The 71,901-nt window shown below is 37.0% G+C and overlaps 4 protein-coding genes and 1 long non-coding RNA gene across 10 annotated transcripts; 3 read left to right on the forward strand and 2 right to left on the reverse strand.

The window, feature by feature from the left end:
* Positions 1-2,613: 2,613 nt before the first annotated feature.
* LOC136839654 (2-hydroxyacyl-CoA lyase 2-like) lies at positions 2,614-25,890 on the forward strand. The gene is made up of 14 exons (XM_067105975.1): positions 2,614-2,968; positions 7,257-7,407; positions 7,823-7,981; positions 8,812-8,956; positions 10,176-10,340; positions 12,431-12,542; positions 14,380-14,480; positions 15,150-15,308; positions 15,570-15,739; positions 16,752-16,910; positions 19,285-19,418; positions 21,266-21,368; positions 21,654-21,824; positions 22,512-25,890. The coding sequence occupies exons 2-14, from the start codon at positions 7,291-7,293 to the stop codon at positions 22,692-22,694; spliced, it is 1,878 nt and encodes a 625-aa protein (XP_066962076.1). The 5' UTR covers positions 2,614-2,968; positions 7,257-7,290; the 3' UTR covers positions 22,695-25,890.
* A 2,802-nt stretch (positions 25,891-28,692) lies between these two features.
* CycC (cyclin C) lies at positions 28,693-38,901 on the forward strand. The gene is made up of 6 exons (XM_067105982.1): positions 28,693-29,306; positions 31,132-31,238; positions 32,173-32,379; positions 33,792-33,915; positions 34,928-35,055; positions 38,286-38,901. The coding sequence occupies exons 1-6, from the start codon at positions 29,275-29,277 to the stop codon at positions 38,489-38,491; spliced, it is 804 nt and encodes a 267-aa protein (XP_066962083.1). The 5' UTR covers positions 28,693-29,274; the 3' UTR covers positions 38,492-38,901.
* LOC136839655 (D-altritol 5-dehydrogenase-like) lies at positions 38,530-44,904 on the reverse strand. 5 transcript variants are annotated; one of them, XM_067105977.1, is made up of 2 exons: positions 44,786-44,904; positions 38,530-41,394 (listed from the first exon to the last, which is right to left on the reverse strand). In XM_067105977.1, the coding sequence occupies exon 2, from the start codon at positions 41,353-41,355 to the stop codon at positions 40,306-40,308; it is 1,050 nt and encodes a 349-aa protein (XP_066962078.1). In that variant the 5' UTR covers positions 41,356-41,394; positions 44,786-44,904; the 3' UTR covers positions 38,530-40,305. The 5 variants fall into 5 exon arrangements, with proteins under 5 accessions (XP_066962078.1, XP_066962077.1, XP_066962079.1 ...); XM_067105976.1 differs by having other exon boundaries at positions 44,763-44,894; XM_067105978.1 differs by having other exon boundaries at positions 44,590-44,792.
* A 3,712-nt stretch (positions 44,905-48,616) lies between these two features.
* Positions 48,617-56,505, reverse strand: LOC136839658 (uncharacterized). Its single transcript, XM_067105983.1, has 3 exons — positions 56,256-56,505; positions 53,163-53,293; positions 48,617-52,165 (listed from the first exon to the last, which is right to left on the reverse strand). Exons 2-3 carry the CDS (start codon positions 53,257-53,259, stop codon positions 51,102-51,104), a joined length of 1,161 nt encoding a protein of 386 aa, XP_066962084.1. The 5' UTR covers positions 53,260-53,293; positions 56,256-56,505; the 3' UTR covers positions 48,617-51,101.
* Positions 56,506-61,125: 4,620 nt separating this feature from the next.
* Positions 61,126-70,819, forward strand: LOC136839659 (uncharacterized). 2 transcript variants are annotated; one of them, XR_010853430.1, is made up of 4 exons: positions 61,126-61,559; positions 61,711-61,757; positions 66,181-67,008; positions 67,078-70,819. It is a non-coding gene; the product is annotated as an uncharacterized lncRNA (long non-coding RNA). The 2 variants fall into 2 exon arrangements; XR_010853429.1 differs by having other exon boundaries at positions 61,131-61,559; positions 66,181-70,819.
* Positions 70,820-71,901: the final 1,082 nt, after the last annotated feature.

Consider the following 71,901-nt stretch of genomic DNA (forward strand, 5'->3'; position numbering starts at 1 on the left):
GTGTTACTTGATGTATTAAAATCTAAAATGTTTATCTGATCTGTCATCACGATGGATTTACTTTCACGTGGGGAGAGGACTCGTGTAAAACTAATAGTTGTTACTTAACAGGACAATATTCAGGGGGTCACGCGTAAGATATTTGAAGCTCTACGTGGTTGAGTTACCGTACTCCTACTAAACATGATTTGATCTGATATCTATGGACCTTTAAGTAAGAGATGTGACCTTAAGGCAGCGTCAGTACGTTTTCAAATTTATAATAGGTTTGGAAACGTACTGACGCTGTTTAAAGAGTTGCCAGACTTTCTTCCCGGGTACTGGTTATTTTAGATGAAATTGAGCATTCTTATGTAAAATGGAGAGTGGCAATTAGTAATGGTATCTTTTTTAAGTATTCCCGGAGTGATTCAAGGGGATTATAAATTAAGGCGGTACAGATTTAAGTAACTCTTCCGGCAGAGGAATGATCGAGTATTACAGATTAATTAGGAAGGGAATGCTGGTAGCCTATATATTCATTACAGTTCTTCTGTGCTCAGTGATTCAGGAGACATATTTAAGTCTATGTTTAATGAACTGTCTAACCAACTATCCCGTTTTAATTTATCTTTCAAAGATACTTAAGCCATTGAAGAATTTCTGGCATGCATAGTAAGATACCATTACTCATTGCCACTCACTCTTTTATATAAGCAACCTCATTTTTATCTAAGAGAACCCGCCCTTGGGGTTTGACGAGTATTTTGGGGAAACCCAAAAAAGAACACAAACAGGAAATAACTCGTACGACCGTCTAAAAACAGCTACAATACATTTTGACTAGCGACCTACATTGGCTGCTGAGTGGATAATTTGTACTGATCAAACTAACCACGAAACTTCGTCATATCAGTTCAGACATTCATCTTCTGTTGTTAAGTCTTAATAGAACCGTATTGTCTTCAGCGAGCGAGTCTTAACTCTTGCGCTGTTGTCCTCACTGGTGAGAGTGTGGATCGTAATTCATAACTGTATTCCTTATTCATTTTATTCTGAGGCACTAGAATATTTCCGTTTAAAAGGTATCTACTTTCATTTGCGAGCCTTATATTTGATTTGATTTATTAAATTCCTTTTTTGTTCCATTTTGTTTGTGTGTTCGCTGTTATTCTTATTAATCTGCAATTTCGTTTCAAGCGTAAGAAAAGCTTTTGATGTTTAATCAATGATTTTGTATTCCATTAGCGCTCCATTGAAACTACGTTGAGATCAAATTGATGGAAAATTACAAAGAGTAAGTACTAGGAAACCTCTAACTTATCATCCCGTAGAAAGAAGGGTATTCAGGCTACGGATATAGTTTGCACTGACAGTGCTGACATTTTGTTCTAACATGACTAGCCAGCGACACATCGTGTATGGTATATCAAGTGGCAAACGAAAGCATATATGTTGAACAGATAGTATTACATTACAGCTACAGGGGAAATACATTAAAACATTACAAAATAAAGACTGATATTTTTTCAAGGCAAAATGCGAGGTGGGCAGTTTCCTATCGCACAGACTTGGTAAGCCTGGTCATTACATAACATATCACAGCGCACAAAAATGTAGTATATATATGCGTATGTGTGTGTGTGTAAAAATGTACATGTAATGCTTTTGAAAGCTGCTCAAGGAGTAAGAGCCTGTGCCAGCACAAGACCGAACTTGTGACTATTTAACTTTTCACATTTTTTGACAAAGATATTTTGCATGCAGTGCATGATTTTCCAGACATTTACGTTACTGTGTGCGCCTATCAGCATTATATTTGCAACGAGTTTTTTGCTTGTTTGTGATGACCTTAGAATTTTGTCTTTTTGATCTTTACCACATCTAATTGAGAAACAGTCCTCACTTATTCAGAAAAACCTGCAGATAATGAGTCTGCTGAGATATTTATACAGACGTAATCTGATAAAGCATCGCATGATAGGCTACCGTACAAGGTTTCTCTAGATTACGTTCTTTTCGCATAGAAGTTCCATTGCAGTTCTGCAGTGCTCATGTCGCACTATGCACAGTATATCAAGACGATATATAGGCCACACACACATACACACACACACACACAGTATATATATATATGCATATATTATATGTGTGTGTGTATTTATAGATAGATAGATAGATAGATAGATGACAGATATATTATACACATACAGTATATATATACAGTATATATATATATATATATATATATATATATATATATATATATATATATATATATATATATATATATATATATATATATACATATATATATATATATATATATATATATATATATATATATATATATATATATACAGTAGTATATATATATATATATATATATATATATATATATATATATATATATATATATATATATATATATATATATATGCTAAATACAATAAATTGTTTTTATGTTGAGGCTACTTCTGCGAGCATTCAGCTGCGTGCAGGTCCATGCAAAAATTCTGATAATTCATCGTCAGTAGTCGGCACAATTCATGATACTTATGAATATTTTAGCCCTAATCTAAAAAAAAATAATATTTTACCATTCTAACAACCCTAAAAAAATGAGTTAACCACGTCCAAAACTTTATTTTGATCCATTACAGTAGCGAAAAAAACGTCTCCCGAGTCCTGAGGCCCTGACTAAAATCCTTCTGCAGCAGAGACCAGATGATCATCTGATCTCGTGTCCGTATCACCATGACTCTCGTTATCGTTGGACTTCGGCATGAGATAATTGTTCATGCCTAGCGACTGGCGACCATTTTTGGCAGTTCATTTGTACCAGAGACTTGTTATGTGTTGTCTGTTGGCCCGTGGTGAAACGTTCGTCCGATTTTGTAGTATTAATCGTAGGAAGGCTGAATGACATCACGCGCTCCAGTGTAGGACAAGACATCCCGGCTATCCTCTACACGGGAGGTCACGATCGGTCAGTACATTGAACTCGTTTTTTATGACATTGAACTCATTTTTTATGACATTGACCTCTTTTTACCTCTTTTTATGACATTGGCCTCTTTTTGTGACATTTAACTCATTTTTGTGACATTTAACTCATTTTTATGACATTGACCCTTTTTTATGATATTGACCTCTGTTCATGACATTGACCTCTTGTTATGAACCCAGTCATGGTTAATTTGTTGGAGGTCGTGCCATAAAGGTCAGCTGGTCCAGCGCTACCTTGGAGGTCAGTGCACCTCTTGCCGTTCACTGTAGGCATTATTTAAGAGTTCAGCCCCTTTCTTTCCTTTTACTGTACCTCCTTTCATAGTCTCTTTCCGCCGTCTTACCTTCCTCCGCCCTCTCCTAACTATCAATTCAAGCGCGACTGCTTTTGAGGTTTTTCTCCTGTTACGCCTTTCTGACCTTTGACTGTCAGTTTCTGTCTCAGCGCCGAATGACCTCGTAGGTCCTAGTGCTTGGCCTTTGGTCTAAATTCTATATTCGATTCGGTTACCTTAGGTGACCTGGTTTGACATAAGCTAGGCTAGGAGCAGGTTCCGCAGACAAAACAAGCCTGTCCTTTCTTAGAATGCCATTTCCTGACCTAACCAGACCTTCCCTGCCTAACCTAGCGTAGGGCCCATGAACTGGAACCCCTTCTCAAGTGACATTAAACATTGGAAAGCCCTAAGGGTACATTTTCACCTAACCTAATACTAACCTAATGTTTACCAAGGGCACTGATCCCTGCCCCTATTGGGGGTATGGGTTTGGGCTTTCCTTCTCCTGGACTCTATTGGGCCTGGCAGAATGACGGATGCACAGTTATTCTGCGTTGGTCGTCCCTGGTTTACGACGGGCATTCCGTTCCTATGCCGCGTCGTAAGCTGAAAAATCGTCGAAAATCGTCAAAAAATCCTAAGAAAACCTTAATATTAATGCTTTGGGTGTATTGAAAATGATGTAGACTGCATTTTTATTGAGTTTTTCATAAAAAAAAAATCCAAATATTTATTATTCTGCCGTTTTGTAGCCATATTTCTTCCGTCGGATCAGCGTCGTAACCGTCGTAACGGCAGAAACTGAGTCGTAAACCAGGAAATAATTTCGGGTCAATATATTTGAAAAGCGTCGTAACCTCGAAACGTCGTAAGCCAGACCCGTCATAACCCGGGGACTGCCTGTATTACCAACTTCTTAAACTGGTTCCCTTGCCAAAGGCACCCTCCCAAAGCTAGGAGTCTTTTGCTCTTTATCCTACACAAGAAAGCAGCTATTTGAAGGGCAAAGGGCCTAGGAACTATGATAGGCTTCCTATTACCTCAGGTCAAATTTTAAAATCCACACTCATAACATTTAAGAAATAAGAAAGTCCATAGGCCCAGTTTCCGTAAAGTCTTATAAGGGTAATTCTACGGAAAAGCTGTGTTTAGTGCTGTACCAGCCCTTCAGGGATGAAAATAAAAACATAAATAAAGGACGGTAAAGTTCTCAGGTTATCTCGGTAAATTTCTCATATTGTCATATTTGTACTGCATTATACACACCCCTTTCCACATAGTTCAGTAAAAAAAAATTTTATGATAAACGATATCTCCAGGAGAGCTCTTCTGTAGAATTGCCAATTTTGTGTATAAGTAACTTACCTAGTGATTACATAGCTATAGTTTCCACTCGCACGGAAGCTAAAATTTTGAAATTCACGGGTTGCGCTATTTGTTTAGGGTAGGTGACTTGCCCCGCCCACTTTCAGGGAAAGAGAGGAACAACTCAGCAAAGAGCTTCAGTTTGTTTCTGCCAGCTGACGGCTGTACACCAGTTGTTAGCAGCAGCTTTATTTGGAATTCGTTGCTTTTCCGATTGTTCATTTCACCCAATTGATGAAGCAGTCTCATATTTGGTAGCCTTTCGGCGCATTTAGATAGTGTTAAGTTTCTTATATGAGGCCGTTTTTGGCTGATGATTCATGATTGTTCCAACATGATATACAAACTGTCGGTCCTTTACATTAGAAATTACTTTAAGCGAAGCTGGAGGCGGCCGTTGAACTTTCGAACAAGGTGGTTAGGCAGTTAACTGTTGTCTGGGAGGCAGAAGGCGGGAGTACCGCCTGCTCGGATGTAAACATTCCAATTTGTTTTCGGCCGTCGTGCGCTGCAGACGTGTTTCTCACTCTCTTCCCTGACTGCTTTTGAGCTGTTTTCCCAGTGGAATCTTTCTCATTCCTCTTTCCGAGGAGGTGAGAGAGGACCTAGACTGGTGGGTGGACAACAGGGACCTCTTAGTAGGAGTATGTCAACAAGCAGGGGAGTCTAGTATCCCTCCCGCGTCACCAGTTGACAGTGCAGGTACACAAGTGGGCGCTGGCTCACTCAGTAGAGCTGTCAGCCAGGTACATTCCAGGCAAGAGGAATGTGGTGGCAGACAAGCTCAGCCGCCAGGATCAGGATCGGAACAGAGTGGTCCCTTCACCGGAAGTCACGGAAAGGTTGTTTGACCAATGGGGACATCCAGTCATCGATCTATTCGCCACCCGGCACAACAGGAAACTTCGGGTCTTCTGCTCAGTCATTTGGATCAACAAATATAAATATAAAATTTCTTCCAATAACAGAACCACCTTCTTAAGTTATGCATAAGGGATGAACTTGTACACACTTAAAATAATTATCCAAAAACTATACATATACTGTATCCTAGAACATCATAGACAACATGCAATAGAATATATAAGACATAAAGGTTCATACCGTACAATATACACAGATAGGCCTAGGTTGAAATCTTCATAAGACATAGGATTTGAAGCCACATCACGCAAAAATCTTACCAGTTTTCCCTGCCTGACCATAATTCAGTTTTCGCAGCAAAATTATGTGTAATAGGATCTGGCATAAAAATTATTGTGGATGTACCATCACAGAATTTTGTAGTTTTTGCTAGCAAAGAAGTGCTGTTCAACCTCTTGGGTCTCTATCTTGCTCACCAACCACTCCAACTCCCTCTTCATTTTCTTTAGTGCTGAATGGCTAAAGTAGGGCCAGTGCTTGGCTTTGTAGCTTAAATTCCATGAATCCAATCCAATCCAATCTAGAAGTTCTATAGAAACTCTTCTGAATTATAATCCAAAAAATACCCTTTGTCTAATAACTTAATTGTTCCTACACATACAAACCTCCGGTCTTTACATAGGATTTAGCTTGCTGATGCCAGCTAGGGTTTAGCTTGCGGACGCAACCTGGAACAGCCGTTTAACTTGCAGACAAGGTCATTAACTACCGGTGGTTGGGCGGGAACCCCCACCCACTCGTCAATCTGCGCTTCACTTTGCTTTTGGCCAGTCATGTGAAGACGTCTCTGCATTTTTTGAGGTTTTGGTATTTGCGGGTGGGTGTGGTACGCATCCCCCGTGAATACCGGGGGTTGACTGTACCTGGATGTCATTAAGGTATTTAATGTTAGTTGACTGTCGTTTTATAGGGCTTTCGGACCCAGGCTGAATTTAAGCGGTTTTCTCCGTAAGGCTGTTTTTCATGGAACACATACGAAAGCCTTGCTCCCTGATGGAATCCAGCTTCTGACGGCAGTAAGATCCAGAAAAGATTCCAGATCAGGTAAGATTGTTTGGTGTTTCATGCAAGAAACCTTTAGTCTAGCTGCACCACCCACCATCCTCTTCTCGATGTGGGAATCAGCTGTCTTTAACAGTAAAGGTGCATACACACTGCGCTGATGTTTCGTGTTAACATGCCAATATGGCACGAAACATCAGCGCAGTGTGTATGCACCTTAAGATACATCCCAAATAATAGAAATGTTCTTAATAAAATACCACATTATTAGGATACTTACCTACTGTTGAATTAGACCTCACCCAGCCTCCCTACAACTTAGTGAGTTGTCAGGGAGAATTCTGACAAGAGCTAAAACATTCGAAATACACCTGGTGGAGAACAGGTGTACTAGACAGTCATCCAGGCGGCCATTCGAACTTTTATTTTGTTTGAATGCCGACTCGCCTATCGGTTTGGAGATATAAATTATCTTTAACAGTAAGTAAGTATCCAGATAAATTTTATTTTGAAAATTTGTTTTCATCTGTCTTGTTTCAATTTGCAGTCATGTGTTTCACCTATTAGAAATGGTTAACACTATTGTAGTATTGTTGTTTCAGTGTGGTAATTATGAAGTTAGTTGTTTGGCAAGCTTTGCACATTCTAAGGTAGCAGATTTGTTGTACAAGAGATTCATACCAGAAATGTCTTTTACAGGAATTGCAGCAGACCTCTTAGAGTGACCTTTTTAATGATGGATGAGGCACTCTATGCTCACTTACTGCTGTTCATATCCACTGCTGTTTTAGGCCTGGGGATAGGAACCATTCTTTCCAAATTCCACTTGCCCTACATATGGGCTCATCCGGTGAGTAAGAGTCAAGTTTGATATACCTTTGATAGTCTTATGGAGTAGATATTACAGGATAATTTGATCGTTTATGATAGGTATTAAATGCAGTTTTCTTGAAAAAATGTTGACCCACTAATGACAGCATTTTAATGGTTTATGATAGGTAGTGTGCACTCTTGTAAAGAAAAATTGTAAAGAAAAAAATTGGAGACTTATGTACCATTCCTGAAATGTATTGTCTTCTTATTTTGAGTAAAGTGTGAAATTTCAATTTCAGACTGAGTAAATGACTCAAGAATTTACTTGCTTAATTTTAGCTCTTTGTAAGGTTGTTTAGTATGATGGATCCTGTAATGAAGATCTATGAAATCACAAATATTCAATAAGTCTTATTGGTTTTTACAGCCTGATAGCAAATACTGTCTTACAGGTTGACAGGAAAAGCAAACGTCATGGAGGTGAATTAGTGGCGGAAGTTCTTCACGCTCATGGTGTAAAATATATATTTACATTACCTGGAGGCCACATTTCTCCTATTATTGTGGCATCAGAGAAGCTTGGAATAAGGATTGTAGATACTCGCCATGAGGTATGATTTAGTACAGTATTCTTTGTATTTTATGTGATATGCCAGTATGAATCTTTGTCAGGTGTTAGCTATGCTGCTCCTCTCCTGAGGGAGAGTGAGTTGTCAGGGTAGGCCTCTGGCCTGGGAGGATAGTATTCTGGAGATTAGGGGGTGTGGAGAGCCAACCAAGGGAGCTCGGTGGAATCCGGGGCACTCCCACTTCAGGAATGAGACTTCATTGTGAATTGTTTCCCTACAGGAACAAATACCAAAGTTTAAAGTAAATTTTACTTTTCTTAGGTATACAAACTGTGGCTTTTTGTAAAGGACCACCTCTGCCACCCCTCTTTGTTCCGGGTCTACCAATTGGGCGAGGGGTTTGCAATCGGGCTGGACCCTACAATGCCTGAAGTAGGCCGACAGAGGTCAGGGCAGATGCTCCAGGCCTACCTGTGATAGTCGCTGGTTGTTTTAGTCAGTACACAGTCGACACATGCGATGCACTGGATACATAATACTTTTGTAAAGCTACGGTTCGAATACCTAGAAAAAATACATATTACTTAAAAATTACTGCTAATCCAGTTTAGTACAGCCACCCAGGGTTCTGGTGAAGTTACTGTAAATTATTCTAAAAGTTAGAAGAGTTTATTTATTACACGAGACAAATGAATTCTCTGCTGTGGATTACATTTTGATGTGCATTTCTTTTTCCTTTATTGCCTTTCCTTTCCCCTCAACTAGGAGGAAAAAACTCTCATGGAGATGATGAAAACCTTCAGTATTTCTGTATTCAGTAGAAAAAGTTTTTGTTATGCTCTGTCATATTTTTTTTTTTTGTCTGTTAACAGGTGGCGGCAGTATTTGCAGCAGATGCTGTAGCTCGTATGTCTGGCACAGTTGGTGTTGCTGCAGTAACTGCTGGTCCTGGGCTTACCAACACTGTTACAGCAGTCAAGAATGCTCAGATGGCCGAAAGTCCTGTTCTTTTGATAGGTACTGTATGCATATAGAAAAAAAATGATTGTAACAGTTAAGGTGGATATCACAGTGTTTTCAATCAGATAAGAAATTTGCAACGTTTTACTGATGCATTTTTGCCAGAGTAAACAGATGCTGAGTCTAGAAAGGCTGGTTAGAATATAGTGCCCTCCTAATTTTTCATGGGGACAGGTTCCAGAACCCACAGCAAAACTCAAAATCTGCGGAAATGCAAAATCACTTCTAAAAATGCTTATAACTGCAAAATACCCTGTACCTCTTAAACTCAAGTGCGTAGAACTGTCTATTTTAAAAGTTCACTGCCTAATTTATTAGTTCAAACAAAAAATACCGTAAATTATCATACTAAAACAATTTAATATCAGTTCAAACAAAAATACACCCCAAACCATCATCCCGAAACACCCCAAGCCATCTTAGATTACCCTTTTACGACTGTTACTCTTAGGTATATATGAGCTTTTCAGTCAAGAAACATGCCAAGTGCCATTTTTAAAATATTGACGTTTTTAAAATAGTGACATACAGTTTTAAAATATTGACATTTTTAAAACAGTGACATACAGTTGTCAAAAAAATTGTAGTAGCTGGCTGTATTAAGATTGTACACATACAATGGTTGATTTTGTTGGTAGACCTGATTTTTCCACTCTTGCACCATCTGTTTACATACCTCCGGTACGCATGCATAGAGGTGGCCATATTGATAGAAACCAACCTTTTTAATAGTTGTGTGATAAAGTGGCAGTTTTATTAAATGGTTTCCCATGTTATCCAACATATCAGATGAAGTTACAGAAAGCATTTTGTAAGTTCGAAAACATTCTTTCTAAAACAGGATTTTGATGTTATAACAGGCTTGAAAAGGGGAAAATGTTGTAAATTTTTTCTGGATCTTTGATTCATGAGGAAGCCCATGAGATCTGTTTAGAACATAGCTGTACAGATGTGTGCCTTTATGACAAATTGAGGGAGTTGTTCCAAGGTTAGACAAAATCTGCAAGAGTGGCTGAAGTTGATTTGCGCATGATTGTGACATTTTCCTTTTAGACCTACATACATTGCCAAGTAGACAGTTTGGTTCTATGAAGGGTATTTCATTTCTTTAGCTAAAAAGTGAAAATTTGATGTGTATTGTTCATTTTGTGCTTATTGGTAGAATAGGTATTTATGCAGGTAAAATCCCTAATATTTTTTTGTGACTTTTCTCCAGGTGGAGCTGCTGCCTCAATCCTAAAGGGTCGTGGAGCTTTGCAGGACATTGATCAGATTTCCTTGTTTAAACCTCTTTGCAAATTCTACGCCACTGTGACCTGTGTAAGAGACATTATTCCTACTGTTCAGAAAGCTCTGAAAGAAGCCCAGTCAGGAACACCAGGTTGGTATGGTAATAAAATTTAGTGATGATAACCCCATTGTATTCAACAAAATTTGCTAAGAATTAGCACCGGGTGCTTGCCTGGCACTAAGTGCTTGCATTTATCTTCTCAGTTTTCCAGGTAGTCTGGCTGTGCCAGCTCATCTTCACACCAGTTGTTCGTTGTGCAGGAGGATCGTGCGAGTAGCTACTTTTGTCGTTGTGTATAATAACATTTTTAAAAATTCTTGTTTCTCCTGATCTCTGTGAAGCATGTACCAAGAACATCTGTATTCCTAGGATCATTTAATGTTATTTTACTTTTACAGTTTCATCCCACCTCTATCACATGTCGTTTCATATTGGAACAGTATATCAACTCCACATTGTACTCCTCAGTGTCTGTTAAGTCTCCTGTAGAGGCAGTCCCTCGGTCATCGGCGATCCGGTTTTATGGTGCCTGTCTAGCGATGACGATAACTGGATTTTTGGTGCCGATATGTGCTGATCTCTGCTTGTCGGCCCCGATCTCCGGTTTTATCGGCGCCGATCCCTACTTAACAGTGGCGCCGATAACCTGATAAGCACTGTTGTCGCTGATTTTCGGTTATTGAAGATTTCCGGTTATCATCATACTGTCGGGAACTGAACCCCTGCTGATAAGCTGGGACTGCCTGTACACAACACATGTTGAAATTTTCCATTCCAATATTTCCGCCATCCACTTTTGCTACCATTTTTCCAGCATTCACTATCCTCATCATTGAGCTTTCTTCATTACAGTTTTCATTTTGTGTGGCAAATTTGTACACCCCCGGCTGTGAAACAAATGGAAAGTGGTCAGTTAACTTGCAGCTGTTGTTCAGTTCACAACTCAAGTAAACTTTTGTCATTTTTATTTTTGGTGATTTCAGTACAAATAAATCCCCCTGGGGCCTAAGAAAGTTAGAGATGATATCAAACCTAAAAGAAAAATAGAAAAATGGTAGAGATTTAAAAGAAACTCCTAGCAAGATTTGCAAGAGGTATTCATGTCACTGATTTTGTTGAGGAATTTTGTATGCCAAAATCTACAGTCTCCACAATATTCCAGTGTAAAGAGGTCATCAAAGTAGCGGTTGTTGCTAAGGGAGCAAAACCTGTTACAAAACCAAGGTCATAAACAACTGAAAAATCTGAGAAATTGTCGCTAATTTGGATAAATTAAGAACAGTTAGCCAGGGATAGTGTTTCTAAGACCATCATTTGTGAAAAGGCAAAACAATAGCAAGTTGATCACTTGAAAAACACCCATGGAATGAGTGCTGATGCAGTTAATACTCAAGTTTTTAAAGCCAGTCATGGGCAGTGTGAGAAATTTAAAAGAAGTGGCATATCCAGTGCTGAGGTTTGGGGAGGCTGCCAGTTCTGACAAAGATCCTGCCAAGAAATATGTTCAAGAGTTTAAGGAATATGTATAGGCAGAGGGCTCTGTTCCCCAACAAGTGTTCAGTTGTGGTGAGATATACTGTACAGTACTTGATTTGGTAAAAATGCCAAACATGACCATTTGGTAAAAATGCCAAACATGACCTACATCATCCTTGAGGAGTCACTACCAGGTTTCAAGCCAGTGAATGACAGACTCACTCTTTTGGTCTTGGGGAATGCAAGCATTAAGCCATATTTTATTTTTGTTTATGAAAAATATTAGGCTTAAAATTTAAAATGCTAAGGCTTGTGCATTATTGAGAACCACTGCGATAAGTAATCATTAATTTATTTACTGTATTTGTAGGCGTGCCTCTTGATCCATTAGGTTGGACTTTTTGAAATTTGAAAGCAGAAGAATGGTACTAGCTCTATTAAGTGAGTTGGTGGTTCCTCTCCCTCTCCTCAGTGACCATCATTGATATCCCACCATTAATATTGTCACTTTTGAAGGATTCACCTTGTCTGTCATCAGCAGATAAAAGTTTGCATAAAATACAATTCCTATGATTAGGGAGTCTGAAATTACCTTTATATTTTTTATTGTTGCTTTCATATTTGTAATCTCTCCAGATCTGTACTCTAATGTGTTGTAGCTCGTACAAAGTTTTATAAACTACAGTATTTTTATTTCTTTCTAGGTCCTGTCTTCATTGAATTCCCCATTGATGTCCTTTACCCGTATGAGACTGTAGCTAAGGAAATTGGAGCATCTAGTGGAGGGAAGTCCTTGGTTCAGAGGATCATAAGTTGGTATGGTTTTAGAGAGCTCAGAGAAATCTGATCATGTTTTTTGTGCCATTGCATATTTTTTCATTTTCATGCACATACACAAATCTTTTGTTTTACATGTAACCATTTGTCAAGGTATTACTGCATACTTATCTAGATTGTTACTGGAACATTTTGGTAAAGGTAACGATATCTAGTTTGCATGCCATTAAAGATGCTCATCTTGTTTAGGTACTTAGGCAGCACGTTTCTGGTATAAAATACACCCAAGTAGTCCCAGGTGTTTTTGGCAATCATAGAACACTTATAGCCCTTGGAGATCCCCATATCTTCCATTAGTAGCGTGATGTCTGCCAGGATGGCCTTAGTCTCAGTGGCTATCTTGAGGTCATACAGTTTGCTGCTATGTCTGTTTAAAAGTTTCGTGACCTCAGCTCCACCACAGCAGAAGCTTCTTTCTTCAAGTATTGCAGTAGCTGCAAATTAAATGTCTCATAGACCCAGTCATGACCCTGTAGAATCCTCCTCCTGCATGAGGTGGATAAATGTGTTCCCTCGTATGAGAAGCAGAATTAACTGAAGCAAAAGCAGATTAGGGTGCCTTAGGTATGGTCATTTGGGAACCTCCTGACCACCTGTCCAGGGTCTTGGGTTCAAGGGAATGATAGGCAACAGGGATTGCTGGGGACATTGTTATATTTGTGTACAGCACCACAGGCACAAAAAATGTGATGGATAGTCACTACTTTCCAATTGGTCCAAGGCCTCAGGCTCATCTACTTATGTCTACAAGACATACTAACATGAGTCTAGGACATTCAGATCATGAATGAGAGATCTGTAGTAGATGATTTTGTGAAGAAATGTATTTTGTTCATATGCGGAACAAACCTGGGTCTTAACTTATGGATAATTCTTCTATCGCCAGTTGGAAACCGGTAAAATTGTCTGTGCTTGTGTTTGCTTGAGCTTTCGGGTGATTCTGTGTTTTTGTGTGCTGTGTACTTTTGTGTTGATCATGCATCCTCAAGAATCATCCCAGCCTCCAGTTTCTGCCAGCCCTTCCAAGCGTCAGAGTTAAGACCACAGGTTTGTTAGCTATGAAAAATACAAATTGATTAAAAAATTTGTCATTCCAAATTGAGTGATAAATATAGCTGTAATTGTTTGTTAATTTTTTTGTAGCCAGCCCATTATATTAACGTATGGTGTCATGTAGTTCATCATTATCACTTCTAGTGCTGTGTGACACAAAAGACTTTTGTGAAATTCAGCCACTCACGTCATTTTTATGCTTTGTCTCCCACAAATCTCCACTCATCTCCAGCCTTTCTTCTCGTAGTTCTTATTCAACTCAGTCTTGCACTTCTAATTCCTCTGCTACCCACTTGGTCTCAGCTCCCCTAGTTTGTGCAGAGAACATGTTCAAGTCATATCCATCTCCCTTTCTTAATTATGTTATCTACATTACGTATGCAACTTCTGGATTTTCACTCATGGTATCATTTCTCGCTCTCCTGCCGTCAGACATCTAACATTTTTCTGAAAGCTTTATTCTCAAATTGTCAGAATCTTTCAGATATACTGTAAGAGCCATACCAGGATTTATGTCCATATACCATTACAGATTGTATCAGACTTTATACAATGTAATTTCAGTCTACAAGATCCATACCAGGATTTATGTCCATATAGCATTACAGATTGTATCAGACTTTATACAATGTAATAATTTCAGTCTTATTTCATTTTCAAATATTCAGCCTGCCCACTGTTTGATTTTCCTTTTATAGTCTTGCATTAAACTCTGACTCAAGAGAACCTTTATATGAAATTAGTGAATATATATTTTTTCCAGGTACCTTGATAACTATATCTGTAACTTATTTGCTGGTGCTTGGGAGCCCAGGGACACTAAGCCTCTTAAATTGAGCATACCATTTGCTACTAGTGACATAGGTAAGTTTAATTTATTGCTTGCTTTATATTGGTAACTGTTGTAAGCTGCTGTAATAATCAGTTCAGAAGAGTTGAATAATGTGAGTGTTTACTGTTAGCCCTTTGTATAAAGGAGATGGCCCTTGATATTTTGTGTAAATATTTAAAATCTGGTAATTAGTTAATTTTTATGATCAGTCTTGGGCTATTCCACATTGGTAAATATTCAGAAGTTTTATTTATGAAGATTCAATAAATTTCTGTAATCTAAAAATAATTTTGAAGACTTAAGATACTGTCAAAATTTCCATGGTTTTTCTTTAAGTCTTTTGAGGAACCATATGGAAAGTGGTGGTTGATAATAGATTTATAATAATTGAACAAATTCGGTGCATTATGGCTTTTTGTTTGAGTATATATATTATTTTATGTGATTCAGATTTTTACAGAAGCACTTATGTAATGTAAACTTTATAATGTAGTAATATGCCTTTATACTGTCCTGTCGGCATCTTATTGAAAGAAAATCTGTAACTACTATGATGTATTAGATGACAAATACTAATGTGATTGTAGCCAGACATTGTACATCAATTAATCTATGTATTTTAAAGGTGTTGAAATACTGAGATCACAAAAACACTTTACTGTTTCATTTTTATTAATGCCTGACTGGTCCTTTTTCAACAGTTGACCAGTGTGCTCAGATTATCTCAAAAGCAAAAAAGCCAGTGTTTATTTTGGGTAGCCAGTCAACCCTTCCACCTACACCTGTGGATGATTTAAGGAAGTCATTGGAGAGACTTGGTATACCATGCTTCCTTGGAGGAATGTCACGAGGTCTGCTAGGTAAGCAATATTACACACAGAATTTTTATTGTTAATCATTCAAAAAGTAGATGAATATATAGTCTGATATAAAGAGATATAGTTGTATTGTTTATGAAAAATAAGGGAGAGGGTATATTTGATATAAAATGTACCAGTTTGTGATGTTACAGTTACCAAGAAACAAGAGCAGTAAATCATGATAGACATATTGTATTTGATAGTATTCTACTGTACCCTTAATTGTGGAGCTTTTCAGTTTACTCGCATATTTTATTACAGGACAGAAAAGTGCTATACAGATGAGGCAGTGTCGAAAAGATGCTCTCAAAGAAGCAGATGTCATTATCCTCGCTGGTGCCGTTTGTGATTTTAGATTGGGTTATGGGCGAAGTTTGGGACGTAAAGCTAAAATCATTGCTGTAAATCGTAATAAAGAACAGCTGTACAAGGTTAGTGCAGTTTGACCTAGGTCAGATTTTTTTTTGCTTGTTAATGTCTGTTTAAAGTTTGGTTTTGTTCGATGTGACATTTGTATTACCCTTCTCAGTGAGAGATTGCCTTGCTGAAGTGGCTTTGCTTCACATTTGAAGCTGTGTTTCAGGCAGTTGGGTTCTCGAACATTGGTGATAAGAGATTCCCTGGTTCAGCTTAAAATATCCCTCCTTACCCTCTCATTATTACTTCCATCTCCTAAAATTTTATTAGGTTTCTTCCGTTTGCAATCTAAGACACTGCAAAGTGTAGGCAAGTATTGGGTACAACTTGAAATAAATAGCATGGACATTTCCACACTAGTCTAATTATGCTGCTTAGGTGAATTGGAAAAGGGATCTTTTTAGGAAATGGGTTTGCAATGTAAGTTAGTTGTGAGAAACTTTAAGTTGATGATGTTTATACAGTAATATTTTGGAAGTTTTTAAAGAGTTCTCTGGTGATGATCCTGCCCCTGGTTCATAATCTGGATCCTTTACTATCCTCCTTTTATTTCTAGACTTCTTGAAAGGTAAGATCATATTAGGACCCAACGTGTTTAGATATTCCAATGAAATTTTTGTATGACTTAAAAATGAAACAGTTTTTGCCATTATAACTTCATCATTATAACTGTAGTGGTTATATGTCTATATAAGCACACAAAGAGAAGAGTAGATTTCAAAATATAATCATTATGATATGCTTTTGTTGTACTTCTATACAACCATACAAAGAGAAGAGTAGATTTCAAAATATAATTATTATGATATACTTTTGTTGCACTAATAATTTAGTGTATCATTTTTCAGGTGTTCATTATTTTCTTTCTTTTTATACACATATAGTTCAGTATTATTACTTCATTTGTTCACAGGTTGCTGATATGCTTTGGAAGCCGACTGTAGCTGTTTTAGGAGACGTAGGAACTATTATTTTCTTTCTTTTTATATACATATAGTGCATTATCATTACTTCATTTGTTCACAGAATGCTGATATGTTTTGGAAGCCAACTGTAGCTGTTTTAGGAGACGTGGGAACTTTTGTGCGAGATGTGGCTTCTCGTCTAATCGGCTACAAGTGTGATCCAGAATGGGTTGCAACTCTCCGAGAGAGAGACGAAGCAAAGGAAGCTACGAATGAGAAAGTAATACACTATGTCTATATTTACTTGTTCTTCTCAGGGTCTTGTTATTTTTCTCATAAATGATATATGCCTAAGATTCAGTTTCATGTTGTTTGTTGCATGTTTTTTTTATGTTTATGCTTGTGCCCAAATTTTGGATACAACTGGGTGTCTCCTCAATTAGGTTTCTTTATACTTGCCCCAAACTTATACTTTTAAATGTCAATGCTTTATTATTTTTGTTAGGTTGTATATTTGATTTTATATGAACGTCAGAAGTTTTACATTGGCCAACTGAAGTGAGATAGCATATAATTAGGCTGTACAGCAATTTTTGGTAGTATCAGCTGCAATATCATCTTGCAGCTGGGCTGTCTTATACAGAGATATTGTTTCATTACTCATACACTTAGGTTTCATTTTCTATTGTCTCCTGGCCTATCATTCCCTTTTCTGATAAGGGAACTCAGTATTTTGGATAAAATATTTTGCCGGGTCCAAGCACTTGAGGTTTACCTAGTTGTCACTGCAAACATCCCAGATGGTCCTATTTTCCCTACACCTTAGCACAAACAAACCACTCACACTACGTAGGCTGACAATTATTTTAGTTTCCCTCCTTAAAAAGGCAGATCTTCTCTCCTTTCTTTGGAAATGTATCCTTCAAAGAAGTCTCAGTGTACAGAGTGGTTATTAGCAGTAGCATTCCTGAACCGAGGAAGGCACAACAATCCCACAGCCATACCCAACATGATTGGGTAAGTCTGCCACAACGGATAATACATATATTGGTAGTGTTTCTCCTGTTCTTTATTGCCAAACCTAGTGGGTATCTAGAATAAAGAAAACAGGTGATAACCTGTGACTTCACCTTGGATAAAAAATTCCTGAATCACTATTTCCATGAGAGTGGTGGTCATGCAGAGATGTTGCCAGGGAAGGCGCAACAATCCCACAGCCAAACCTGGCATAATTGTGTAAGTCACCTTAGAACCACAAAGAATAATACATAAATAGGTTTGTGAGTTGTCTCCTGTTCTTTATTGCCAAACCCTAATGGGTATCCAGAATAAAGAAAATGGTTAATAACCTGTGACTGTACTTTGGACCAGAAATTTATCTGGGTTATTTGGGTTTATGTATTAGAAGCTAAGCCATTTTGTCACTGAGCAATCTATCAATTTATTTTGTAAACTCTACACTATCAAAAAAACAGGTTCTGACATAGGAAAAATCTATTTTTGTCAGCCGCTGTGAGCCCCCAAACCCACCCACTTTCCCTGACAAAAAGGCATGGGACTGGGGTGAACACTCATCTTGCACAGACCTGGTGTGTAATGAGGAAGATAGCCGACATACGCAGTTGTCACATCTGAGTGAGTAGGATGAAGGGAAAAAGCAAGGCAGTCATTGTGTGGACAGAAGATAGAACCCTCCTGTCCTCAGTGCTTTATATTCTATCACTGTGCCAACAACACTATTCTTTGAAACTGGTTTGTCTGTGTTACGCAACCCTGGGGGGACAGTGAGAGTGCAGCTCCTTTGAGGACTCACAGCAGCTGCCAAAAATTAGGCCTGTTTTTTCATACTTGAACGTTAGAATGTGACCTTAGCTTTTAAGTATTATTTCCTTATGCCTAACGAGCCATTTATTTTATGTATTTCGGAGAATGAAAATTGAGCTTGAATATTAATCAGGCACTCTTTAGAACACTAAATATACCTCAAAAGACTTGATTTTTAGAACCACAGAAAGCTGCTTCTGCTGTTTTTTATTTATAAATATTTAGAACTATTGAAAAGTTTTCTGTTGTTTTTCAGTTTGTAAATAGTGAAGAGATCTCATTAATGAAATTAATGATGGGATCTGTTAACTAGTTCTAAATTGAAAAACAGCAGAACCTTTCTGTGGTTCTGTGTCATCTACTGTTAGAAATAAAAAATGTAAAATTTTCTACTGAAAAATATTTCAAAACAGTACAGTGGATAAATTTTGCCATTCAGAGAGAGAGAGGGAGAGGCAGGCTTTCCTATTCCTTGAGAAGGCAGACCCCAATTTTTTTGTCAGTGTTCTGCTTTTTGAGTCTTAAGAAACCAGTTCAGAGACATAGTGTGAACAGTATGGAATGATTTTGTTGTGAGTATGTAAAAAGTTGAAGTCTTTTCATGGTTTCTTAATTTTATTGACTGTTGAAACTTTCTTTTTTGAAAGACTAATCGTTCTGTCATTTTGAACCATAACATCACAGGGCACAAACATTTTTACTTGTGAATTGGTTTGCCTTTTTCATTGCAGGCAGTACATTTATTACCACTTATTACAGAAGAAAACAAAGAAAACACATGCGCTGTGAATTGAGCGTTATGTAAATTTTGCATTTTATTCCTTTTTAAGATGGCTGAAGAAATTCCCGAGAAGCATTTAAATCCTATGAAAGTTTTTATGGAACTCGAAAAACTTTTGCCGGATGATGCAGTTCTTGTTGCTGATGGTGGAGACTTTGTTGCTACTGCTGCTTATATACTCAGGTTAGTGCTCTCGTCTTGTCTAGTAAAATTTCTATGGAATAGGGAAGATCTGTATGTAAAGTAATGATTGCTTAAGAAAGTGTTAATAATAGTTTTTGGCGTGGTGGGGATGAAAAGATACCTTAAAAGATTCCACATGTTGTAGTTTCAGCTTTGTACCCCAGTTTTGGAAGTGCTGAGTTGCCTTAGGAACTGAAATAAATAAAGTATGTTTTCGTTATAGAAAATCAGTGATATATTTCCTTGTCTACAATACCAGGCCAATTATGGTAGAAATTATTATTACCTTTATTGTTTTCCTAATCGATTGAAGGGATATTACAAATCAGCAATGCAAAGCCCAAGGTTATCAACATAGTACTAGAATTGCAGTTGCAGTTTGCAGTAATTGAAAGACTGATTTTTCTCATCCTGTAGCGTTTGTACATTTTGAACAACTATAAGTACTTCCATACTTTGGAGCTGTGCCATTGAATAATGAGTTATAGTTTGATAATAACAATGATAAAGAAATATGGTAAAAAGATAATTAATTTTATTTCTGACCCAATACAGTAAAGGGAAATGCTGACAGAAAAGTGTTAATCATAGTGATGATAAAATTTAGGTAAAAAATAATTCAGAATGAAGAATTTAAAAATCAGCCTCTTCAACAAACATAGTGACGATTCTTGATTAGAAAGCCATATTTCCAAGAGTTTACCATTAAACTTTTTAGCTTACAGGCAAAAGGCAGGTATGCTACAAGTAAGAGTTGGGGTGCTCCAGATGAGGAGGGTTTTATTTTCTACTTAAACAGGAAATTTTAAAACCTGTAATGGGCTTATCTAACCATGACCACTAAAGAAAGTGTTGAATGACATGTTCATATGTATTGGACCTGAAAATGTTATTTTGATTCCAATTGTTATCATCTGGAAGTGATAAGTCTTTGATATGAAATCAAAGAAATTATGTTGTTGTTATTAAAATATGTAAAGAAATTATGTCAGTCTTGAACATTTTGATGCAATTCACTTAGAAATGTTTAAAATCTTTATTATGTAAGAGTTAAAAAAGATGCAGCCTTTTTATCTGCAATGAAGATTATTTCTATGTGTACTGTATTTTGCTTAATAATTATTAGAAGTTTAAGAAGACCACTGCATCACATTTTAAAACTCACATGGCTCATCCAAAGCATTTGTTCTCAAATGAAAAGTTAAATTGTCAAACAATGTAAAGTTTAAGAAGTTTGACAAGTAGGGAAAAAAACCAAATGAAATGGATGAAAAGTAAAATGCACAGAGTCATGTAGCTGGGGCTGAAGGGTCCTTGGAACAAAACCCCAGTGGCCATAGTGTGCGCCTCACAAAGCATGGTATAAGTGGTAAACCTTCCCTCCCAATGGGGATCTGGGTATATTCCTTAAATTACATGTTGATATAGTCTTTGGAATGTTATTTTAAATCAGTCTTCCTGAGTTTAAAGAACCAAATTACAAGGGGGATTCTTACTGGCTTTTATCCATGGTAATCCTCTCAGCATTGGAATTATGGAAGTATAATTTTTTTTAGCATACTGCAACTCTTAGTTACTACGTGTGTACTCTAATTAACATCATTGCTGAGTATTCCTCCCTAACTTGAAGGTATGTAGTAATTAGGTCACAAGGGGCATGAAAATTTTCAAGCTTATTATGCCTTCAGTCTAACATTTTTGGGAAAGATGGACTTTTTTTTTATAACTAGAGGAAATTTAAACTTCTGACCTGGTTTGTAAATATTTTTTATTTGATCTGTAATCATACGAACTTAGCCCTAAGTTAATTAGTGAAAGTTAAGTAAGATGAAAATTTTATTATACAGGCCCAGAGGTCCTCTGACTTGGTTGGATCCAGGAGCTTTTGGTACCTTGGGAGTTGGTGGTGGCTTTGCCCTTGGGGCAAAGCTGTGTCGACCAGATTCAGAGGTATAGTAATGATGTAATTGATTATTTGATTGTCCAGCTGATAGCTTTAAGTACTTTAAGTATTAGATATAGGAAGAGAAGGGAAGCAGATATATTGCAAAAGCAGTTGGTGAGGTCAGGTCACAAACCTGCCATTTCTCCTTTTCCAGGTCCCTCGTCTGTTGTTATCCCTACCCTGTTTTTGGCTTTTTCCTCTGCTAATACTCTAGCTAATGCAGATACTTCCTCTGTAGTTCCACTTTCAGCTCCCCTTTCTGTGTATATAACACACAGTTCTTTTTACAGGTCTGGATCATATATGGTGATGGATCACTTGGCTACTCTCTATCCGAGTTTGACACGTATACCCGTCATAAGACTCCAGTCATAGCCTTTGTTGGGAATGATGCTGGCTGGACTCAGATTGCACGAGAACAAGTCCCCATGTTTGGCACAAGCGTAGGATGTGATTTAGCAGTAAGTTGCCTATTTGTTCCTCTAAGTTATTCAGTTCATTAAAGTTCAGATTTTTCCATCTGAAAACAAAGAATGAAACCATTCAAGTAGACTTGGTACCAATATAGCTAAATAGAGATGGTGCTGATGAAAAGTAAAAGGCAAAGAGCATTGCAGTTGGATCTCAGATGATGTTATAAAGAACTTCAGTACCATGTGCAGTATGTCACATGAAGCACACTGTCAGCAGCACTGCCTAAAAGGGAGTTATATTGCTTTACTTGGTATTTGTGTAGAGATATCTTTACTTACAAACCTGAGGGCTTTCCTCTTTTCCTTTCAAACTTCATCTAATGACACAACAGTTGCTATGTGTGGTTATAGGTCCCAGTCCAGGTAGTCCAGCTTGCTTAGTAAATAATGCTGGTGCACAATGGAAATTTAGTATCCATCAAGAATGATATTCTTCACCCTTTGGGAGTTGAAGTTCCTATGAAGTGATATAATGTTTATTAGAATGGTAAATTTTATATTAATTTTTTTTATATTTGGTAGGTTTTGATATAACATAAGCCAAATTGTCAAATAGTAATTCATTCAAGAAGTACGTTTGTATTTAGCCCTTTATATTAATATTAGAATAAGACTTATAAATTGATTCATAAATTGCTTTGCCTAATATTTTAGTGTATGCTTTTTTCTTTCCAGCACTGTGACTATCACAAAGCTGTTGAAGGATTAGGAGCTCGGGGCGTACTGATTGGACAAGGTGATGATTTGCCTGAAAAGATAAAAGAAGTGCAGCAGATATACAAAGAAGAGGAACTCTCAGTCCTTGCTAATGTTTTGATTGGGAAGTCTAAATTCAGAGAGGGTAGCATATCTGTTTAGTAGTGTCATGTCAGTGGCTTTGATTTGTAGTTAGTAATGTCAAAATTATAAGTAGGTAATATTATATGTATAGAATATTTCAGGAAGTCAAGAGCTGTATTTTTGCATGGCAATAATTTGGCTTATATTATGTACATATGAGGAAAGTAATAGAACAAATAGTCTGCATAGCAATGTTTATCCTTAGAAAACTATGCTGTGTAGATTATGTTATGAGTATATGCACAAATATACCTAAATAAAGTTTTAGATCCATAATACAGGCTTAAAAGTATTATGTGACCCTTTGGAAAGAAAGATTTGTAAATTTGAGATATCTTGTGACATAAAGGGAATCCTTTGTAAGATATTCAGGGAATAGAAATAATAATTAGGAATATTGTGAGAATTTACCTTTTGGTATCAGGAAATGCTTACTGTGAATTTAAAGCTTCTACCTACTGTTGTAGTCATGTGTAGAAAACACTTTGCAGACATCGTGATCCAGTTCATTTTTAATGGTTTAAAAGGACTGCATAATACTGTTGTTCTTGTGGAGAAGGTGATGACTATTTTTTATTTATTTTTTTTTTTACATGTTCAGAAGTTGAATTAAATTTTTCACATAAATTTGATTTTGAGGTGGCTAGGTTGCATTAATATATGCCTGTTTTAGTCCATTCTTGTTTGAGTGATTGTTTATGCTGTCATATATTCTTTCTAATATCACTAAACTGAAAATTACCACACAGTAGTAATTTTCAGTGTTTGAGTGTATAAAACTTTGCCAAGATTTTCTTCAACTCCTGACATCAAAATTGTAAAATTATTACTGCAGAGTAGGTTAATGGCTTACAGCAGGGTGGTGCTATAATCTGTTGTATCTAAAGTATGTGGGTAAGTGAAGGCATTCAACATCTGTGAAAACATTGAGGCAGTGAAGCTTACTTTTTGGTCTAATAGTGTAAAGTTATTAGCAAAGTGTGTTTGAATGACTGTGCAATTTATACAATTAGTATAGGAGAATGACTGTTGTATGATTGCTAATTATTGAAATTTTCGTTTCACTACTTATTTCTCAAGTGAGGAATGTAAGGAAGATAGCTGGAAGATACAGTACAATTTTAAAATAACGGAAGACAAGTAGGACGGGGTTTTATTATGTCTTTTATCCCAGAGAGAGTTTAGGTTTTGTAAGGGCAGTGTTTCCTGAATTGTCTACACCTGCAGTTAAACATACTAGCTCTGGAAAGGAAGGAAAAATAGTACAAAAATGAAGAAAGTTTAAAACTGTACACATAGAAAACATAATTTATTAAAGGGATCAGTTGTATTATTTGAGAAGATTAAGATATTAAAAAGAAGTTAAGAACTGTTGGATGAATTACTTCTTTTGACAAAAAGCAGTTATCGTTTTGAATATTTTGTTGAGGTAGGTGAACGTTCGTTGAAGTAACAAGAACCATGTATATAAAGGCTAATTTCCTTCCCATGCCATTACTAATATTATTAACAAATAGTTTAACCACATAACTGAGTTAACGTTTTTAACTCTTTTAGGGTTCGCTTTGATTCTTCCCATGCCAAATCAATATAACCATGCAAGTAATGATGACTGTTTGATGTACAGTATAGAAGGTTACTACATAGTAAGTTCCCATAAAAATGTAGACAGGTCTCGTCTCACACGTCACATGAAATGAAGAGAGACTAAATTACTTCAAAGAAGCCCCAGAAAGTTTGTTCTAGAATTGTATGGCTGACCAAAAGAATTAGTTCTCAGATGTGAAGTGAAAGTTTGATCTAAATAAAGTTGAAGAAATTGTGCAGCTAGGTGGAAGGAAACCAACAACAATGTGTAGACTATTATTACTGGAGAATAACGGTGTGAAAAAATGTAGTTTTTTGTGGTTAATTGCACCTTTCATGGGTTAATACTGCAGACATTGCAGATTGTACCATGTAACAGGATCCCTGTTAGATGATTGAATTAATATTGATTGCTTAAATAATGGTTATTTTTTTTAGATATATGGTGCTAGAGTAAAAGATTTTTAAACTAAATATGAGATGTAAAGCTTGGTGAAACTTTTTGATGAATTTTTGTTACACTACTAGTAGTACAGGAGCTAGATTTCTTAAGTCATATTATTTAGATATAACTCTTGTTTGCATGTAGATGTCAGTAGTTCATTTCTTTCTTTACATTAGAATGGGGAATACAGTAGTAAGATGATTTTCATTTTAACGTAAATTTTTAGACGCTCATTGTTTTGGTAGCACATTGTAGGTACCATGGAGTTCTTCGGTGCTTTATCTCATTTTAGTGTGTAGTAATTATAGGAAATAAAATGACTGATTTTCTATATTTTGTAATGATGTACAAATTAAAGTCTGTTAGTGTGTACAGCGTATGGATTGTTGATACCTTGTTAGTACTTTTAGCGCATAGTAGTATATCACGTAGTTTAAGGTACGCGACTGTTTCTTTGACAGTCTTTGCAATGCATCAATGCAATGTTGTATATTTCTCCTCTGCGAAGCAATGTGGAGATATATTAGATGTTTATTGTTTAGAGAAGTTTTTATAACAATTGTAAAAGCACGGAGATTAATATTTCAAAGACATTTGATCAAAATTTAGGGTTAAAATCAAAAGTTTGTTTTTTCCTGTGACTCAGCTGGACATTAAAGTACTCTTCTTTGAAAGTGGTTTGATATGTTAGAGTACTGTACTGTAATTTGTTAGTTTGTCTTTGCTATGTTTGTCTCCCTGTCTTTAGGTCAGTAAGTAAGCTTCCTGAATGCTGAAGTGCTTTCATTTGCTTAATGTAAACCTGCCCCTTTCAGAATTTAGTTAGATATTTTTTTATTCATTATTAATCTAAAGGAAATCTTGACTGTCACAGAGTGATAGAATTAGCAGAACACTAGACATTTCGGTTTTGTTAATAAAGTTTGTAAGGTATGAAGTACCATATATTGGTTCCGAACAGTGCATTTTTATATTGTGCTCCAACAGAAAGTATGAAAACACAAGAATACAGATGTAGGAAGTGTATTTTTGCATTCTAGAATTTTTGTACAGTAATACTGAGGTCAATAAAATATATGGATTTGGTATGGAACTTTTGAATGTCATGCAGTCTTATACAGTGTCAGTAATGAAAAGAGAAATATATATGCATAAGTTGAAACTAATAAAAGGTAATATGAAGTGCTTGTTATTTATTAATATGCCATTGAAAATATCACTTCTCGTCCGGTCAGCAAAGTTTAACAATGATTGGGTCTGGTCAGTACTTGATAGGGAACACCGGATGTTGTTGACGTCTAGGAGTCGTCTTTTGCATCCACAGTTAGAATGTTGGGGCTAGTATTTGGATAGGTGACCTTTTAGGAACTTCAGATGCTTTGGTGTCCAGGAGATGTCTTTCGCATCCATGATTCAAATCTTTGGCCTACGACTTTCCATTGTTCTGCCTGATTCATCGGGAGATCTAAAGTGTATGAGCATTCCATTCTAAGGATCCTCAAGGCTACCAAGTGCCCAAAAGCCTTTTGTGTTATCACTTAAGACTTCACCTCCAAACTAGTGCCGACAACTTGTTTTTGGTTCTAACTCAGCCAAGAAGTGGTGTCTAGGAGCTCCATTTCTTTTGACTTGTATGATCAAGCAGACGTTCTGGGTGAAATTTAATTAGGCCAGGGGCATTGGTCTGCCCCTAGCTTTCAAGAAGAACCCGTCGGAACAGTACTAAGGACGGGAATGTGGTCACAACAGACCACAGTCGCCCTCGTTTTTACCTTTGGGATGTTACCCATAGATCCTCGGACTTTTTCCTTGGTTCTTTGGTGGCAGCTCAACATTCATGTAGATCACCTAACTCTTGAGGACAGGTAGCATCTTGTCTAAGGAGTACAACTGCAAAGAGATGGTGCGTGTGGGCTGGCCTCCTACCTCTTCTTTAAACCTTTCTAAGGGATGGTTAGCAAACTGTCATGTGCTGTCTACAATCTAGCTCTTTTTGGAATAATAGATGCAACTCCTACCCTCTCTCTAGCAAGGGAAGATATGGACTGACAATGAACAACCTATTGGTTATCTTCAGCTTTTTGTTCCCTACAATACAGGTTCATCCAAGCCTTATCTTCGAACCAGTGACGTTGCCTTTCATTTTTTCAAAAGCCCAAGAGTCTGGCAGTTGAAAATCACACGTTCAACAAATCAGAGGCATGGATCTCCTTCCTTTGATCTTACATGACCAGAAAAGAGGCCCCAGGTGAGGTCAACTACCAGTCAGTCCAGAGTTTTGCTCAGAATCTTCCCACCAAGGATTAAGTCTCCCATATGTAAAGGCGAGCGTTTGTATACGTGTAGGAACAAATGACAATTTTCTAAAGTACTTTGTATTTTTCCTAACATACAAACCTGAGGTCTTTACTGTGCATAAATTGCCCACCTCTAGCCCTCCTCATTCTGCTTCCTGAGCCAAAAAGGTAAAGTGAATGGTACCATCTGGGTGGGAGGGATTCCTCCCCTTCGGTTGGCAGCCAACTACCAATAACCACCTTGTTTTAAGTTGAGTGACCAGCTCCAGCTTGTGCTGAAAAGTAAATCCCATATGTAGGGACCTCAGGTTTGTATGTTAGGAAAAATGCAAATTTAAAAATTTTGTCATTTTTCTAACAAAAAATGCAGGTTTGATAATTTAGGGTATTTAATATTGTTTAATATTAATTTAGGGTGTTGAATATTACTAACATGTTAACAGTGCCCTAGGAAAGACGAAAAGTGGAAAATCCTGAGGATCTTTCTGAATACCACGCAGTGTACAAAAGCAATTTGAGAGCTGGTCATTGGTCAGCTGAACAGAATAAAATTGGGATAATTAAGGTTGCTTGAGCATGCTATAAATTGGGAGGTGCTGGAGGTAAGTGTTAAATAAATTCTTAAAATTGATGACTGGCTTTCCTGCATACCAGCGAGGTGAACAACGAGCGGCCTTTTTCAGATGAAAACTGCAGTAAAAGTCTCCTTAGGAAGTTATTGCCATCAGTGCATCTTGCTTGTAGGTGCACTGTAATTATTACTTAGGGTTTTTTGCAGTGTCCTTTCAACCCTCAGCTGTAACTCCTTTCATTTTTTAACTGTGCATCTGTTCACACTCTCTTTCTTCCATCTTACTTTCCACCATCTCCTAACAATGTCTATAGTGGGCTACTGCCATCAGTTCGGCTCATGTGGTACACATAAGGGTTTTTACAGCGTCCTTTCTACTAATTATATATATATATATATATATATATATATATATATATATATATATATATATATATATATATATATATATATATATATATATATATATATATATAAATTAATACATAAGAAATGTGTGATCTCGTGTTTTCATGAATAGTATTAAATCTATGAATTCTTCGGCATTTTCGCAAACGAATATTAGCCAGTGGAAGGGGCTGGACCGAGTACACACAAACAAACACAAACACACACACACACACACACACTATGTTTTTATGAACATTACTTCTTCAGAGAAGTTAATCTTAACTCTGCCAAAAAATTCTCTCTAATGGCTGATCAAAGACCAAAAACAGAAAAACATGAAATGTAAGGAAATAACTGCTTCGACTTTGCTAAAGAAATAGACTCCGAAGTAAATGTTCAGTTTCAGTGTATACTGAGTTGATTATAAGGTAATTTTGGCTCCCTCACTGTAAAGTTTACTAAGTTCATTGTTTAACTGACTTTCATGACATCAAATTTCATTAAAGAATCTATTAGGCTATGTGTATTTTTCTACTTAGAAATAAAACTGCATTTAGAGCCCAGTTGTTGAAGCATCTATATAGTTCGTGTAAGGATCTCTACCCTGTAGTGGGGACTTTTTTTTAGAATTTCTGTTGGGATATTCTGCTGGACAAAATTAGCAACACTTGTACCCATTTGGGAATTTTGGATTTGAGATATATTTAGCCCACTAAATGCATCCGCAGACTATCCATCGCACCAGCGGATAACGAGAGATCTTTAGAAGCTGAACCTATTCGAATATACGATTCATAAACCTACTCAGAAAGAGTAACTGTGTTTGAAATATGCCACATCAAAAAGAAAATTAAAAACAAGTATTAGTATGAAAATGCACAAACTCTCCATATGAAAATGGGTGAATTTGTTCGCCTAATGCAAGCACCAAGAGGTGCTGTGAAATCTTTTTTGCACCTGAAAAACAACGAAATGACAAGCAGTTCGTTGAAACAAAATATATATAATGCCATCAAACGCTTCAGATGTTTACTGTTCAATATTCCATGTCATTTTAACTCCACTGTAAAGTATATAAACCCCCCAACAGAAATAAACTTGAAGCATTTACATAATTTTCACTTTATATGACAGTTTTCTGGGGTCCAGATGGAGGTGCCGTTATAGAGGCGTCAACCGAGCCGTTTCCCGACTTCCAATTGATGTTTATATCCGAGTCTTAACTCTCGACCGTTTTTCTGTCGTTAATTGGAATAAAATTGTGCTCCCGTTCTTCGCGTGCCATTTGTCGTATTGAAACATTTCGAGATGGCTGGGAATTTTTGGCAGAGTGCTCATTAGTAAGTATTTTTGAACCTAAGGGTTGTTGGGGGGGCGGGGGGGGGGGAGGTTCATTAAGCCTATCTTATTCGGTTCACTGCAGGTAGCCTAATAGCCTAGCTTGGTAAAACTGAAGACTACTACCGCGGCTTGGTTCCCTCCGGTCAGCGATCATAATCTGTGCCGCCTCTTGCATAGGCTATGTTTATATGGTTAGGCTATGCCTTTTGTGTTCTTGATGTTTACAGTCTTTCTACGTTTTCTTTATGTTTTTGCGCTCACCCTCAAGGGGCTGGGGTAAAACTTTACTTCGGTTGCACGGCCTTGTTCCCGCCAGTTGCCGGCCAGGACAGATCACGGCCTTTTTGGGGGTCAGGGTACGTTGCCCTAAGTTAGGTTAGGTTGGTGAGATCTGATTAGGTCAGGTCCTAGCATTATGAGAAAGGTTATGTCGTATTTATGTATGAGGACCCTGTCCCTGTTGACGACTGGCGGGAATCAGGCTGCGCCACTGAAGTAAAGTTTCACCGGGGCTGGTACTAAACTCGGCGCCCATTTTGCATGTGACCTGATAGCTACCGAACCAAACGGGTGCAGTAATAGTCTTCAGTTTAAACTTGGTATACTATGCAAGGCTTAAACTAACCTAACCCAGCCTTGGGTCTCCCTCAGTACACCCCTGTGTCATTTCATATGCGAGTGATGACTGGTATGCATGTAGCTAAAATTCGGCTGGTGGAGTCTTCATGGCAGAACTATAGAACAGCTCCGCATTGGGTACTACCTCGGAAATTGACCAGCACTGTTGACCCACCTACCTCCAGGTTTCAAAAATCATTTCTCAGCTTGCACCGAGGAATAAAATTTTATACCTAAAAGGCTCTAGTCTGTTTACCTATGAAAAATGTAAATATATGTAAACTTTAGTATGTTTTAATTGTTTCTACAGCCTGTCAGAGAGATCTTGTTTCGAATCTGACGCCACAAAAGAAAAAACTGATGATGATGTTTGACTGCAGTTTGTTCAGACTCAGGGTTGGTTTGCACCGAGAAGATTGTTTTATACAGGAAATTTAGCCGTCTGTAACATATTTTTCACAGACGTGCAATTAAATTTTGGAGGACAACATAGCTCTTACCTATGGTGTGCATTTAAAGAATCTAGTGGTAGTTAGGTGCTTGTGAAATAAGGAGCTATTCTCATTTATGTTATTTTACTCCATGATTTTGTAAGTTCAGCTAGGCAGAAAAGGTATTATACAAGCTTGGGCATATTATAAATATTTGTAAATAACAGTTTGTTAGTTTGTAAGATTTGCTATTATTACATTCATATATTTTTAGTGTCTGTAATGCTCACGAAAGAAAAAATTTGGATTTCAATCTGGTAGCCATCTACCTTTATTGAACCGTATACCCAAATTCCCTTCAAGGAACCAAACCTACAGTATTCTTTTGCCAAACAGCTTTGTATGATTATTGCCCTTTTAGGCTACCTGATAGGCTGATAGAGGGCACTTTGAAAAAAAATTAATTTTAAAAATATTTATGCCAAATATTAGTACTGTACTGGAAATGTAAAAGGAATAGTAAAAGTAAATGGTGTTAAAGGCTTTAATACACTTTCAAAGTTGCAGAGCAAGGCTGGAATTGGTCCTAGGAATGGTGGGAACCAGTTTCAGTTTTGGAAAGCATCAGAGCACCAGGAAATATAATGGAAAGTATTTTGAAGGTGGGAAGAATTAATGTAGTGGATGTGCAGGAGGAATGGGGTGGAAAAAAGTAATGTGTGGTATCGTGACACATAATTTCATTAAGTTTTTACAACAGTGTTATTTTTTCCAGCCAACAATGGGTCCTTGATAGTCAAGATTTGATTCAGGAGCGACAGGCTGACTTGGAGGTTCTTACTGAAGTAGAATATCACAAGATCATGATATTTTTCGCCAACTGTAAGTATTGTACAATACTACCTGTATATGATTCATGTTGTGATGGTAAAATATTGAAGTACAGTAGTGTGGGTTACTTACCATGCTATATTTTTCAGCAATATATAGATAATAAAAACTGTTAGCTATGTAATTACTGTACTTGGTAAGTATATATAAAACTATTTTATCATAAAAATTTCATATATCTCTCTCTCTCCCTTTTACATATATTATTTATAAAGTTTTTTGTTGTTTATTGTGCAGTATTTAATTGGAAAAGATAATGGCAAGGATATATAATTAGGGTAAATTGTATATTTTGTCACTTCTCTTCCAACTTGAAATATATTTTACCTGTTAGCATTGGGGAGATTTTTTATGAAATAAGGGCATGAAATAATTGAAATGGAAGCAAGTGGTAAATCATTTAATCTCTCTCTGCACTGTCTTTCTGTCTCCTTTTCAGATTGCAAACTCATGTGTAGTTATTGAAATGCTCTAGTATAATTTGTGTGTGTGTGTATTGCCTACAAAGTACAGTAAGATTTGTTATATTATACACATATTTTTGGGGCATTATCTTGATCATTTTTATGTATTCCAGCTACAGTATTGGTAGGGTGAAGGGTGAATATTCGTCGATAATAAAGTTTACTGTACCAATAACTTAAATTTTACTGAGTTTGACTAGGACTGCAACAGTATAGAAATAGAAGCAAGTAGGATAAATCCACAATGAAATACCAGTGCACGGCTGTACCTTCTTGAATTTTAATAAGACCATCATTTTTCAATGTCTGTCAAACTTCTTCAAACCGAAATATCATGAATGATCTGAAGAAGCTAATAAGTAACAAGCATATGGCAATGGTTTCATTAAAATCTAACTTTGAAACATAAGCAATTATCAATGTATCTTTGATCAATTTGATAAGTGTTCTTTTCTTTGCAGTTATACAACAGCTGGGTGAAACTTTAAAGCTGAGGCAGCAAGTTATTGCAACCGCGACTACCTTTTTAAAGAGATTTTACGCTAGGAACTCTTTGAAATGCATTGATCCTCTCTTGTTGGCCCCGACTAGTGTTTTCTTGAGCTCAAAAGTTGAAGAATTTGGTGTAATATCTAACAGTAGACTTATCTCTACATGTCAAACTGTAGGTGAGTTATCATTGGAAATTGGTATCAGTTTAGATTTGATGATGTATCTGCAAAATATTTTCATCAAAATTAATTTGTACAATATAAGCACCAAAACATTACACTTATATTGTTATTAAGTATATACTTCTCAGATTACACAAATGTTACAATGTTATGAAACTAAATTAAATCAGTTTTTCTAATTGAAAATTAATTGTATCTTGTAATGCTACACATTTTTTATTTTCAAAACAGTCTTACTATGAGCATATCTTTGTGTATTAATGGAAAATTGATGGATAATGAAGTTACTTTACAAATTCAGTGGTTGTGTTATTGCTGTTAACATGTCTCAATTGCATTATCACAGAAATTTAACTTACTTTGTGATTTAACAAATGCAGATCTAGGTTATTTTCATTTTTACTTTGTTAAGGGATATAAAATAGATCCTATAGAATGATGAAACTAACTGTGAGGTACCACTGAATGAAGGAGCATAAGAATGGTATCATGATCTCCTTTTGTCTCGTATTTTAAAGTGTGGTCTTCTTCAGTATGCCAAATCTCTAAGATGGTGGTAATCATGGGTTTCCAATACATCTCCATCCATATGTTTTGCCATCAGTTATATCCTCACTCTCCATCCCTTGATTTTTCTTGCATTATGTAACCCCTTCTAGCCCCTCACTCCTAAGCACATTCCCCAAAATTAAAATTGTCTTCAGAATTTTGCTTTAATATTTCTTTCATTATCCATTTTTTCTGACTCTCATTTATAACACTCTCTGTCCATGACACATCCAAAACCCTCCTTCACATCCATTTTTCTGATGTTTTGTCTATTTTCAGTTGTCTGACTAATCATCCACATTTCACATTCATACAACACAATCGATCATAAGTATATTTTACACTTCTTTTCATACTCTGTATGGATAAATTCCTCTTTTTCAATAAACTCTTCACTTCATTAAATACTCCAATAGTTTCCCCAGTCATATCCCCCTGATCCCAACCCCTTGACGAGGTGGGAGGCTTAGGGGAGAACAAAATGAAAGAAATTACGAGTGTCATATTTCCTTGGAAGTACAGGAAAATGCCCAGAAGATGGGAAACTGCACTCTACCAAAGTTTTTGGAAGAAGTTGTTTACGATGCCAGTGGCACTTTTAGATTTGTATCAGAAGCAGGTCGTCTGCAAAAGCTATAGGTTTAATTTTTATATATATACAATCTAGTCATCATGTCCATAGGTTTTATATAAATTTTGTCATTCTTAACAAATGAAATCAGCATCAATGACTTTAGTTGTCCCACTGCTGGAGAACATGAAATCAATCAGTCGGTCAAGACATTTTAACATTGAAGGTAATAATCGTGGAATTGAAATACAGTACTTAGTATTAATGCGTTCTGTTTCTTTTTCAGTGAAAAACAAATTTGCGTATGCCTACAATTCAGAATTTCCGTATCGCACAACTCACATTCTGGAGTGTGAATTTTACCTTTTGGAAAGCTTAGATTGTTGTTTAATAGTCTATCAGCCATACAGGTTAGTATTGAAGCACTGTTTGTTTTATTATTAATCAGCTGAGTTTTGTGGCTCTTGATAGAACTGATGATATCATACACCAAACTTGCAAAAATACTGATAAGCAAGGAGGAAACGATTACTGAATATTATTATTATTATTATTATTTATAAATGAGGTGTTAATTTCGTGGATGCCTCAAAGGAAATTTTGTCTTTAGTGTCCACTGGTTTGAATATGTTAAAATTCTAATCTTCCCTTTGTTGCTTCCCATTTAGTTGGACAGTTATGTTGACTTATTTAAAAACAAATCCTTCAGATGAGCAATATAAGTACTAATCTATTTTCACATATAAAAGTGCAGTCCTGTTGTTTGCATTTAGATCTTAAGTTGTGAAATATCCTAATTCTTCCTTGGGTGAGTTGGTAGAGTTGTGGCCTTGCACTCGCTAGGCCCGAGTTCGACTCTCCGGCCGGCTAATGAAGAGTTAGAGGAATTTATTTCTCGTGATAGAAATTCATTTCTTGCTATAATGTGGTTCGGATTCCACAATAAGGTGTAGGTCCCATTGCTAAGTAACCAATTGGTTCTTAGCCATGTTAAGTCTAATCCTTCGGGCCAGCCCTAGGTGAGCAGGAGGTACTTCTAGCAATTAAACGTAATTTGAAAGAACAGGTTGGGTAACTAATGCTGGTTCATTTGGCCAGAGACCTTTAAAGTAAAGAGGTAAAACGTTTTGCAAAATATGGCTGTTACAAAATTAATAGTGTTTTTAAATAGCACAGTTATTATTACTTTTATTCAGCTTCATTATTTAGTGATGGAATTTTTAAATTAGATTTATAGGTCATTTATATGATTAATGCATGTGAATGAAAATATTTCAGTAGATGTAAATAAATTTGTTGTAGTGGTGTATTAACCTTCAAAATATGATAAATATAACTCTTATAATAGTAATTAAATGCAAAATCATTGTTGTAGATATGACTCAGGAAAAACATTTTATTACAAAAATGCATTTCTTACAGACCACTTGTCATATATATGCAAGATCTTGGTCTAGAAGGAGAAGTTTTGCAGCTAGCCTGGCGAATTGTAAACGACTCACTTCGAACAGATGTATGCCTGCTTTTCCCTCCTTATGAGATAGCTTTAGGTAAGTGGTTAAAGTGCAGTTACATATAATACTTAGGAAGTATACTAATACTACTTGGGTTATGGATTTACTTGCAGTATATTTGGTAGCAAATAGAATTTGTAAGAAATGCACAGAAGAATGCCACCTTGAGGAATAGACGAATATATTCTTGGCATCTGCACTGGTTTTTTCTCTTAAGATTTGGCAAGTTGGTGTGGCCTGGAGAACTCGGGTATTCATTAAATAAGGTTATTCACAATTAATGGGTTTTTATGAAAATCATGTTTTATCATGAAAAAAATATTTTCCCTACATTTGGACAGATCCTCTGTTTTTTCCTCATAAATCAATAGAATTTACTTACATGTGACAGTGAATATGCATCTCAGAAAAGAATGTGGGGTCAGCATCACTGGTTAAATCTCATTGAGATGCAAAAATGAATGCATGACTGCTAATGAGAAACACCTCTTTTTAGACACCTAAGCGGCGATCACCTCACCCCAAAGATATAATTGTGCATACTATAGGGTTGCAATGTACAAAGTGCATCTGATAATCATCCATAATCCTTTTCAAGTCAGTAAGTGGAAAAATGATCATATTGATCAGATTAGTCTTGTCTTGGCAGAGTAACTGTTGTGTTTATTTGGCTGAGTCCAGTTGGTTCCCAGGTTTTTTCCAAGGTTTTCTCTCTCTGAGGTAGAGTTGCAGTGCTACAGCTGAGGATGGTTGCAACAAAGGCTTTATCACCGGGTAGAGGAAGGGCTCATGTTATTGCAAGTACAATGAGCTCTTAGTCTGATGATGAAGATCTGAGGAGTTTTGAGTGCCTTCAGCAACTAATAGTCATATTTCCATTAATATGTTGGGACAGCAGCCAGATTGGTAGAGAATATTCTACATAATATCTAGGTAAAATTTCTCCATGATCAGGACCTGACCTAAAATACAGGAATTTTATTAGAAGTTAGAAGTAGGAAATTGTGATGTCTTAGTTGTTAGGGTAGTATCTCCACTTGAGGCTTAATGATCTGGGAGGAAAGGGAATAAAAGTTTTCCTGTTATATGTTAAAGACTCTAAATTTGCCTGTAAGAGGGCAATGAAGGAGCAAAATTGTATTCAACCTGATAAAAAATGCTGGTCCATGCAACTTGGTAAGCTGTCAGATCAATCTTGATTATGAAAGCTAAGTATAGGGTTAATTATCATAAAAATGTTTAGATCCAATTCATAAGAAGGGTTCAAAATTTGTACTGGAATTGTATTAGGTCTTCCCCAAATTAAATCCATATACATTGAAAGTGGTGACTAACCAGTTTTTTCCAGTGAGATAGAATGACTCACAAAGAACATTTAGACTGTGCAATGTACTATGTACTGATGGTTCCAAATCTGCATCTGGTGTAGGATTTTCTGCTATATCCCCTAACGAAATGAAGCAGTTCAGTTAAATTTGTTGAAAACAAGCTTATGACATGCAAACCTGTTGTTCAGCAGTCTAAGGTAAGAAACCAAAATGTAGTGCTGGAAGTCTTTAGACTTTGTTTTTTATGACTTTTTCCACTCAAACTAATTTGTCAGGATACACAGTTCAGCCTTTAATAGCAGTTAAAAAATGTTTGTTTGGTAGGCAGTAGGGTGCTTACACAGCTTTGTCCTTTCAAATCAATTCCAGCTAGGTAACAGCCTCACCTGCATGTGTAGTTTGGAGATAACAGGGGGAAGGGAACTCATTGTATGTGAGAGGTATGTACGAAAAAGCATGGTTTATGTTATGGAAATCAGTTATTTGATCAAACCCATCAGTCTTATAATTTCTTGAATTGCATTTTAGCGGGGAGACTAGAGCTGCTGGAGAAACAACCTTCGGGTAGATGATTGGAATGAATGGCCCAGTTGATAGGTTATGAGCTTGTGAATAACAAATAATCCAGTGCTTTTTATGCAGGTGTTCATGATTGTAGGGGTGGAAACATTATGCTTTTGATATTAGAGGCCTGTTGTCGTAGGTCATAGAGGTAAGAAGATGACAAAAATGCCACAAGAGAGGAAGACCAGAAACAGGAAGGAGCTAGAAAGGTCAAGTCTGGATCAAATGTACACCATGTCCTTTGTGTATGTCATCATTTTTTATTGACTTTGGTGAAGAGTAGGTAGCATACTGCTCAGTTCAAGAGCAAGCAAGGAGTGCAACAGGCAAAGCAGTTCAAGAGCTAGTAGGCCAGGCAGTGGGAAAACTTGGTAGAGAACTGGTAATCTAGGCTTCATCTATTCGGTAATGGCCAGCAGGATATGGAATTGTTCCCGTGGGTGCAAGACTGCATTTGTACTACGGCATGCCACTTTGTATACAAGCGAGAAGACCCATGGCAAGATTTACTATAGCGTGAATAGGTAATTATTTCTGTAGTGAGTAATAGCTACTTGGCCACCCCAGAAGTGTGGGCAGGAGCTGTTAGACAATTGAGAGAAATGAGGTATCACTGCTTTTCATTTGAATTCTACTTGTAGTGACCGCTCCTGACTTGCTGCAAATAGAAGGCTATAGTGTTGAAACCTGAGGTAAAACAAAATGGATTCTTTTTGCATTTCCGCCCTGAATAGATGTAGATCTAACAGTGAGCTACAGACTGGTTCATTATGTGGATGGATTACATACATTGCATTATTTGTAAAGTAGAAGTAATATAGAAAATGGAAGAATTCCAAGCTAGCATCTAAGTCCCAACAACTGCTGTGGAAGTTGCGATGAAACCTCTACAAAATAATATAACAGTAATAATAATAATAAATTTATTGAGAATGATAATGCAGTCAAGTGGGACTGTGACAAATCCTGCTTGCCATCATTGATATCGCTGAAGCCTAGGATGGGTATTAATATCAGTTCATGAATATGTCATTGGCAAGTGGGGCAGAGCCACAGTGAAGAGACATTTTCCACGTGTGCGTAAACTTCTCTTCACTGTGGGTGGAGCCTCATGACGTCATAGGCTAACATCACTATTGTGTTCAAAACCCTTACCTGCGATATTAATGGCTCTGGCATAGGAAACACTTTTACTCCGATAAGTACCAGAACTATTGAACTTGGGTACTAAATAATACTCGAAAAAATTAGGTAGGGTTCAAAAATATACTCTTGCCAACTTCCACCTTTATCCAATGCTTTGATAAAAAGGTGTTGCCGAAAAACCGTGTTTCATGCTCTGAATCCCTTAGTAAGATACATGTTTCTTTTCAGCTTGCATTAATATGGCATGTGTGGTTCATCAGAAAGACTGCAAGCAGTGGTTTGCCGAGCTGAATACTGATTTAGATAGAATCATGGAGATAACACGATACATTCTGAATCTTTATGAACTGTGGAAGAACTATGATGAGCGCAAAGAAATTCAGGCTCTTCTGCAGAAGATGCCAAAGCCCAACACTCAGGCAGTACCTCGGTGATTAAAGGCTTGTGAAGTAGAAGGAAATGAATGAAATACTAATTTTTTATTTTTATATTTTACATTGTATTTTTTTATATTTATGTGTGCTTATGTTGGTTTCAAACAAGATTATCTCGTAAGTATGAAAGAGTTTAACTCTTGAGATCTATAGAGAGAGTAATGTCATACATGTTATGCATGAAACTTTTATTTTTATTTTTTTTATTTTTGCTAAAGCAAAGTAGTTTATCGTTAATCAGCGTGTTGAACTGGCCTTGGAGATATTAGTTTTTATGAATATTTCTTATCCTTTACTGAATGGTAGTATCCATTGGCAAATGTTATATCTCTGTCAGAAAGAGTAAATTTGATGCACTACAATATAGGTAACTCCCAGTATTCTTAGTAAATGCGTCACCCCAGTGTTAACAGTCTTTAATTATCCTACACAAGCAAAGGTAAACATGAACACATTGTAATTTGCAGTAAAATGACAAATTTTCAAACTACTGTAATTTGTATTTTTCCAAACTATACAAACTTGAGGTCTTTACATAGGAATATGCTCAGCGCAGCTGGAAACGGCCGTTTAACTTTTAAACATGGTGATTAGGTAGTTAACTACTGGGTGTCAGGTGGGGGTCCCACCCACTTGACCGGTAAGCATTCACTTTGCCTTTCGGCCCAGGTATCAAACTGAGGGGGTGGCATGAGGTGAGCCTAAAATTGTAGACCTCAGGTCTGTATAGTTAAGAAAAATACAAATTACTTCACAAATTTATTTGTTGGGTGAAACTCTCGCCGCCTCGGAATGTAGAGCTAGCAGGTCCGGATACCATACAGCATGTGGCCATTTGGGAGCCATGAGGGTCATTCTGAGATTCAGGTTGATCATTACTTTGTTCATCACCCTGTGAATCAGACAAAACAGAAAGAAGGTGTGTGTCCAGGTTGTCCCATGGCTGTTGGAAGGCATCTTCTGCTACAGCCCATAGGTCTGGAATGATGGAAAAAACACTTGCAGCTTCCTGTTGTGCCAAGTGGCCAACAGATCGATGGAAGGTAGACCCCAAATGTCAAAGAACCTTTCCGTAATGTCTATGTGAAAGGACCATTCTGTCCCTATCACTTGACCCTGGCGACTGAGCTTCATTGCCAATACATTCCTCTTGCCTGGACTATATCTGGCTGATAGCTCCACCGAGTGTGCTGCCGCCCATTCGTGCACCTGCACTGTCAACAGGTGAAGCGAATGAGACACTAGGCCTCCTTGCTTGTTGACATATGCCACTATTGTGGTGTAGTCACTCATCAACACCACCGAGTGTCCCATCACTCGATCCTGACACTCTTTGGAGAGCCAGGAAGGCTACCTTCAGTTCCAGGATATTGATGTGAAGTTGTTTTTTGTTTCAGCTCCACACACCTGAGACCAGCAACTCCTCCAGTATGAGAAAATATGCAATGCACTGAAGTGTTAGTGAAGGCCTCGACCTGAGGTGCTTGAATGTAATAAACTGAAAGTGATTTTATATCAAATCATATTTTAGTGATTGTTGTCAAACGTCATTATTACATGGTAGCTGAATGAAGTCCACTTATAAGATCTGTAAGAAAGATGTGTCTTCATGTATTTCATGAAGACACCTTTAGCAACTAAGAGGGAAGATTTCTTGTTTTCTTAGGAAAAAATGCTTTATCTTTTAATGACTGAGCCTTGCCTACAGAAGAGCGCATTTTAGGAAAACATTACTTTAACTACAGTGTGTATTATACAAAAGTACTTGTCAAATGAATGGAATCAGTATTTTGCCGTGGTATGGCACCATTTTGTTAATTAACGAATGTAAACATTGCCTTTGAAATCTGACCAGCTTTCAGCATTCTTATTGCCTCCTCATACTTCTCCAGAGGGAAGAAGCGTATTCCAAGACGTTCAAAATCGAGGTATCTCTCACTCATGCTCTGCACCAGGCTTACAGCCTTCGAGATTGTAAATGGGTTGACTTGCGACCCGACAATCGTGAGTTCTTTTAGCATTATGTCAGCAGGGTTGATAGTTATTTCAGAAACTCTGGGGCAACAGCCAAACATGCAGAATTTACCTCCGCAGCGCAACAACGGGAATGCGGCTTCAAGTGCCTTTGGAACCCCTGTGCAGTCGACAATGATGTCATATCCATGTAATCCTGGATCGACATCGGCGAATTTACGCTGAACATCATCAGGATGGCACACTTGGTAGCCTAGATCTAGATCCTTCGCTAATTTCCTCCTTCCTTCTGCTATTTCTGTAATGGTGACATCACGGTACCCATGATGGTGGAAGAGAGATGCCCACAGTAAGCCGATAATGCCAGCACCCAGAATAAGAATCTGGGAATCATCGGCAATGGCCCCTAAATTATCCCAGCCACGTATGATGCAAGAAAATGGTTCGCAGAGTGCTCCTTTATCTAATGGAAAAGAATCCGGCAATTTGATCACATGTTTGACGTGAACGAGACAATAATCACTGAAACCACCGTCTGTGAAGAGCCCAACAGAGGTTGCCATTCCATTTGCACAGAAGTTGGGCTGACCGCGGTAGCAGAATCGACACTGATTGCAGTGGGTGTTTGGATCGATGACCACCTTATTGCCAACTTTGACTAGATCGACGCTGGGACCAACCATGACCACAGTGCCAGAGAATTCGTGCCCAAGGATGACTTTGTCAGCAGAGCGAAATTCCTTTTGCATGATGTGAAGGTCGGTTCCACATATACCACTGTAGGCAACCTTGACCAGAATATGTCCACTGGGAATGTCGCTAGTACCCGGCACATCCTTGTTTATCAGGGAAAGCTTCCCGGCGATTTTGTCCCACTGCAGCGCTCTCATAGTCTTTGCTATTGGAGAACCTTTTAAGTAAAGCTGAACCTGGAATGAGTTAGAGAGGCATAATATTAATGTCCCAGAGATAAGCCTTTCATTGCAAATGCAAACTGAAATGTTAACCTTCAATGAACTGACTGAAGTTGTCATAACAAAGATCGAGCAAGCTCTAAGGAAGTTTTCTATTTGCCCATTAAATAATTTCGATGCTCTTAAGATACTTCAAGAACATCATTCTAGTCTATGCTGTAAGTCTACCACAAATATTACTATACCCATTTTTCATACTGATCACTTTATATACTACTGTAGGTTCTTGAAAATTATGATTTTTCTCTGATTCTATAACCTTTATTGTTTTCTTAATAATAATAATAATAATAATAATAATAATAATAGTAGTAGCTTCCTAATGAGATGTATTTTACAATTCAAAAATAGAAAAGAAAAATATGTTAGGAAATATGGAAAATACTTCACATATTCAATATCAGACATCCATGATAAAGTCTTTGTACAGTAAATTTTATAATATACGTGAGCTATCATCTACGTTTGAAAATCAATAAATTATTACTTCAGGTAACTCCTTAGTTGTTCACATACACTGGGCATCTGACATTTCCTTCACAGAAATTTTTAATTTTAACGTAAGAACATCAGCACTTAACATATTTGAGTGATGACAGATGAGGTCTACCTTGCACGCAGCTAAATTATTATTATTAATATTATTATCATTATTATTATTAGCAAGGCTGCAAACATAATTGAAAGAGAAGAATGCTACGAGCCTAAGGGCTCCACTGAAAAGACATCCAAAAGTAAAATTAAACTTAGAGAAATAATCAATGAGCTAATCAAACAACGGTGCCAGAGGTTTAGTCGATCTGGGATAAGAAGTTTAATAGAACACTTATTTGTCAACCAATTCACAATATGAGTTAGCTGCAGAGGATCTTTCCTAGATAGTGACCCCCAAGGGTTTTCAGGGTCATTATCTAGGACTAATATTTCTTAGGGGTCATTATCTTTATGTTTACAGTCTTTTGTTTATGTTTTTACAGCACTCCCCAACGGGCTTGTACTAAACATGCCTCAAAGGTGGATACATACCAGGTTAAAACAATTGGGGGGGTCACTGTCTAGGAAAGAACCGCTGCAGAAGACCAAATTGGGAAACAATCTTTGAAACGTTGCAGAAACAAAGAATTAATAAATGCTCCACTTGTATATTTACAAAATATGGCTTATTTTTCTAAGCCATATTTGACAATTTTCACTTTATTAAATACTGTACATCTCTATATAAACATCAGTCTTCACACACACACACACACACACACACACACTTCTTCCTAGTAGGAATTAAAACGTTTTGTTCGAATATTTCTGCCATGACATTAATCTATTATTTCTTAGGACTTCCTGCCCTTTTTTTTTTATTATGCTTATTTTATTTATCTATTGGTTCAATTTGGAAAATTAGGAATTCTTTTTGTAATATAATCATTTTTTACATATACAGGCACCCCGGTTTACGATGGGGTTCCGCTTTTACGCCGCGTCGTAAACCGAAAAATCGTCGAAAATCGTCAAAAATCCTAAGAAAACCTTACTTTTAATACTTTGGGTGTATTGAAAACAATTTAAACTGCATTTTTATTGAGTTTTTCATAAAAAACCCTCCAAATTTTTATTATTCTGCCGTTTTGGACCGGGAAATAATTTCTGACGAATATATTTGAAAAGCGTCGTAACCTTGGAGCGTCGTAAGCCGGACCCGTTGTAAACCGGGGACTGCCTTATGCCATGAATGTGTAAATTATTATTCATATTTGTTAGTTTTCAGAGGAAATCATGGGTTACAGAAACTCCATATATCCTGCCTCAAAAATTCATTTATTCACAAGATAAAAGTGAAACTCATCTCTGAGTACCTTTCTTGTAAAGAGAGTCTAGAATATCTTTTTTAATTGAATGTTCTGGGAAATGTTGAAGCCTTCCAGATGAGAAAGCTGAAAAACTCTGAGGCCAAGAAGATAACCGACTACCACTGATAAAGATGGATCCACAAGTTAGCATGATAAATGACTGTACACATCTGGCGTTTTAGATTGCTGCAGATAATGGACACTAATCTTGGAAGGTAATTGTCATTTCAGTCTTAACATTTGTCTTCTAAACATTTTCATGATTATGAAAAACTTAATCGATAAAAAGACATTTTACTATATCAAGACAGCCAATTCATAATTATAGACATGAAAACTAATATAGAAGTAATACAAGATTAAATAGTACTAAGCTTTTCGTAAAAAAAGCTTTATCCTAAAGATTAGTGAATCATAAATAGTTTATTTGCTTTATTTATTCCTAAATAACCTAAAAAGTAAAAAGGATAAATAGGAAAGTCAATTTTCTTTTGAACAGCTCTAGTAGTTTCTAACAGGAAAACGCCTTTCTAGCACATGGAGGTACACTTCAGTGTGCTAGAAAGGTGGTTTTGCGAATAGAAAGTACCAGAAATTTTAATAGCAGAGTATTTGATGATGGGGGTTTGAAAAAATAAGAAAAAAGTTACGATTCAGTTTGAGGAAGTGGAACATAAAAGCCATAGTGATGCTTCAGTGCAATCCCCATCGAGCGAAGACTTCTAAACCAAAGTCATCACAACAATGGACAAGGTTTAAGCTTAAATTCTGGTCGCTGATGTGATTTCATTCACTCATAAGTAAACAGCGTAATACTAGCAACAGGGCCCTGTGTAATTATTAAGGAAAATACACGTGTTAGTTGTATCTTACGTGAAGATACAGTTAACCTATATAGAACCTATATATGAGAATCAGGTCATATATATATCTATATGTATATATATATATATATATATATATATATATATATATATATATATATATATATATATATATATATATATATATATATATATATATATATATATATATATATATATATATATATATATATATATATATATGTGTGTGTGTGTGTGTGTGTGTGTGTGTGTAGATTGTATGTATACATTCATATTTTATCCATTTTAATTTTATAATCTCTGCATTCTTTGAGTAATTAAATACAAGTATATAAAAAGCTTTCATGAAATTTTAGTTACTCCGTAACTGGGGAAATTATGTAATGGGGAAGGCAGATTTTCCATACACACTTATAGGAACTTATTCCATATACATTTCAACTGAAAGAAAATTCCCCAACCTAGTTACTCTGTGTGTTGCTAGGCAATGGATCCCAGTACAGTATCACTAAGTAAAGTTTTTCTGAGGTTGGTGTAAATTATCAATAAAGTTTTGTTCTTACAAATTCACTGTTTGCTGGACACTATATTACCCTACACAAATCTGGTTTCACAGCCACTGCTGGTAACTCACTAGTCGTTTCAAAGTTGACTCACTAATGTTAGTAGCTCTGAGATGGGACGTTCGTACCCGCTGGCCCCTGTTGGTGGACTGTGTGGGACAGTGAGGATGAGACTGATATCTGAGCATCTTTGAGTTGCCTTTATGCTAAGAGGAACATCACAGGATTTTCAAGGTTCTTTGGCTTATAACCACTAGTGTCTGATATGAAGTTCCTATCGACTCACAGACTTATACTGGTGAAACTCATGATGGTGAAGTGGAGTGTAGATGAATGAAACTAAATTTTTTCAAAGATCGCGTTCATGACAAGGTTTCGATACTGATTCCCCGGCTGCTTTATGTGTAAAATAATGGACTTCATGAACATTTTTATTATAACAGATTCAAATGATTATTTATGATGATTGGGAAGCCAAAACTGACATTGAATGAACTCGTATGTTTCATCTCTGGAAGATAGGCCTATACAGTGCAGAGCATGCTAAACATGAAGCGCTCTTAGTATAATGGCAGTGTAGTTTATTGGGCAAAACTAAATGTCTACTATCGGTAATGGTGAAGGAAGTACAATACTAATGTAAGAGCAGAAGCGATAGATCACTTTGCCCTGCGGTAGTTCTCGAGAGCATTGTTCGACCTTATACAGTACTAATCTTGCACTGGTGGAGATAAGCAGTCAAGCGGTGCAGCATGACTGAGTCAGAATTTGAAGTGGTTGGAGGGTTGATAAGAACATCAAACTAATTTTCACCTTCATCAATGTCAAGAACACTGAAAGGAAACTTTGCCATATATGGAAACAAAAATGAATTCCACGGAGTTGGATAAACGGCTATAAAATATCTATAGTCAATAGCACTTGATGAATCTGTAATATTTGATATTCATCCTGGGGAAAGGTTTTTAAGAGGCAATGCCAAAGGAGTGGGTATTCCAGTGCCCTTTTCTAATCCTGACCTGAGTGTAATAATTTGTTTAATAATAATGTTATTACCACTTGTGGCTTGATATGCCAAGTGTCCTGACTTACATTCGGAGGCTACCAATCATTTTAGGACAATTAACTCAGACTAATTAATTGTTATAACTGGCTCCTAAACTGGTACTTATACTGATTCCATGTAATACGAAAAGTTCGTTTAGGACAGCAATCCTGTGCCAAACAGCACGCAGTCCTTAGCCCAGGCTATACTATACTCATGCCTAACTTAACTGTTACACTACACAGTTAGCCAGGCTTTACATGCATAACAAGTGGAATTTAACTAGAGAATGGACGTAGGGTAAACGCTCGGGACGTGAGACACTGCGACATTCCTCCGCTGTTTGGACGCTTCCAGAAAATGCATTCGAACGCGCCCCCATCAGCATCAGTGAGACTTGTGGCTCCCCTCTACACAACACGCCGAGACCTCTACGTTCCTATCAAAATAACAGTTTCCTCCTAAATTACGAATTAATGGCATATTTCCGATTAAACAGAGGGTCGTGAAGATTTAGCCGTGCGCGGTTCTGCTAAATTACCGGCCATGACGCTCTCGGAACTTTTACTTAAACACTTTAAAAATGGACGAGTGACGCCATCTCGATATTTACCGAGTCACTTGTGTAAACAAACTGCCTATTTCCTGTGTTAAATCAGCAAAATATTTTGTACCCATTGACGCTGATACTGTTTCCTTGACATATGTGGTAAACGCTGGCGCCTTTGGTGATTGGACGGGGAACTCTAGCGAATTTTCGGGACGCCAGAGCGCTAGATATTATATTTAAATAACTATGTATCTAAATACCAGAATAAGGTTATAAATTGAGTAAATGTATTACGTGTTCATTATAATTAATTTGAAAATATTTTTTGTTGGAGCAAACCAGATTCCTGAAACAAATTTCAACGCATTTGCTGTGAACATTACATGTAGCTATTTTTCGCGTTTTCCTATTTATTTTATTAATTAATATATTTTACATACAGTGTAACAAATATATCACATACAGAGTGTAAGTTTTGTCAAATATAATGGTGTTTTAAATAATTAATTTTGGATTTAATAAAACCTTTATTCCAGTTCTGTATTTTGACGTCATGTCATTTTGACTCTCGTACCAGTTCTACATATATTGCCATACTCGACTTTCTTGCATTTTTGCCAAAGTGGTAACACTCATATGTACACATTACATGTCTCAGACGTATACGCAGTAATATGGACTTGAATAAATTAAAAGTCCTAACAACAAAATACTACATTTCTACCGTAAACAGTTCACTAATGGGTCGTCCGCTCTCGGGTGTTTGTGGCAGCCAGATGTACAATAAGGCTGGAAAATTGTTCCCACCACAGTTTAGCCACTGGATAACGTGCTGTAAACAAACATTCTCACGTATTTTAAGTGGTATTGTGAGTGAATTAAGAACAAAATGTGTATAATTACAATCAAATAAGCACTGTGGAGCTTCAGTTGTGGGGTCAGTTAGGAGAAAACCACGGATTAAAGGTAAAAATGCATTTCAGTTCAACCACATGACAGAAGGGAATTCCATGTCTAATATTTTCACTAGTATAGGCAACAAAATGTTGTTTTATCGTGTTGATTACAACTAAAATCTTTAGTAATATCCATAAACATTACATATATACGCAGTCAGTTTCAGTACACCATTAAATGAGCGCTGGGAAGGAAGTGTCGAATCGCCACTCATTTTTGTCAAATTATTTTGGGAGACGCCATATTGGATTCCAAATTGCCTTCAACACCTATTTTACGAAGACTTCACATGCTTATTTTAGTTCGCATGGCAGTTTCCTATAGCTCATTTTGTTAATAAAGTTTCAGTCTTTTGAAAGGTTTTCTTTAAGGTTTAATTTTGCTATTTCTCCCATTAAATATCGAGTGAAGGGTGAAAATTCTGCCACCCATGTCACAAGCCCCATCGTTTGATCCTAATAGAGATAGAGTTTCCCAGATTCATATCCCTCCTGTTACTTATATAGGTCACTTCTACCTTTGCAAAAATATATGAAAATGACTAAACCGAACCATTCAGACCTTCTAACAATTGGGATCAGAATCGTACGTGTAATGGCTTGGCCGCCAAGCATTACTTAAAACTTACGAGGTTACTTAGGTTAAGCTGATACTGTTGATCATTTCGTGGTAGGACAGGTAGGGATATATTATACCTAAATTAGGACACTCTTCTTTGGGTAGAGGTTAGTCTGCAGCCACTCATTTAGACAGCAACCAGAGGTTTCACTGTTTTAATAACGCCGGGAAGTAGGCTCAGAGGCTAACATCATATAACACTATAGAAAAATAATGAATGTACAGTTATCATTCACCAGATTACACTGACACTGATCTATAATGATACTTTAAAGTAGGCAATGGAATGGGAAAAGGACTGGTTAGTATGGCATTACGCAGCAGAATGAGGCATAATTCCACTGACAGAAATATCCGATAAAAGCCTGAGCTCATATTCAGCCTAGGCATCGTCTTCCTCCCCGATATTTTCAACATGTTTCTCATTATCCTCTTTTAAATAGTTTGCTGCTGAATAAAAACAAGAAATGACTCGGGTGGAAGAAATGACTTCTAAAGTCAATAGCAAAGCCGGTATATTTTTGGAGAGAGGGAAATAAGGGTTTCTATGTGTGTGAAAACATATATCATAATAGACCAAAGGAGATTTAAAATGTCAGATGAATTCTAGTCAACACAGCAACGTATTTTGTTCAATTTTTAACGGAGAATCAAATAAAAAACTGTCAGCATTGGGTTTTGTGTACACAGTAAAAGGTACCTTCACCAAAACGCACAGGTATAACGGAATTTAAAATGGAAATAAAACCAACTCGTTATCAAAAAGATAGCTTTTTATTTTTGCTGTTATGACCAACAAACATACAAACTCAAACCATCTAAAATGTTAGCATACAAACAAAAAGCGGATATCTATATTAAAAATGATTGAGATTCTTCATCATGTAAAATTTACGAATGTTATTAACAAAGAAGTTGCTGTTGGTTTTCCTAATGTCATAGGTAACAGGCCCGTACCCAGAAGTTTTTTTTATGGGGGGGCCATTTTTCCCAAAACTGGACCTTTTGTTTCTATATATGTCATTTCATATATAGGTATATACAAGATGAAATACTTGAAAATGTTTAGTTATATTAAGAAGAAAAACTGGGCATACGGTCTATGCCCTTCTGCCCAATTAGATGTTATTCAAAGCACTGACTTTGGTTAACAGAATTTTCACAGAAAATATGGACTTGCAGAATTTTTTTTTGGGGGGGGGGCTCCGCGCCCTCGGTACAGGCCTGGGTAACACAGAAAACTTTCTTTTTTCAGCTCTCTCTACCATTTGCCTTTAAGTCATCAGCAAATCGCCCTAATGGCTTCCTCATTTGTTTCTTGCTAAAAAGCCTACTCTCAGCTCTATAGTCACGCCGAGATGACTATTTAGTGGCCTTCAGAGCTAGACTTTTATTGAAAGTCTTTTCCTTTTCTTGCTGCAGATTTTTAGTTTTGTCAAAGAAAACTATTAAGATAACTATTTGTCTGTCCGTCCACACTTTTTCTGTCCGCCCTCAGAACTTAAAAACTCCTGAGGCTAGAGGGTTGTAAATTGGTATGTTGATCATCCACCCTCCAGTCATCAAACATACCAAAGCGCAGCCGTCTAGCCTCAGTAGTTTTTATTTTTATTTAAGGTTAAATTTAGCCATAATCATACTTCTGGCACTCAGTGGCTGAGTTTAATGAGCCGCAGCTAAGAGTTTCATGGGCCATGGCCACCACCTGACCGTGACCAAGTTTCATGGGCCGCGGCTGAAAATTTCATGCAGCATTATATGCTGTACAGACAACTCGCTTGCGCCGAAGAAACTGTGCTGGCCGTATGAAAGCATTTCCCCTTTGTGGGTTGAGATGGCAGAAATATCTGATGTTCTTTTCACATCTCGCGGACAATTCATATTATTTCTTTTACTTTTCATAATTCAGCTTTTGTGTGTTTTTTGTAAGTAGTTCTTCAGTATCTGAAATATAAATTAAGGCTTTTCTATGTATTATTCTTTATGGTGAATTTTTTCTTTTTTGTTTTAATTCATTGACCTATTACGTTGTTAAGCCAGTTTAAGAATGATGAAAAGGATAATTTTTCTTTTCAATTCCACTCCATCTCCTTGTTATCACTTTTTACAGCTATATGATTTAGTCCTACTATATTTAGCAAATATTAACATAAATTCAAAATCAAACGTCAACTGCTTTTGCATATGAGGGATTAAGAAAACGCTCTGAGAAGAGTTCTACGCAATATGTTTGAAAAGAATCACGAAACCGTTGCTATGCCACAGGAAACGTAACCGGGCACTATTATTTACCCGACTTCCCAAATAACCGGGTCACTGACCTCACGGTAGAATATGGGCAAAAAAAAAAAAAATCCCGTTGGAAAAAAAAGGTGATAGAATTGGTTCCCTACTGAGATTTCATCATTCTGTCTTCCTGTGGTGGAAAGAGTGAAAGTCCACCGTTTGAGTCTAAGGAGTTGCCGGTTCGTATTTCGAAAACCAGTGCATGACACGAACTCTGATAATTTTATTCGTTCCTTTTGCTTTCTTTTACATTTACTAATTTTTTGTGCTTCTTTTTTTTAAATATTCATAAGCTCATTGAGGAGGAGAGAGAGAGAGAGAGAGAGAGAGAGAGAGAGAGAGAGAGAGAGAGAGAGAGAGGAGAAGCATATAATGTAGGTGTTGTGCTTAACTCGTGGATAGAAAATATTAACTGTTACGGAACTGATAGGCCTATGAATCCTGAAAATAATTCATCCAGCACTTCATAGGACATTTTTACCACAGTACAGTTTTCACACCTTTTCTTAACCATCGCATTTTGTTTGCAAAAACGCTATTGCTAAAGAGATTTTGTTAAATCGTTCTTCTTTGATACCCACAACATTTAGCAGCGAAAACCACTCATACTTTCAACGTATGGATAAGTTTCATGATGTTTGAAAGTTGAGGAGCAGGTTTACCCATTTCTATGACAAGGTCATTCACTCTTGCACCTAAATTTCGTCTGCATTTTGTATTTCTGTTATCCAGTGATATATTTCATTAGATTTCGTTATTTAAAGCCATTGTCGCTACAGTTTGACTGAGGAACAGATCTGCCATTATGGAAGGGAACAAGGAAATAACTTTCAAAATAGCTAAAGGACAAAAGTCAGAATTTTAAATAAGCGTGCGTATTTTTGTGCTATGTTTCGATCCAATTGTTAGGTTGAAAAGCCGAGCCATTAATAACTATCAGCGCCATATTTGAGATCATCTGCTAGTATCATTTAATGCACTGGCTAAAATTTCCATCTTTACACAATCTGTGTATTTGTCGCTGTATCCGAAAAGATTGCTGCAACACTCATCGTCAACAACGCACTCCAAGCCGGAACTCGAGCGTTCGTGACAAGCGTACCTGCATTCAATTTCGTTGAACATCGCTCGGTCATCTCGGTAAGAGTATAGAATCAGGTTCAGCTCTCCAGGAGTGATGGAGTTGATGCCAGCTTGACTTCTTACGTCGGGCTGGATAGTGATGAAGCGAGACATGTGAGTTTCATTCACTGTGGGAGGAAAGTCCTTAGCGATGGTGAAGCTCAGTTTGGATCGAGTGTCAGAACGTAATTCGTTGCTCTGGGAAGGATTTTGAGGGACGCTGAATGTTTTTTCTGGTGTTTTTCCCAAGTGATTGAACAAAGAACTCTTGGAGTGACTGGTTAACGGTCGTGAGTCCTCAGCTATAATATTTCGAGGACGTGTCATTGAAGGTGAGCCCTTTAATAAGTCAGGAATACCAGATGTAGAATCTGGAACACTTTCAATGACTGGTAAAACACGGGGGATGCGAGGGAGAACAAATGTCGCACCCAGTGGATGAGCTGGCAGTAGGGCATCAGCACCTTGTGGAGGAGAATCAGTCTCAAAGGGCGTAGGGCCAATTTTCAAAATAGGACGGAGTTCTCCTGCCGTTGATGGGAGAATATTTCCGGCAGACGATGGCATCTGAGACAACTTTGTTAAAGGCTTTTGTAACTGCGAGTCATCTGGATGCAAAGAGAAAATCGTTCGCCCGTTGGGCTCGGCCATAAAAGTAGACACGAACTCCTCTTGGGGCCTGGGAAGGCGAGATGCCTCTGAGAAATCAACAACCCTTGATCGAGAAAAGCGGTCCCAGTCCACATTCATGTAGGGAGGGTCGATTTGCAGCTCAGTGATATTCTGTAAGGGGTATCTGAGGGGAAGCAGATAGAGGCTGAAGTTCGCTGGGAAGTCCCTCTGTTGAGGAGGTGGGGTAGAAACAGGGTTTTGGTGATCCTCTGATATTGAACCACCTGAAACAATCGAAGAATACGTTAAACATCTGGTAGGGAAGCGTAATGAGTGCGTTTTGTTTAAAAGTCGCTCATGCAGCAGATGTTTCAGCGTTAAGCGTTTCAGGAAGATATTTTGAAAGTCAGACTTACAATAATTAAAGATGATGATAGTCAGGTTATATATATATATATGATTTTACCTCCCAGGAGGACATGTTTTACTTACATTTAAATGAAATTTAGAAATGTTCTCAGGAGATCCAAACGCTTTCACCAGTAAAATACATATGACAAAATTTACACCTTTAGGTTTATTTTACTAATTTTAACTGGAACATCAGATACCAAATCTCACTTCACATAAAATCTTGATATTCTTGTTTATTTCGTTCCTGTACAGATAACACTCACCAAAATAGCACCAGGGCCCTCACATGAAGTCTGTCGTTCAACCTTTCACAGGGGGTCACCCGCGTCCAAGATCCGTCGTCTAATTACAGTCGATGAAAAGCCTCAATTTTTTCAATCTCTTTCGTCGATATCTTCGTCTGTTGGTCGGTTTATCTAAAGTCATGATCTGTCTCGCACTTTAAAGTCCAGAGGAGCCAGAGATGATTTGTTCCTACAAAGACAATTTACGTGAATTAGAGGGGAGCGTCCTTAGTCTAGTAGAGAAAAACGGTGATCAGTTAACCATTGTGAAGACGTAGGAGCGATTAAAAAGAATTTTTAAAGTGCAATGAAGAAAAAAAGGTATTAGTCAATGAAGGGGGGTGAACGTTCTGTGGGCTATTGTATTTCAGGTACAAGAATACATTGTACGTCAGAAGAATGATGGCTTACAACACTGGATGAACTAAAAATGATGAAAAATTTGCGTTCAAGAAGTAGAGCACGCTTCTATCATGTCTCTTTAAGTCAGCAGAGGGGTCTACTTTTAGATACCTATTTTACTGATATCCAGGATTTGACTGCAAATAATGGACGTGATATCACACACAAGCTTGTAACTTACCGGTATCCAAAACAATATGTTTTCCATAGCCCCCCATGAAGAGAGAAATCAGAAGGACTGTGGTGGGAGTCATCAGCTTAGGTTTGACAAGCGCCATTATCGCTGTTCTTGAGGTTCTCGCTGAATTCTGCCTGGAAAAGAAATCCTTATGACTGTTACGCAACTTATGAGTAGACATGACAATGTATGATGAACAGGGCACTTAATGAGTACGAAGTTTGGACACACACACATACGAAGGACTCATCAGTGCTTCATTTATAATGATCAAGGAGTTTTGATATGGAAAGGATATTGCTCTGGCCTTTTTTTTATATATATATTGGTTTAACTGAATCCTACACAGATGCCAGGTTTTGCACTGTGCAATTATGTACGTAAAATAGCAATACAACACACCGTGTCTAAGGATTACTGTGTGTATGTTGCCAACTCTAGGTGCCGAGTGCTGTAATGTAAGATTCCTATATCTCATGTCAAATGTGTATTGGTATTATTGCATTAAAATACCGCACTATTACCATCATCTCTGGTGCTTCAAATTCAGGAATGGGTAAGTTGGTACTGTAATTAAAATTATCAAGGCCAGCTCTCCCGGCGCTATGATTTACAGGAGCCAACGGCTTGTAAAAGAGAGGCCTGTGTTGTTGGCACCTATTGGGGTGCCAGACGCACGATCATGACTAACTTTAACCTTAAATAAAAAAAAAAAAAGTACCGAGGCTAGAGGGCTGGAATTTGGTATGTTTGATGATTGGAGGGTAGATGATCTACATACCACTTTGCAGACCTCTAGCCTTAGTAGTTTTTAAGATCTGAAGGCGGACAGAAAAAGTGCGGACGGACAGATAAATGGCCGTCTCAAGTTTCTTTTACAGAAAACTAAACAGTAACCACGTGATTATGACACGTGTCAAGGAATCGAATTGTTTGAATTATTCACCGTGTTTGAGACTGCTTAATATATACTGTAGAGGTCCCACGTCGCGAAGCATAACCCATTTGGTAATTGTGCAACGATGGGAAAATAATGCTTCATTTTCTGCAAGTTTTCCCAACTGCAGAGTTTTTTAATTTTTTTCTATTCAATGAGAAACAAGCATGATGATTATACTGGAATGGAAATTAATTTTCTAACCCTGAGCACGCGGGCAAACCATCCCATACAGGTTCCCATAGAGCATATAGTCTTTGGAATTGCTTGGCCTAGCGGTTACTATTTTCATTATTGCTTAACATTTTTGACAGTGTTTTCATACATACCTGTGTTTTGTACTTTTGACGTTGACGTCCTTGATAAAATAATAGTACCCTAAAACGTCATGTTATATATATATATATATATATATATATATATATATATATATATATATATATATATATATATATATATATATATATATATATATATATATGAGATTTTACCTTTATAGGGGTTGGCTCTGGACGGTATAGTCCTCCATTTTTAACTCGATTTTGAAACGAAGTTGGCGGATGAATGTATGCGCGTGCGTGCAAGTGTGCTACCTTTGTTATCGTTTCATTTCACTTGCACGCTACGACAAATCGGTACTTATATATCCCAGCATCACTATGAGAACTGCACAGCGCAGGTTACATTACGCTTTACGGCTTCAGCTTAAGAACACCTCTGTTACAAAACCATGACTGCAACCCGCGAAACTGATTAGTATTTCCGCGGGAACTTTTATTTCCGCGGGAATTTTTATGTTCCGGCGGTCGACGCAGAGTATTTCATAAACACCAGAATTATACTCTGATACCGTAACCCATGATAGCAGAATCCTCTGGTGCTTGAATATCGTTGTGGCGACCATGTGCCGCACGATTCAGATATCAAAGGCTTTCTCTTATCTAACAAAGGCCAGCGTCACATGAAGGCCTGCGGGCAACGGTTCCGTGCAGAGTTCTGCTCATATAATAAGAAAGTTGCAAGCCTTTTTTTAGTAACCCGGATGGCTATCGCCAAACATTAGCCTACAGCTAATTTGACAATGCACTTTGAACAAGGTTCATTGTTGGAAAACCAGTTCAGGGTTCATGAGTATTTCTTTTTAAATATCTGATTTTCTAGTAACAGGATGTTCTCTTTCTTTTGCTTAACATTTTTGCAAAGTGCTTTGGCATTTTATGTAGTTTTCTAAGTTTAAAAGTAACTTCTGCTTGTTCTTCGTCCTACTATATTCATTCTACAGTTCAGTGAATAATTCATGTTTGACTGCAGATGCCCTGTAGCCTATATGCTTACATTTGAATATATAAAGTAAATGAGGCTAATTGTATGGAAATCTACAATAATCAATTTTTTCAGGTACTGAAATGCACAAATACTTCGACAGCCCTTAGTCAACTCGAGGCTACACCATCACAGACATATTCAAACGCAAAATGGTCGATTTCATCCATGCCTTTTTCTTACGAATAACCATTTCAGGTTTATATTACATGTATGATCAGCATTTGCTAACACTTTCGACCTGCAGGTGCTGTTCAAACCTCACATTTCGGCATTTCCTAGGCACGGTAATGTCATACAGTCATGAGGTAGTCACTCATCGAGTTCTGTCCACACGTACAAAACATGAAAAAAATATAATATATATAATATATAACCCTACCATTTCTAGTCGTTATGAGAACCGACAACTGATTTAAACTCAAAATATACCGGAAACCAGCAGCAGTGAATGCTTTCATTCACAATTTTTTCAGCCATCGCCCCTAGATAAAACGATCAGTCTTCTCAGGGATGTTTTTAAGAGCGTACAAAATTTGTGATCCTGAATTTGTAGCAGAGGAAATTCAGAGCGTCTATGTGTGTGTGTTTGGCTATATCTTAGTATGTTCATAATGAACATAAATGTACAATATTTCTTTGTGTTAAAAACATTTCAAAGACCAGAGAATGTACAGTTATAACGATAAAAGAAGAAAGCAAATAAACATATTTAACAGTATAAGATAAACACTGATCAGTACAGAAACGAACACCACAGAACGCACCCGAAGCTACAGGAAATCGGATTACGTCATTCTTCGCGCGTCGTGAGATACCATCTAAGCATTTCTTACCTTATTTACTCTGTCTGTTCCTTTAGCCCGTGAGACAGGATATGGGACCACATACACGCACTGAAGCCAAACTAAAATGTTGAGTCTCGAGCCACGACCAAAGCCATCACCGTTCCAGATCACCTGCTGGAGCAGACAGCAGCCGCATTCACTCTTACTTTCGGCAAGACTCGCTGTCGTGGGAGCGAGGCAGATAAAAGGGTCAGTTGGGCAGGTCGGCTTACGGCAGGAGGAACCCAAGACGGAACTTGGTTGGCACTGAGCCCTTTCACTGCCAGTTGCCACTGGTTCTTTATTGCCTATGATGATTATGGTCGTTCAAATTTGCAATTCCGAACGTGGACGCATTCGCGTGGAGCCGTGATGAAAAACAACGGTACGTGTGGAAGAAGTGTTAATTTGTGATAAACTTTGCCTTATTCGGTAATGTTCGTTTGATTTATTTGTTTTTGAAAGGGCATTTTAATTTCTCCAGCGAGGGATACACAGTTAATAAACGAAATTACAATTACAAAAGACACAAATGATAAAATACGTGAAAGTATTCCAGGAGTGAATGGAAGCAATAACTTTCCTGAATGCGAGGTCTCAAATTGCAGCGCATAGACTCATGCTCGACGTTCTCATTGCAGAGACGAAAAATACCTCCTAAAATGGAATAGGTCGAACGTCAAGTCCACAGACCTTTGGATCTTCCTATTTTCCCGATTGAGTTTTTGCAATATCTATCTATCTATCCATCTGTATATATATATATATATATATATATATATATATATATATATATATATATATATATATATATATATATATATATATAAATTTTGTTTATAAAAGCTCATTCCTAACAGTGGGTCGTAATGTTATATTCCACGTGGAAAGAGGAATAATATAAACTTTGTTATACGAAACCACTAATTGTTTTTTTTTTTTTTTTTTTTTTTTTTTTTTTAGAAGTTCTTGGCTATTAATTTTCGCTTGTCCTCAATTCAGGTCGGCCATTTCACTCCACCCTTTTCCAGTGGACCTCGGGACGCCCACAGAGGGCGAAATTGTTACCTAGACTTTTGGGTCAGCGGTAGGCGGCGGATATGCTTCTCTCATCCCCTTTCCGTTCCAGATGCCTCGTCAACTTATGTGACATATAATCGTATGCGCAAGTTCCCCCTTGCCATCTGGTAAGCTCGGATGGCATCCACGCCATCCTTTGCACTTTAACATCATTCTCGTATTTTGCTGATAGTTATTCATTGCAGTCCTAGCTTACAGTGATGTCCCTGGCCTAAATTGTTTGTTGAGAAACGGTGAATTCACCGTGATTCATACTCCTCACCTCGACACTAATCGTTAGTCATAAGGAGGAAAACGATAAGTTTAGGAGATCTTTGGCGAAGTGGGGATAATTATTCATTGCTGATGTGACCGACTTCTATTCCAAATACGGGACGCCAGTTGCATTAAGCTTTCAAGTAGAAGACGTGAAGCTTCGTTCTCTATTTTGTTATATTCTTATTCATTTTTTGCAGCTTCAACAACAGACACGCTGTAATGAACTAAATTTTGATTCGCTCTCGTGAAAGTTTTAGAGTATTTCAAGACCAGAAAATATATATATATATATATATATATATATATATATATATATATATATATATATATATATATATATATGTAATATATAATATATATATTATATTATATATATATATATATTAAAATATACATATATACATATATATATATATATATATATATATATATATATATATATATATATATATAGATATTACATATAAAATTTATTAAATGATTTCCAAACTGAATATTTGTTACTGTCCACATTCATTTCTAACCATCTAAAAACTATACCTACCGTCATAAAATTAGCTTCCCCACCCTTTTTTTTAAACGAATTAGCTATATACGCAGAACTGGTCGCAGGATTTTTAGGAGCGAGGGGTTTGGAAAAGAAAAAAATTACCCGAAAACCATTTTATCCATTTTCATGATATATAAGAATGAAGACTTACAAATCCAAGTGAACAAACAATACAAAATTTCAGATTGAGTCGGTGTATTCATTTTTTCGTTCTCAAATATTTGAACTCTCCCCACATGAGACGTGACTGGATAAAACCACCATTCTCCCTTCGTATGGCCTTGTACTGAACCCATGGAATATTCACCCACTGCCAACTCGGACCCCCGAGTGGGTTAAGTTGCGTCTTATTTCATTCTTGTTCGTCGATGCCGGCCGCGTGCTGACGTAAAGTGGTGTAACCTCGAGAAAGCTCAGTTTTTTCAAGCGTCGCCTTTAGCCTTTGAAAGCAGGCGTCGATTCTGCGAGCTATTTTGTTTGATTATGCGGCGGGAACGTTGATTTTATTGTTATCGTGAGTTAAATACTACACAATAAACAGAATTGGATGTGCAATTAACTTAAACATCTATAAATAAACTGAGAAATAGTTAAGTAATACTAATCAACAATAAATTTATCAGCAGAAACAAGGAATCAAGTTAATCAATAAATGCGTAGTTAAATAAGTAAATAAAGCAAAATTTTACTGTGACTGCCCTTAGATAAGAGAAATTGCACCCAAGACTGAGAGGCCATGGCACATTTTAGGGTTTGGAAACATTGGTTTCGTTGCCATACTTGGATTAAACGCCTGATTACAGCGTCTGAGATGGCTCAGAAAAATAGGCACGAAGACTCATATCATATATATATATATATATATATATATATATATATATATATATATATATATATATATATTTAGTAGATTAACAGGTTTAGCACAAGATGGGCTTATGGCAGCACCGGCCGTTGGCTAAAGGGAATAGGCGTTCTGGTGTGGATCTCTGGACTCACAACAAGCTGAATGTCTAAAATGTGCATGAATAATAAAGTGGAGGAGCAGATATATATATAAAATAAATAAATGGATAGATATTCAAATGACCGTAAGACTGACTCAACTAATGGGCAAAATGAAGATGAATCGGCATGATACTGAATGTAAGTGAATAAACAGCCATTTGAATGGATGTGAATTTTTTCTTAAAATCCTGAGAGAATCATTAGAAAAAGTATGTACGCTTCATTGTAGGAATATATATTAATGGAATAATATTTACTATAAACAGGCAGATGGTGTAATCATTCCTTCTTGTTAGTGGAATCATAAAAGCAAGGTTAAGTACTTCGGTTTAAAACTCAGTAAAGAGTTATTCAAAAAGGAACTGGTTAGTTGATGGACAGATTTCTATCTAGATATGAGCATACATTAATTTGCTGAACCTGGTGGCATATCATAAGGACTGAATCTGTGTGCCTGTGTGCCAACATATTTCTCTGTACTTTGTATCGGAATGAAAACATTCAAAGCAAAATAAAGTAAATATTTATATATTATAGGGGGATGAATAAATTTGTTTTTATTTAGCATTTCCCAACGTTTTGAGAGAGAGAGAGAGAGAGAGAGAGAGAGAGAGTGTAATTGTCGTAAGTCAGTGCTTCGGTTGTTGGAAGAGGGATGAGGTCGTTAGGTTGTTTACGGTGCTGTCTGTCTGTGCAAATGTCGAGGGAGTTTTTTTTTTTGGTTTTTGAGAGAGTCTTGAGCTGAGTTCTGTGCAAGGCGGACATTGGTGGTAGATTGTTGTATGTTCCGTGAGTCGAGTGTTTTCTGTTGGATGTTATTGTTGTCTGTGCATGTGTCTCTTTCTTTTTGCTGGTTTTTTTTTTGGTTGGAAGTCTGTTTTCCGGGTTTGTTTGTGTAATTTTGTTTACTGTGTTGGCGACCGTGGACATCCTCAACCATCTCCCAGCAACCGAGGATCATAGTGAGTATTGTATGTGGTTATATGTTCAGTGTATCTGTGTTGTGTATTGTTTTTTGTGTTTTAAAATCCCGCCACAATATAACTATACTGTATATGCACACACACACACATGAACTGATTTATATAGAAATTCATGTTTGAGATGTAACAGAAAATCTGCTAGTTGTTTGTACGTCTTTGTGATCAGAGAGTAACGAACAAATACTGCTGATTCGTTGAACGCCTTACGATCGTTGGGGTTTGGCCTGGGCAATTCAAATAAGTGCCATACATATTAGACCTTATTGGTTCGTTTCGATTATAAGAGACCAATCAGCTGAGGTCTATGACCTAAGCAAGTTCGGTGATCGGCGCGTTTCCTCAGAGCACCTTCCGACTATAATTGCATAGTTTAGCGTAATATTGGCAACAGGACCCTGTGTAACTATTAAGGAAAATACACACTTGTTAATTGTATCAGGTCATATTTTTGGTGTCAGTTGCGGGGTGTTGCCAGTACATAATAATTAACAGTGTAATTGTGCAGGTGAAATAAACTTGGCAAACTCGTTTGGACGTAACATGTATGCCAAGGGGGATGGAGCCGGTTGAAGGACCAACGCAGCCGGGCGATAACCGAACGTGTGGACGAGGCCTTAAGTGACGACTTAAATGCCATTGATAACATAATAGAATTTAGGACAAATGCCAAACCCTGGTGTAAGATCCTGCGCAGGTCCCTCCCACTCAATTAAGTAACTTGTAATCATTTGGAAGTAAATTATTAGCAAAAATTTAGTAATGATAGAAAAATTGGTAAGTTTGCCATTTAACGATAAGTTTCTCGTTTTCTAATTTGACACGAATTTTAAGAATATCACTCTGAAACCGTACCTGCGATATATTCGGATATGCGAAACATATGAATCGAGGATATTGAATGTTGCGAGATAGCTGTTGGAAAAGTGCCTTATTCAAATACCATTATTTAACATAAACTTTCTTATCACAATAAATTTGAGTAGTATTTGTGTCTGGCTTGTGATCTGATGTACGAAGAATTTCCATGCATAGCAGACTTGAAACGTTCATTTGATTTTTTTGTCGTTATCGTATTATATCGTTTGTACGAGTGAATTTGATCGCTTGAGGAATCCGCCTTGTGTTCGGAAGTGTGTGTGGGAAATTAGCATTGTTATTAGTTGCATGATTGTTGAGTGAGAGAGTTGGGAAGCCGTGAACTGGACTCCGTCGCGGCCATTGAGAACGGTTCCATGTCTGTCGCCGCCATGACGCATGCTGGAAGGATTCGCCGATTGTAAACAAACCGGTGTCAGGGAAAGACAGAGAGTGTGTCCTGTGAATTTGGAACTACCAACCAACACATTGAAGAGAATTTACAGTGTGTGCCCTGGGTCTTAGGACACTTATTTAATAGCATTCTAAACTTCGCGAGGCTACAGAAGTGAGAGCTGGGTGCGTGGTGTTTGTTTATGTTTGTTTACGTGTATGTGTAGTTCATGTAGCATTTGCCGTGGTCGTATAGCAATTTCATTTTGTCATAGATATTTTGGTCGTTATTTCGCATTGTAGGCTTATTTCTTACTGGGATTATTTTTTGTTTTAGGTTTTTTGGGCGGAGTGCTGTCCTGGCGCCTGTTGTCATTGCCGTATGTGAGTATAAGTGTTTGTGCGTAAATGAAACGATTTAATATGGATTTGTTGTTTGCAGAACTAAATATGCATTTATTTTGTACAATAAACTGACGTAAGCTTTTGTTTGCTGCAAATGTCTCAGAAAGTCACTGAAGCATCATAAGTTGAGAATAAGGGGACTGAGACTTGAAGAGATTATTTTAGCCACCCACTAGTCGAGACCCCCATAGGGGGGGCTACTGCCATCAGTGCACCTCACGTGGTGCACTGTAAGGCATTAGTTAAGGTTCTTTGCGGCGTCCCTTCTTCTCTTAGCTGCAACCTCTTATCATTCCTTTTTCTCTACCTCCCTTCACATTCACTTTATTTCGCCTGACTATGTACCCTCTTTAACAATTGTTTCACAGTGCAACTGCAAGGTTTTCCTTGTCACATTTTCAAACGTTCTTACTGTCAATTTCCCCTTCAGCACTAAGTGACCTCATAGGTCCCAACGCTTGGCCGGGATCTAAAGTTTATATTCTGGTTTATTTAATCGATTAGGAAACCATTTAGAATAGAAGATAAAAACTTCCAATCTGTTCTTGTTGGTGCCCTAGGCAATCAGACAATTGCCTAGATAATACTGGGACACCGCTCTCTCTCTCTCTCTCTCTCTCTCTCTCTCTCTCTCTCTCTCTCTCTCTCTCTCTCTCTCTCTCTCTCTCTCTCTCCTAGGGAAGGTTTTGACTGAATGATTGCATTATTAATCTCTCTCTCTCTCTCTCTCTCTCTCTCTCTCTCTCTCTCTCTCTCTCTCTCTCTCTCTCTCTCTCTCTCTCTAGGGAAGGTTTTGACTGAATGATTGCATTATTAATCTCTCTCTCTCTCTCTCTCTCTCTCTCTCTCTCTCTCTCTCTCTCTCTCTCTCTCTCTCTCTCTCTCTCTCCTAGGGAAGGTTTTGACTGAATTATTGCATTATCAATTACATTTTTGTATAAATTGATATTATTAATTATATTGATGAAATTTATTGTTAAATTATTAGAAATATCTTGGAAACATAAGAGGGAAAGCCCCCATTGGCCAGGTGAAGGCACAGTTTAATAGGTTAGAGGTAAAACTTGTTTGGTACTTGTCAGCTAGCATGCAAGATGGGCGCGATGTATAGGGTAGGCCTATTACCAGGCCCTGGAGGATGAACGTAGTCTAAAAAAAGTAAGTAAAATATGGTAAATAATGTAAACAGAGACAAAAGGTATAAACAAAATCAAATAAAAGGTGGTAAGTATGCATTCGGCAACTGGCCAAAACAAGGCCGTGGCAGCGGTCTTCTGTTTTACCCTAGGCTTAAGGGGTAGGCTTTTCCAAACAACATGACCACTTTGTTTGTATTGGAGTAGTCACAACTAAGGCCAATTTTAAGGGTCTGTGGGGGTGAGAGACTCCCTCTGATAGGTAGCTGCATGGCATCCTAGGTTGGGTTAAGGTAGGTCTGGTTAGGTCAGGGATTCTCGACCTTTTTAATCTTACGTACCCCTTGAAGTGTTTCAGTATTGGTCACATACCCCTTGCCCACAATGTAGCATCAGGAAGGGTAAAAAGAAATGCATGGTTTTTTGACTTAGTTTATTAAGTTTAAATGGTGTTACATATGTGGGGCAGACAAAATTTTCAATTAATGAGAGTATGTCACTATGAGGTAGTGTTGATAGGAACTAGTACTTCACAGGGAAACACTATGTGACGGGCTGCTAGCATGCAATACATTTACTAAAACAGAACTCTATCAGACAGCTTTCGATCATTGTGGCAGTGAACTGGTGCTGCTTGCAGCTAGTTGCAATTCGTAACTAGTAACAGTGATGGGTCAGTCACTTTGTGTGAAAGCATATAAAGATAATAAAACATAACTAAATCAAACACATTTTTCCAGTAACTGTGACTGTGAGGCAGTGGTGCTATATACAGCTTATAGTTACTCATGTGGAAATTATTGTGTGTAACTAGCGTCACTAGCATAAAAAAAATAACTAAAGTAGTATTAAGTAAGAAGGCATGGCGATCCACTGACTGCGAACTAATACTGATTATTAAGCCTCGCAACTAGGTATTAGTAACTAGTTACTTACTGACAGGGAAGTCAGTGTGTTTGACTGCATTAAAATACAAGTATGGACTAATTCAGTGAGTTGTATGGGCCTGTTTCTTAGCTACCAACAAGCCAATCCTCGGCACAGTCTTTGAAAGAGCCACTCTTATGTCGTCTTTGACTGCAAGATGTGAACGTAACTTGTTTTAAATCAAGCACAGTGCTGAGAATCCCTGCTTACAGAGGCATATAGAAGGAAACATCAGGAGGTTCCGTACACATTTCTTTGCTAAAGCAGAGTAAGAACTTGCCATTGTTGACCAGAGTCTGGTCAATGGTAAACTATCAAAAGAATCTTTTACAGTTGTCATTGACACAGTCAACGAATTCTTCTTCTAATTCATCTGGAAGGGATCAAGGGTCCATCTTCAGTGGATTTGGAATGAGTTGGCAATCTAAGTCTGTGAGATCAGGAAAATATTTATCCAACTCTTGACTGAGAACCATGAAGCAGATCTCAACGTTACCTGAGAGTGAAGGAAGAGTGGTGAGTAGTGGTGAGTGGGTGACAGTGAGAGGCGAACAGTGCATCTCACTTTGGTAGCTGTTAGGTACTTGTGAGGAGGGACGTGATCGATAGAAAATGAGCAAGGGTGGCTACTGTATTATGGGTTTGCAAGGTTGTGTGGCAACTGTAGCCCAAGAGAGCTTTCTCTCAAGTGACTTAACTCCAAGAGTTTCCTTGTTAATGTTGTCACTTAGTGTCCTGGTTCTAGTGGAGGACACATCTAGCGTAGTACATATAGGCCACTTTATACAAAGGTTTGCAGTTGTTCAAAACCAAAGTATTTTGAGAAACCTGTCACGTTCCCCCAAAATTCTTCTCACGTAGCGTACTCCAGGTTGAAAGCCCCTGGGTTAGGTCATATTCTGTCTGAAGTGCCTGCTAAAGTTTACGGGTAACCTGGGACATACTTTGTGAAATTAAAGTGCAGGCTAGGCTACTGCCAGTATGATTCCTGCCAGTTGCTGGTATATATGACCCCGACCTCTCATCGGGTCTACACTGCTCTGGTCCGGCTGCAGCACTGTGGGACATGCTTAAATAAGAGACAGTGGGTAAGTTTTAACAATGATCTGTATCATCTAAAACTTACACAAGGATCCAAGTCTCTAAGGAACTAATCTCTATAGTAAACACGAGTTAGAGGCCGAGGGGGAAACCGGTGGAGGGCAGTAAGGGGATGTGCAACTTTCCCCTAACTTGAGATAACCTAACTGACTTTTTCAAGGGGACCCCTTTGGGCATCTTCCTCCAGCCCTCTAGTATGTTACAACCCCCAATTTCTTCTCTCCTGGACGTGATTGGCTCTGGCACTTCTCCTTAGGCCTCTCAGCCAATAGGTGCCAGGAAAGGTGATGCTATATCCTAATAGATTTTTGGGGGGTTTCTAGGGGGAGGAAAGTTCCTTCTATGTCCTGCGACTTCATCAGGGCTCCGGGGGGATTCTTACAAGGACCGAGAAGGGCGTAGCCCTCCCTTCCCAAGTCCTTTGCGTCCCTGCAAAGCTGCCCTCCCCCCCTTTCCAATCCCGCCACGAGCCTTGTCCTTCAGGTTACTGACATAACTAATTAAAATTAACTATCTCTAAGTGGGCCAGCTGACACATGTACAGGCCAAAGGTACAAGTGAATTGAATATGTCTTATAATCAACATGAAAAAAATTTATAAATATTTTTTTAGTTATTTATTTTTCCCCTTTTATTGATTTTTTTGTTTCTCTTCTGCTTTGCGAAATCCAACCAACCAACCTCACTCTTCCCTGGAAACAGATCAGTACCAAAAAAAAACAAAAAAAAAGTTTTAAAAAATCAAGTCATGCACTGTATTAAACGTAAAAAATGGTCATTACAATAAACAAGAAAATAATAAAATTTAAACATTGCTTTTGGAAAAAAATGTTTTCAAAAACCACCTATTAGTTTTGGAATGCTTCGTACAGTATTTTCTGAGACAGTTTAAAAATTTTTATGACAATATTACTCCTTAGCTATTCAAGAAACACCTGGAAAAGTAAAAAAAAAAATATACAACAATTATTAATTGGTTGAATATGTGTAGTATATGTTTATGTATTTATTTTCCTCCATCTTACTATCCACCCTTTCCTAACAATTGTTTCATTGTGCAACTGTAAGGTTTAGCTTCCATTACACCTTTCAAACCTTTCTACTCTCAGTTTCTCTTTCAGCGCTGCATGACTTCATAGGTAGTAGCATTGCCTTTGGCCTAAATCCTATGTTCCTGTTCCTTAAGTTTAGTATCTCGCTGTTACCTGCTGTCATTAACGTCTCCCTCATCTCTCCAGGAAACCGTCAAAAGCTCTCGAGCATGAATCAGACAAGTTGGACACCATTCTCGTACTTGGAAATCTACCAGTAACTATCAAGAAAGAAGTGAGATGGCCATTCTCATCCTGGGAAGGAGGAAGAGAGAAGGCCATTCTCATCCTTGGAAGAAAGAAGAGAGATGGCCATTCTCATCCTTGGAAGAAAGAAGAGAGATGGCCATTCTCATCCTAGGAAGAAGGAAGAGAAATGGCCATTCTCATCCTAGGAGGAAAGAAGAAAGAAGAGTTTTAGGTACAAGAGATGACACTTAAAGATCAGATTTTTATAATGTGCCAGAATGCATTATGTTATAAGGGTTATTCACAGACATTAACAGTTCTTCTTAATAATGTAAAAAAAATGGTCCCATTAACAGAAATGTTAGAGAGAGACATACTTTGGCACATACAGGTTGTAATCTTATCTCCTTTCACAAATAAAACTTGGGACAAGTTTTATACAGCTATATTTCAGAACAGACAGTTTATCTATGATTCTCATTAGCTCAGCGTCAGTTACCAGGTTGTCCAGCATGCTTCTGGGAAATGTAATATACAAGAATTTAACCTAAATTATTTAGACTGGTAGTTTAGTATTGTGAACAGTTTTTTCTGGAATGCAGTAATCAGTACGTCAGTGTTCAATTCTTGTAAGATTCGTTGTACGTTAATCTTATTAGTTTGTATATATATAATTACTTTTAAAAATACCATGTCAACTTAGCAGACTTATGTACTGTACTTACCAGCTGCACTTTCTAAAGTTCTTATATAATTAAAAGCAACATGTCATCTTCGCAGACTTATGTCCTTTCCAGCTACACTTTCTAAAGTTCTTGTATAATTAAAAGTAACATGTCATCTTAGCAGACTTAGTCCTTTTCAGCTACACTTTCTAAAGTTCTTATATGATTAAAAGTAACACGTCAACTGAGCAGACTTGTGTACTTGCCAGCTACATCTCAGTGATTACTTTTTGCTCTGCTGCCATTTTAGACATGATACATTTTTAGGTATATCTCTTTAAATTAAGTTTTAAGTTTGAAATGCATTATTAGTTTAGGTTAGGAATCATGCGGACTTGCTTTTAGCTGTTAGAAGCCTAGGAAATATTCAGGTGCAGGCCATAATATAAGGTCTTTCTTACTTAAACATTGTTACTTTTGATATGTTTGTCTTGTATTTTTTTATGATAACACTTGAACTTCTGATTAACAGTACCTGAAACTGTTTTGTACGATAACACTTAAACCTCTGACAGGCTGGACCTGAATCTGTTTTAACATCACCTGGCATTTTGCTCCCAGTTTTTTTGTATCATCAGCACACTTATCATCAACCTTGGGACATTTTGTAATATTAGATGTGATATAATTTTAGACAAGTCTTCCCAGTTGAAAGATGTATTCCATTGTAGGCTATAGTATATGGTCTTTGTTACGTAACAGACTTTGTTACTTATCAGAAATCTAGAAAATATTCAAGTGCAGTCTATGATATAGGATCTTTTGTTACTTAACAGACTTTGTTACTTAACAGAAATCTAGAAAATATTCAAGTGCAGGTTATGATATAGGATCTTTTGTTACTTGACAGACTTTGTTACTTAACAGAAATCTAGAAAATATTCAAGTGCAGGTTATGATATAGGATCTTTTGTTACTTAACAGAAATCTAGAAAATATTCAAGGTTACTTACCAGAAATCTAGAAAGTATTCAAGTGCAGGCTATGATGAAGGCCTTGGCTATTAACAGACTTTGATACTTAACAGAAATCTAGAAAATATCCAAGGGTATGCTATATTATAGGGTCTTTGCTACTTAACAGACTTTGATACTTACCAGAAATCTAGAAAGTATTCAAGTGCAGGCTATGATATGGGATCAAATGTTACTTAACAGGCTTTGTTACTTATCAAGTACTTAAGTTTATCTGTTGAAGAGTAAGACTTCTTACTCCCTTTTTTTTTATACTTCACTGAAGAGATTTTTTTTTTTTTTTTTTTTTTTTTTTTTTTTTTTTTACTTCATTCAAGAGTAAAACTTTTAATCTTGTTTACTTCGTTGAACGAAACCTTTCCATTTCCACTTCACTGAAGAAGTGAAATTCACAAATATAGTCTCCTATAAAGAACAAAACTTAGGAATTTTACTTCATTGATTAATAAAATTCTTGGGTTAGTAGCAGAAAGTTGCAAAAAAATCATATATACATATTCAAACCCTCTATAATTGATGTTTGGTGCTCATGTTTTTAGTAATAAAAAAAAGTTAGATAAGTGATAGACTATACCTGATAGCCTCTTTGTTTTGCGAAGAATCTGTGAAAAGCCAAAACATGCAAAATACCCTTTTTTGGTTTGTGTAAATGTTGAGAAGAAATTGCTCATAACTTTTACAGTACCATTTTTATGAATTTCACTTAACAGTGCAAGGCCAGCCCAAAGGATTTGGCAATTATTGAAATGTTTTAACTTTTATTCATTAAATTTCAGATCTTGAAAAATGTTATAATCGGGTTATTAAATTACAGCTCTTCAAAAATTTTATAATTTGGGTAATTGAAAATGATTAAGATTTTGACGTTTCTTTGAAATGATTTGTTTCCAGAACTTGACTTTTTTTGGCTATATTTTGGGGCATTGATGCAAAAGAACTTTTAAGCGTTAATGTTTACTCTACAGTCTGTATGTATGGAGAGAGAGTCCTGTCTATCCTGGGGAGAAAAAATTTAGATTAAATTTAAATTTTGCTGTTAAATCAGTCATATTAGCCCAATGAGAGTGGTCTTGTGGCCTGGTTATACCGCAGTATTATCAGAATTGTAAAGGTGACATCATATGAGGCATTTAGCATTAGAAGGGCGTCTTGCCACGAAAAAATGTTTTGAGTTATAAGCCATGAAAGTTTCAGAAATTCAACCTGCTTTAATTTCTTTAATTTTCGAGTTACAAAGTTGAATTTTGTCTGAGACGAAGTATTTGTGATCAGGAATAGAATGGTATGCATAAGAAAATATAGTTCAACCCCACCCCATTTTTTTGGGGATAAAAGGGGGATTATTTTAAAGCTGATCGGGCAAAAAACGCCATTTTCAAGAGTTGGGGGGAGAGGCCCTGCTAATCCTGAATGCATGATATGTGCTTGTGATGGAATAATATATATTGTCAACTCTTTTTAGTCAGTGTAAGTTTAAGAGTATTTTTTCTTTTTTGTATTCATTCATAATGTTAAAGGATTTTGATTGGTATTTCTGTTATACCTTTTCTTATTTAGTTAAAGGAACAGCAAATGATATTGGTTATTTATTTTTGACAGTTAATTTTTTTCACCTATGATCTAATTTTTTGTGGTGTTTTTCTTATAGACATGTAGTACTTTACATTTTGAAATTTGAGTGATCAGTGATTATTGTTTTTAGAAGACTTATTAACTGTCTAAAAGAATGATCAAGGTTTTACAATATTTTTTGTGAGATTTAAAGATTTTCTTTGAGATGCAGCAAATTTTATCATCATCTCTCTGTTAGAATGTTGTCTTTGTTATGTATTTACCTTTATTTATTCACAAACCCATTACAGTCGACCCCTGTTATACGCTTGGGATGATGCTTACCAACCCCCCCCCCTCGAATAGCTAAAATCTGCGAATACGTAAAACTCCTCTAGAAATGCTTACAAATGCCTATTTTGATAGTTCAAAACGCTAAAAAGCCCTTCCAAAAACGCTTACACTTGAGTTTTGTAATAGTTTTATCAAAAAGTGCATTTAGTCACGAAAATGATTTGAAAATACAGTAATTTGTGAATATTTCTTTATGAAAAATAATGCGAATAGGCATATTTTCCGCAAATAATGTGAAAAATCCGCAAATAGGTGAAGCCACGAATCCAGAACTGCGCATAGGCGGGATCCACTGTCCTTTCACTTACACTTATTTGTGTTGTGTGACTATAGACACCATGATGATAATGTTTTGTTTTTAAGTATTCACTTTTGTCTGTTATAAGCTCATTACATCAACCTATCCTTATTTGTGTGACTTGTGAGACACTATAATTCACTATAGAATGAAAAAAGGAACACACTTGGCCCCAGTAGCTGACTTGCAGGGTCTAGCAGGGTAAACATTTTGACGCCAGTTTTTGCTTTGTTTCGCTGGATTGGCAATTGCTCTACAGATTTTTGACTGGAACACTCACTATGAGACTGGTCATAAGCTTCATGACTCAAGAAATGTATGTACACATCATTCGTGGAAATTTTGCCCATTCACGGTATCTTTCATAAAATGTTCACAAATTGTACTGTATTTTCCTATCATTTTTGTGACAAAATGCATCTTTTGTGATAAAACTATTAAAATGCTCAGGTATAAGCATTTTTAAAGGATTTTTTCGGTGTTTGAATTATCAAAATAGGCAGTCATAAGCGTTTTTAGAGGGTTTCAAGTACTGTCACTGGGGCCGACTTAGCAGGTTTCCATATAGATAACTTCCAACTTCACCTTCTTAGACTCATTTCAAGCTTGCATTGCTTGTCTCCTTGTATTTGAATATCCTTACGTTTTTATCTATATATTTATTAATTTGGTAATTTATTTTTTCTTTTTTTTTTTTAAAGAACTTACCTCTTCTTTCCGTATTTCCTATTACCTTCGGTTACTTCTTTCAGATGAACACCGTATTCCTTGGGAGCTTTAATTTCAAGTCAGTGGCCCCTTTTGTGGACTTGTTCCATTTGAATGGGATTCATCTTCTGAATAATAATAATTTCTTCCTCACTTTCTTTCTTGCATCTCAAAGAAATAGCATTAAAGTCACACTCGAATAATCTTCCCGTAGTATAAAGTAAGTTGGATGTTTTCTGTGGATAAGACATTAAGAGAATGTGTAAAATGAATAATTTTTCTATATTGTTTTTTATCACTCAAGGTTATGTGACTGAAAATTGTTTCCAGGTTGGTAAAAATTGTGTATTTTATATATGATAACCATTTTTTTTTTTAGAAAATAAAATTTCTTGTGTTTTATTGATTGGTAATCTCTCTCTCTCTCTCTCTCTCTCTCTCTCTCTCTCTCTCTCTCTCTCTCTCTCTCTCTCTCTCTCTCTCTCTCTCTCTCTCTCTCTCTCTCTCTCTCTCTCTCTACTCATACCAGAACAAACCTGTTATTTTTTTCAGTTTTTTGAATAGCTTTTATTGTTATTTTGAGGTAGAGAGACCAAGTTGTAGTTTTCATTTTGTCCATTTTTTCATGGTACAAAGTATTATATACGTTTTGTGGTGATTTTTGTGTGTCCTTTGTACAAAAGACCCCCATTCCTGGATCCCCTACAGTGTCCTCATTCATCTGTCAAACTAACTTGTACAGTACACCTTTGTGGGGTTTGCTCCTATCTTCCATTTTCAATTCCCAGTTTATTCCTAAATAGGTCCTTGACTTATGGCAGGGGATCCGTTCCAGCGCTGCCGTTAACGGTGCTCTAACTTGATGTTGCATCAAGTTACATTGCTTATAAGCACCATTAACTTACTTTAGCTTTTGACTAAATTTCTATCAATAAAAACCACCGTTTGGTTAAAGGGCATCATTTGAGATACATTGTTCAACTGCTGAGTAATCAGCCAAGAAGACTCAAACATGCAAGAACTGTTTAGAATCGTGTGGGGAGGTATGACTTGCTTTTGTGTACCATTC

Source organism: Macrobrachium rosenbergii, chromosome 6, assembly GCF_040412425.1.
Source record: "Macrobrachium rosenbergii isolate ZJJX-2024 chromosome 6, ASM4041242v1, whole genome shotgun sequence".
In the NCBI taxonomy this organism is placed as follows: domain Eukaryota; kingdom Metazoa; phylum Arthropoda; class Malacostraca; order Decapoda; family Palaemonidae; genus Macrobrachium; species Macrobrachium rosenbergii.

What these genes read in the sequence shown, in the direction of transcription:
- LOC136839654 (XM_067105975.1), top strand. Translation starts at nt 7,291, where the DNA reads ATGATGGATGAGGCACTCTATGCTCACTTACTGCTGTTCATATCCACT. An exon ending in AGGAAGCTACGAATGAGAAA is followed by an intron (nt 16,911 to 19,284) that starts GTAATACACTAT and finishes TTCCTTTTTAAG; the next exon opens with ATGGCTGAAGAAATTCCCGA. An exon ending in GCGTAGGATGTGATTTAGCA is followed by an intron (nt 21,825 to 22,511) that starts GTAAGTTGCCTA and finishes TTTTCTTTCCAG; the next exon opens with CACTGTGACTATCACAAAGC.
- CycC (XM_067105982.1), top strand. Translation starts at nt 29,275, where the DNA reads ATGGCTGGGAATTTTTGGCAGAGTGCTCATTA. An exon ending in TTTTGGCAGAGTGCTCATTA is followed by an intron (nt 29,307 to 31,131) that starts GTAAGTATTTTT and finishes TATTTTTTCCAG; the next exon opens with CCAACAATGGGTCCTTGATA. An exon ending in CATGATATTTTTCGCCAACT is followed by an intron (nt 31,239 to 32,172) that starts GTAAGTATTGTA and finishes TTTTCTTTGCAG; the next exon opens with TTATACAACAGCTGGGTGAA.
- LOC136839655 (XM_067105976.1), bottom strand. Translation starts at nt 44,879, where the DNA reads ATGCTCAGATATCAGTCTCATCCTCACTGTCCCACACAGTCCACCAAC. An exon ending in AGTCAACTTTGAAACGACTA is followed by an intron (nt 41,395 to 44,762) that starts GTGAGTTACCAG and finishes AACTCATTCCAG; the next exon opens with GTTCAGCTTTACTTAAAAGG.
- LOC136839658 (XM_067105983.1), bottom strand. Translation starts at nt 53,259, where the DNA reads ATGGCGCTTGTCAAACCTAAGCTGATGACTCCCACCACAGTCCTTCTG. An exon ending in ACATATTGTTTTGGATACCG is followed by an intron (nt 52,166 to 53,162) that starts GTAAGTTACAAG and finishes CGATTGTTTCAG; the next exon opens with GTGGTTCAATATCAGAGGAT.